This window comes from Neophocaena asiaeorientalis, unplaced genomic scaffold (assembly GCF_003031525.2).
Source record: "Neophocaena asiaeorientalis asiaeorientalis breed wild unplaced genomic scaffold, Neophocaena_asiaeorientalis_V1.1 scaffold581, whole genome shotgun sequence".
NCBI classification, from domain to species: Eukaryota; Metazoa; Chordata; class Mammalia; order Artiodactyla; family Phocoenidae; genus Neophocaena; species Neophocaena asiaeorientalis.
The window spans coordinates 252-72,340 of NW_020172732.1; the positions used below are offsets into that span (position 1 = coordinate 252).

Here is a 72,089-nt window from a genome sequence, read left to right on the forward strand (position 1 = left end):
GAGCCTCAGCTCCCAGCCCCGCCCACCCTGGCGGGTGAGCAGACAAGCCTCTCGAGCTAGTGAGTGCTGGTCGGCACCGATCCTCTGTGCGGGAATCTCTCTGCTTTGCCCTCTGTACCCCTGTTGCTGTGCTCTCCTCCACGGCTCTGAAGCTTTCCTCCACCACCACCCGCAGTCTCTGCCCTCGAAGGGGCTTCCTAGTGTGTGGAAACCTTTCCTCCTTCACAGCTCCCTCCCACTGGTGCAGGTCCCATCCCTATCCTTTTGTCTCTGTTTATTCTTTTTTCTTTTGCCCTACCCATGTATGTGGGAAGTTTCTTGCCTTTTGGGAGGTCTGAGGTCTTCTGCCAGCATTCAGTAGGTGTTCTGTAGGAGTTGTTCCACGTGTAGATGTATTTCTGGTGTATCTGTGGGGAGGAAGGTGATCTCCACGTCTTACTCTTCCGCCATCTTCCCCCGCATTAGTTTTTGAAAGATAGTTTTGCTGGATTTAGAATTCCAGATTGATAGTTTCGTCCTTCAATACTTTAAGGTTGTTTTTCCACTGTCTTATTGCTTACATCTTTTCTAATGATAAATCTGTTGTAATTCTTATCTTTGCTGCTCTATGTGTAATTTGTCATTTTCTCTTTTGCATTTAAGGTTTTTTATTTACTGCTAGTTTAAGCAATCTGTTTATGATGAACCCTGGTATGGCTTACTTCAAATTTCTAATACTTGAATTTCATTAAACTTCTTAGGTCCATGTCTTTATAGTTTTCTTCAAATTCAGAAAACTTATAGCCATTGTTTTTTCAACATTCTTTTCTTTCCCCCTATTTGTCTTCTCTCCTTCTGAGACTCCAATTTCTCATGTATTAGGCTCCACTACAGCACAATACCCTTCTGGGGACTCTAATCAATGCCACATGTGTTTCTCTCTGATTGGTGGAAATATGAACTATTCCCAAATCTGTGTGAGATCTAAAAATTTACCCACCTTTTTCTTTTGGTGTTTCTTTCTCTGGACTTGTGTAGTTTCCTCAAATGCATGCATTAGCCAAGTCTTCACATGAAGACATGAGGGCAACTCTTTGGAAATCTCCAGAAAGTACCCCTAGGGGATCTCCCCTTGCTGCTACTTTGTACTGGACATTCTAGCCTTCTTGGGCTTCCTGAACTTCATACTCTGTCCCTTTAGCTCAAGGAGAATGCTGGGCTCAGTTTGGAATCCCTCTTCTTGTTCAGTAAACTGAGCTTACTTCATTTCCTTCTCTCAGGAATCACTATTCTATGCTGCCTGATGTCCGAAGTCTGAAAAATATTGCTTCATATATTTTGTTCTATTTTTTATTTTTTTAGGGTGAAATGGTACATCTGATTTACTATTTACCAGTAAACTGGAAGTGGAAGTTTACTGCTTTTGTTTTTCTATGACCAAGAAGATCCTCTGTTCTTAATATAAGCAAACATTCCTTAACTCTGTCTTTAGGTGATAAAATTGATTGCTTCATACATAAAATTTCTAGCCTAAATACACATCTATGTGTTTGGTATTCTAATAAAGGACCATGTGAATAAAAAATCGACTTACTTTATTTCATCCTGGTAACCCAAATCTTGATGGTTAAGCAATGTTTCCAGGAGGCTCAAAGTCAAATACAATCCATGTTTCCCACATATAGCCCTGACCTGCAAATAAGAAAAGATTTAAAATTTCAATATAATGAAATTAAGATTTGAATTTCCCTCCTATAATTAGAACTTATATAATTTGGACAAAAAATTAATAACCAGGAGTGCATTATACCATTAAGATACCATTTAGGACAAGAATGTCCAACTGAATGTGCATCACCAACACATTTTTAGTTGCTTGACACAAAGATATAGTTCATGACTCAGAAGCCACTGAACTTTGAAATGCTGAAATTACATTTTTGTCAGCCATGGAATGGGTGGTCCAGACCTAGAAATTATACACACTTATTATATAAGTAAATTACAAAGTAATTTTTTACAACTACTTTGATTTACCAAAGCAGCTTGTTGTATTAGTAAGGTTACTATCACTATCTGTATTTTATATATAAGGAAATCAAGGCTTAGAGAGATTAAGTGACCTTCTCAATGTCACATAGTTAATAAATGATGAAACTTAGTCTAGAAATCAGGTGCTCAATTAATGTTTGTGGGATGGATGAATGAAGGGTCATTGCAGTTTCCCAAGTACTTAATATTTTCTGAGTCCAGCTGACAAACCAGTTCATCTCTGAAGTTGGTTGGTGGGTGATACTTAGATTCAAACACGTCAAACTTTTAGAGTTGTGATAGTATGTGTTCTGTGTTTAGCATAATGTTTAAACATAGAGACTTAAGAATAAAACATGACTAATTTTGAATACGGGATATGCTGCCTGTGATTTGTGTGATCTCAGGAAGTTACTGAACCTTTTTATTCCCAATTACTCCATCTACTAAGTAAGACCAGTATTTTCTACTCCTCAAGAGAAAATAAGCAGTTAGAATAATGCTTGGATTTTAGTAGACATTTGATTAATATTTGTTGAAATGAAGAAAAGGAAGAGAGGGAAAAGGAAGAAGAAGGGACATAGAAGAAAGAGAGAAGAGAAGAGAGGGGAGGAAAGGAGAGAAAGGGGAGCAAGAGAACAAGAAAGAGAGAGAGAGGAAGAGAAAGAAAAAAGAAGGAAGGGAGGAGTAAAGGAAGGAAGAAAGGGGCAAAGAAAAGAAAAGAAATGTCTAATTCAGTGTTTGGAAAAATTGTAGCTACTATTATTATTTTTAGAGGAATTTCCATACACTGACTGTATTAAGCATGTCTTTTTATTCTGATGCCTTGACATCATGGGGCCTTGCTGATCCTGGAGAGACTGCCTCTCTCCCAGGGCTAGCCAATTCCTAGAGATAGTGAAGGACTGGCTTGCAAGTGTGTCTTTCATCTGCAAACCAACTACTTCTTTGGGCCACTATTTCCATGTTCTAATTACTCAAGGGCCAAGTGCTAGGCAACTAGGAATGGCCCTTATGTCCCTGAGCCCACTGAAATTATTCAAACTAGCCAATCCTAAGCCTTCTTACTCGTCTCACCCATCCCACAATAAAGGCTCTTGCCCACGTTTTCCCTCATCCTCTCTGCCTCCTAACCTCCTGGTGCTTCCCCATGTGGCCTGTGCAGTGTTCCATTCCCCTCCTCTTGGGAACTGAGTAACAAACTGTCTTTTCAATGGCAATCATCTCCTGATCTGTTGGTCTGACCGTACTTGAATAATATAACCTAGATTTTAATACAGTGACAAAAAGTTAATTTTCATTTGTCTTTATGCAAGGAAACAGCCAATCTGGGTTAGAAACTTGCACATGTTACTTACTAGCTGTAGAAGAGTATGTCAGGGAAGGAAAAAGATCTATTTAAAACATGAAAAATATGAATAATAGTTTGCCAGAAGAAAAAGGGGTTGAGTATAATTCCAGGCAGAAGAAAAGCATGTATAAATGATGGGTGAGAAAGAGCATGGTGCTTTTTATAAACTGCATATATTTTGGCATAATTCACCCTATTATAGTTTTATACCCCTTTTCACTGGACAGTAAATATCTGTTCATGAGAGCTTCTCTAAAAGACAGTGGTTTGCTGAGGGCTGGAATTGCGTCTCCTTCATTTTCCTATCACCATTCCTAGCACAGTGTTGAAAACTAGTTATTGAATAAATGAATACATGGATGAATTAGGAATGAATGAATGAGTTGAAGGTCCTGAAGAGTGGAATGTGTATGGGCATAGGTTGGAAAAAAATAAATTGAGAGAGGTAGAAATTAGTCACCTTATGCCATTTTACTCAATAAATAAAAATAGACTTATCCTCATAATTAGAGCATATTAGTGTATTTTTAAGCATCAATATTAAGACGTTATTCTAAAAACAGTTTATTTACTTCTGGCAACATTGAGTTTTGCTCCAGGCTAAATGAACAGCAGATTAGAAATAGTACAGGGTTCCTAGAAGCAGATTGATTGATAGCTGCTAGGAACTGACAGTGACAGTTGTGGAAGAGCAATAGAAACATCTACCAGAAAATCCTGGCAATTTAGTGTTATCTAGGATTATTTTAAAAATCCATATTCATTAGGATGTCCCTTGTTCAATAAGAAAATGTTTGGCTATGTATAGTTTCTTCGTTCAATAACGACATTTTAAAAATCAAATGTAAATAAAATATTTATGTTATTTAGGAAATGACATGTAAAATAAATATTCATTTCCTCAAAATGCTCCTTAAGACAGTGAGGCACAGATGCTCTCTCAACTTCCTCCCTTCCCATTTATGGTTCCATTTGCATTTTACCCCATCACTCTACTTAAATTGTGTTTACCAAGGCATTAGTAACCTCCACAGTTTCAAATTTAATGAATACTTTTCAGTCCTGATTACAGATGATCTCTTCGCAGCATGTGACATGGCTGATCATGCCTTACTTCCATAAATCTATTCTCTAGACTTTCTTGACCACTGCCATATTTCTCTTGATGATTTTTAGTCTACTTTCTTGGCTTGTCTTCATCTACCTACTCCTTAACAATGAGCGTCCTCCTCAACCTTCCCTTCTCACTTTCCATTATGTCCTTGAGGAATCCTAATTACTCCCAAGGGTTCAACTCCATACTGAAGACCCTTAAATCATTTAGCTTTAAGCTCTCAACCTACATCAACATGTTCAAAACTGAACACATCATCCTTTCCTTTACCTCCCCAACTACTGATTTTCTATTTCCTATCTCAGAGAACGGTACCACCACCTACCAAGTTGCCAAAGCCAGAACCTTGGTAGTCATTTTTGATTCTTCTGAATTCAGGACCTATGTCTAATTAAGTCACCAAGACCTACTTTTCTATCTCCTTAATATCGCCATCCCTTCTGCTACTACCCTGGTCTAAACCCTCATAATTTCTTGCTTGAATTATTGGAACAGTCTTTTAAAGGTTCTCTCTGCCTCTAATTCTCCACATTCTATTACAGTGCTCTTTTCAAATATCAGATTTGATCATATCACTCATTTGTTTAATATCCTTCAATGATTCCACTAGGGCTTTAGGATAAAGTTCACACTTCTTAGAAAGACCCTTCAAAAACAAGTTCCTCCTTTCCATTCTAACATCAACTTGAGCAGCATCTCCCACCGTCCCCAGCCACCATATATTTACTGTGTTCTGCCTATATGAAATGGCTTACAGTTCCCTGAATTAGCCATGTTCTCTCTTACTTCAGTGACATTTCACATTGCACCTTTTACCTAGAATACCTTTCCTGTCCCTTCCTCTGCTCTCCCCCAGTTCTTTGCCAAATTCACACGTCCTCTAAGATTCAGTATTTGCATCATCTCCTCTGGAGTTTTTGGGTGAGGCTAGGTTGGTGTTCCTTCTCTGTGTTCAAATTTACTGCCATCACTGCATTTTACATATAGAATTGTATCATGTTTAAAACATTACCTTTTCCCCTAGCTCCTGGAGAACTCTGGAACTGAAATCATAATAGTTTGTTGTCCTTAGTGTCTTATCACACAGAACACATTGAGTGATTAATATGTTGAATGTAAGAATAAACATGCCATATTGTTCAGAAATCTGGCTATTGCTTTGGAAGAAGGGAATGATTTGAAGCTAGTAGAAACCGTTTATCATTTAAGGGCAGAGTGTACTGATATAGAAACAACTAAGTACAAAAAAGGAGCCTGGCAAACTGCAGAAGAATGTCTTATAGTTCTGGTCACTTGGTAAACTAGTATCATTGCTGTAGTCTTGCCATGGGAGTGAACCTCACATTCACAAGCCCCAGTTCTCTAAGTAAAGGGATTCCCTCTTGATGATAATGAGGGAGTTGCATGAAAATGAAGCAAGAGTAATTAGAGGTAGAGCAACCTGTGTTCTAGCAGCTCCTCCTGGCAGGAAGGTCTGCAAGTAGTTTGGGAGGTCTTTGTGATGTAGAGCAGAAAGAGGATGAAAGAATATGGATTATGTATAAAAGTGTTAAACTGAACCTGCATGCTTGGAAACTTCTTAGGTTCTACACACTATTCACTCTACACCTGATTTAAATAATGGTCAGGGAAGTTAATAAATAAATGTATGTGGATCCATGTTGCCTCAGGAATTCTTCCTGAGCCATCATTGCATCAAAAATATGATAGAGGAACAGAATGAGTGAGTCCACAGAATGAGGATGACAGATATTAGATACATTTTTATACTCTTCTTTGAGAATGGCAACAATGCCATTGATTCAAGTGACAAGACCCATAGATCACCCTTCAAAACTGCATTTATTTATCTGAGAAGAGGCAGATGATCTCTGAACCATCTGAAATATTGGCTGTGAGGATGTGCTCTTTTTCCCCTCAGCACGGGGTGCATAGATTTTGTGAGAAACTTAAGGAGGTCTGTGAAACCCTTCCAACTCAGATGGCCTTTCCCAGTCTCCTCTGAAGTCCTGTGTCCAGGAACAAGTATGTTGGGGTGCAATCCCTGCTGCTTGCCGTGTCCAGTGTCTGTTGGGCCTCAATTTGTCTCACGTTCTGGGGAAACAGAATTCTATTTCCCATGCCTCCCAGAACTGTAATATACTTTGAATGAGTTCCAGATGTCTTAAGAGATGCCAGATGGCTCATGAGAGGCAGACCAGCTTCAAGGAAAATGTGCCCTATTTCCTTGGATATGAACCACAAATTTAAACTTTCAGGGCCAGCTCAGGGTGGAGGACATTCAGGGCCCGTTCTGATAGCCAGCGTTCAATGTGGCTATCACTTGACCCTGGGAAAGGTCCTCCTTCCTTAGGCTATTTTGCAGTGATAATTTCACCAAACACAGATTTTTTTTTTTAAATATAAGGAAGGGAAACCTATTTACTGAGTGCCTCATATATCAGACAGTATACTAAGTACCTTTACATACTTATCTTGCTTAATCCTCACAATAGACACAGGAGGTAAGATATTTGGAACCCAGTTTTTCCAGATGGAAAATGTGAGGCTCATAGAGTTTCAGTAAATTCATTTTGATTTTCAAGTCATTTATGTACCATTCCACCAGGGCATCTGAGAACATTCAAGCTTCACTGATGCTGTTATGTATTTTCCAATCTAACAAGAAATGGCTCCTTCTTAGTCAATTTCCACTGATCTTCTCAATAACATAATGAAGGCCATTTATGATGTATGGAATCTCCCGTAGTGTTGTCTACTTCTTTAGTGAAACAGGCTTGCATGTTTAATATTCATGTATACAATATACATGCACACACACTATCATGTACTTTGCCTTTGCATGGTGAGTTGACTGTATAAATGAAAGCACAGAGAAAGCTACTTCTGTCCTAGAATAAGATTCCACTTTCAGCATGTTGTGTCCTTGCTTCCTTAGTAAACATCACTTGTTCTTCTGAATTCTCTGACTCTCTCCATTCTTAACCCCTGTTTACCTGGATGAAAGGCATTTTCCAATCTTTCCTATAGGATATTTTTGTTTTGGGGGTCTGTAAATTCTAATTCCTTCTACTCCTCTGGAATTCTAACTCCTGTATCCTGGACTCCTTCCAAATATATCCTTCCAGATATATTCTGCCTATTGGAGTTCTAATTGTGTCTCAATTTCCAGTATTCTTCTGTATTTTGAATCCTGGCTCTGCCTATTGTTGGCTGTGGTCCTTGAGAGATTCAGCTGGCTTCTCTGAGACTCCATTGTTATTGTTTTTCATTTATTAAATGGGTATTATAACATCTACCTAGATCTTGTACTTATTTGTAAGTGTTAAATGAGTTAATGTAAGTAGAGCATTTAGTGCAGTGTTTGGCACTGTAGGAAGAACTCAGTAAAGCTTGGTGGTGAAAGTTGCTGAGAATGGAATTGCAGTAACAGTGGTCATTATCCAAGGTAACCTCATGACTGGAGTTTGTCTGGCTAAAGACAACACATGAATTAATATGGTTCTGGATCCTCTTTCATGAAACATATCTGCACTGTTAATTAATTCTCCCAAACAGCAGGCTAATCTCTGTTAGTAATAAATCACATCAGTCCCTACAATTTGGTGTCCCTAAGGAACAGAGTACCACCTGCTGACCTCACTGGAAGCTGGTAGAGGGTGTGAGAAATGAACACTTGGCCTTAGAAAAACATTTGTTTTCCATTGTGAAAGATTATTTGGTATTGTCATATTGTCTATTGTTAGCGTAAAACATAGCCCAGTGTAAGTAATTCCTGGACCAATTCTGCACCTTTCACAATTCCTTTTCTCTCTTGTTTTTCTCCTCTTGGGCACAGAAAACAAACAATTGTGAAATGTAATCCACAGGCAGAACACAGATCATAACTGTGCCTTGTATCTTTTTAATTTGAATTTTTATTTTAGTGTCTTCTAATCACTTTTAAATTTCTATTAAACGAGATATTGCTTGATTTCCAAAGGGATGGCCAATTTATCATATAAGGGATTAGATGTAAAAACAGGAAGAGGAAATCTTTTACTGTAAACATTCTGTATTCTTTAGCACATCACTTTCCTCCTGGTTGATTGAAATTTGGGAAATGATTATTAGACTTACACAATAAATATTGAACTTACATTATATAAATGCTCCTAGAACCTACATAGTATATATGCACTCCTACTTTCAAAGCTAGCCAGTTATGTATCTCAGTATGTATTATTCTTAGTGAATAACATAACTGTGCCTTCTTACTATAAACCTAGTGCCCCGAGGTAGCCTTCTAGAGATGACTGAATCTGAAATCTAATTTTGGTTACCTTGGGTGGGGGCAGTAGCCAGAGAACGAGCGATCTTCTTTTCAAAAACTCAGGTTGAGATTCTCCATGTTGAGTTTGCCCTTGGTTGCCCTTAGTGCCATCTTCAAGATCTCCAACAGGTCGTGGTTCACTTCTGACTGGGAGTTGGAGTCTTGAGGGGCAGTACTGCTTGGAGAGGCAGGAGAAAGGCTGTGAAAAGATGATCCACTCAAAGCTGTATGGCCGGGGCTTCCCTGGTGGCGCAGTGGTTGAGAGTCCGCCTGCCGATGCAGGAGACACGGGTTCGTGCCCCGGTCCGGGAGGATACCACATGCCGCGGAGCGGCTGGGCCCGTGGGCCATGGTCGCTGAGTCTGCGCGTCCGGAGCCTGCGCATCCAGAGCCTGTGCTCCGCAAGGGGAGAGGCCACAGCAGTGAGAGGCCCGCGTACCGCAAAAAAAAAAAAAAAAAAGCTGTATTGCCGATTCACTTCGCTCTACAGCAGCAACCAACACACCATTGTAAAGCAACTATACCCCAATAAAGATGTTAACAACAACAACAAAAAAGCTGCTGTGTGTTTTCACACCACGCCTCTCACCCCAATACATACTGTGGAATGAGAGGACCCACCTAGTAAGGCCTTCTAAATCTGGGTAACCTCATCATGGGACTACATGTGGAGATTGCAAAGGTTAACTAAAGTCTGTTCCACTCTAGTGAGTCCCACAGTCTGTTCTCCCAGAGGTACCAACCAATTGAACTACAACATAGACCAAAACTTGTAATCCACTAACTCTTTTTTTCCAGGTTAGAAAAAGAAGTGACCATAGTAGTTTACTTTTCCTGCTTTATCTTACTTTTCTTAAGCCCAGATAATTATTGATAGCAAATCTAATTTCCAAACTGTCCATTGCCACAAGCAAAGCAAGGCAAAGCAAAGCAGATCCTACCAGATCCCTGTAACCAGGGAATCTATATAGAAGGAAATCTTGAACCAGGTGAACTTCCTGCATAATCCTCGACTCTGCTCTTTGTATCTGGAAAACCCAGAAAATGTTTGGGTACAATTATTTACTTACCGCCTGGCATGCAAATGTAAGTAGTTATTAAAAGAGTGTATCTAACTGACTATTGTTACTTTAAATAATTGGCAAAAAACAACAGGGTGATGAAATGTTATAGTCATTTGTTTTGTGAAACTAGTTTGAGATGTTTACTCATTTAACATTCAAATGTATGTGTCCTCCCAGATCCAAGCTGCAGTATCTTCTCCACAGTGAAGCTTTTCCTTATTTCCACTCCCTCAACTTAAGTGCCACTTCCCTAGAGGGACATTCCATGACGTCCCCAACCTCCACTCATGTAAATCAGTTTCCTTTCAGTGGTGTGCCGGTAAACCTTTAATGACTAGCTCTCCAAGATAAAGCCCTAACCTGTAGCATTACTAATTTTCATGGTGCCAATACTCCCACCATGGCTGATTTCAAGCTGCCAATATGATGTCCCTGAATGACGAATTGGGAATTGAGGCTCACCGGCGGCCCTTCTGTTGCTCCAGAACCCCCTGCTTGAGAGACTCTTTCATAGTTCTTTGTTCTTTTCCTTAATAAGTCTCCCTCAAGTTGCAATTGCTTCCTTATTCTTTTAGCTGTTGTTTCCTGTCTGACCTCCTCCCTAGTAGACTGCTCCATAAGACATGGGCTGAGTCTGTTTTGCTCCTATATCATGTGGATCTTGTAGAGATTGGCCTTACAAATCTGATGTATCTGTCCCAGATTTGAATCAGAAGTTTTCCTTCCTCTTTCCTTTTCTTGCAACACCAGTTCCTGTGGGTAGGAATTCGTAAGGTTTTGGCCTTCGGCTCAGCACACGGAGTACTGAATGAGCAGGTGTTATATGGAACCCATTTACTGCAGCTGGTGGATTTCGTAGAAAAACCTGCTGCAGGAGTTTACTTCATCTGGTCCAACTTAGGTGACGAGAGCCGTTGCCGCTCCTGCTGCCACTGGTGATGCTGGAGGCTTTTTAAACATCACAGAGTGCCCCATATAAGGCTCTACCTGATGGAACCGGGGAGGACCTTTTTCTAAGCTGTACATTAATTAACAAAGAGCCTGGATTAATTACAGGTCATCAGTCCTGCACTTCCATAAACACACTGTCTGGTTTATATACAGCAGCACCTTCTCTGATGAATTCAAAATGATGTCTTTATGCACCTTTTCTATACAGTAGATATCCGAATGTCCTTGCGAGTGAAGTGATGCAAGCTCTCTGGATAACTGGAGTGCCAATGGCATTCCACAGATATTTATTGAGCATCTCCCATGTGCCAGGAACTATGCTAGAAGTATGCTGGACACCGAGTTGGCCAGGAAAGATACCATTCCTAACCTCAAATGTCAAAGAAGTAATTACAAGCACAATGACTGTTATAAAGAGAAAGGGCTATGGGGTCATATAGCAAAGAGATATAACCTAGTCTAGGGCTCAAGAAAAGTTTCCTGTCTAGGATTCGTAAGACTCATATCTGCCAATAAGTGGCAATATGTTCTGGTGCATCGTCTACTACCCTTCAGGGCGCAAATCTCACTATCTGTTCTATGTGAAGTGTGGTTGCTGATTATTAAATATTGCCAGGGCTTTACAGCTCTCAGCAGGGCAATGGCGCCAAGTGATAGTTGACTGGTGTACCCACATGGCAGCATCACTTTCTTTGGACTGTGAGCCCCTGAGGGAGAGACTGGGCCTTGCCAATCTCTGAATTCACTGTGCTCAGCAAAGTGTGCCTGGCATTCAGTGAATGTGTGTTGACTGAAGTATTGCAGTCAAAAAGGGCACATCATAGAAAGGAATCAAGTCTATTACTTGGCCCAGGGATATTTTTATAGGACACGGTGCCTTTTTCCTAGAGTGAAGTGATACACTTCAATGCCATGGCTCTTAACCACTATGTCACATTATTTGTAACGGGAAAGAGTGTCTTCTGGTAGGATAGTTTAAAATAGTAAAAAAACACTTATATATCACTTGCTATCTATCAGGTACTATTTTTAAGAACTTTGCATTGACTAACTCAGTTCCTCTTACAAATCTATGAAGTGAAGGGAAATCTATCATTGTTACCATTTTACAGTTGGGGAATGGAAGCACAGAGAGGGTAAGTGACCAGCCAAACGTTGCAGAGCCACTAATGGGCAGAAACAGGAATTGAGCCCAGGCTTCTGTCAATGGAAGTTATGCTCCTAACCACTGCACTTTGTCATTTTTCGTGGAGAACACAGAGACTATCATGCTTTACTGTGCCTCATTTCTAACGCTGTTCCTCACATCCTATTTTTTACGTTGAGTCATTTCTTTCCTTTGAGATTATGTGAAGGACTAGTGCCTGTAAGCCAGGAGTTCACTGACTGAACATATTTCTGGAATCATACTGTATGAACTGGAGCTCTGCCCCGGTATACACTCATTTCTTATTTCATAATGAGGTTTTTCACTTTCACATGGCAACTTCATAAAAAAGGCACATGCTTGATGTTAAGAAGCTGGTAATTGTTGCAAATAACTTTCTATGCTCGCCTGTGTACAAGAGAGAAATAAAAAACTATAAGCAGAAGTCAACTGTTGGTGAAGAGCAAAGTGATTCTGCATTAGGTGAAGTTTTCGAGTGTATGACCTCCACAATCCCTGCAAGCTCTTGCAGTCTACAAACACTATGCCCACAAAAAGGGAGAAAAGTACCTTTGATGCCTACCACCCTGAGCTTCTTTCACCTTGCTGTCCTCAACTCTTTTGTTTTGCTGTGTATCATCTGAAGCTGCAACTTTTAAACACCAGAGTAGCTTTTCATAATTCACCTGAAAAGTAAATATCAAACAGAACATCCTCATTGAATTTACATGTAGGGGAAAGAAGATGCCTGCTGAGATAACATGTATTTGGAAAAGTTTTAGCATTAAAACTGTTAAAAACAGGTTTTAAAATATAATAATTATTAGTGCTTTTTATCAACTATTCCTTTTATTTTCCTTTCTGGACATACAGTAAAATAATACTTCCTGGTTGTCTTGTGGTTGAGTAGGGTGATGACCAGTTCTGGCCAGTGAGTTGTGAGCAGAAGTGACATGTGTTACTTCTGGGCTGAGGATTAAACTGCTGACATGACACCCTCCAGGTCTCTCTTTTTCCCCTCTGCCATCACATCCAAAAGTTCTACAGAGTGGTTGCTTCATCAACATGGGTTTGGAGCTAAGATGATGATGGTACTGCGAAGAGCCTGGGGTGGACTCATTATGAAAAATAAACTTTTATTGTTTTAAGCCACTGAAACTTTGGGGCAATTTGTTACAATAGCATAACCTAGCGTCTAGCTTCTCTCCCTCACACACATCTCTTACATGGATATATTCAACAGATATAGTCAGATTACTTAGGGGCAAGGCCTTATTTACCTAGGTGAAAAACTCAAGACTTTTTTTTTTTTTTTTTTTTTTACATAGGAAAGGACTAAAAGAATGTCATCATTTCCATTGCTGGGCTGGATGACACGCTAGGGACTCTGGTCTGGTGGGCAGACAACTCCAGGGCAGTAGAGGACGTAGCAGTGGGGACAGGAAGCCAGATAAGGTCCTGATAGAAACTAGATCTCAGGCTGGAGAATTGGCTTGAACTGAAGATTCAGAGAGTTTGTACTAATAGGTTGATATTGTATTGCGAAATACGTCTCATACAACTGATTCTATTTTCACAGATAAGGGATGGGCAGGAGATAGAACTAACATTTATTTGAGTACCTACTAAATGTTAAACATGAGACCAGATAATTTGCATTTATTTTACTACTAAATCCTCAGATAAGCCCTATGAGATTGGTTTTGGCCTGATTTTCAATCAACACATGCTCACAAATGATTTATCCATTGGTATTATTTCTTCCTATTTTAGGATATTTTCCTTTAGCTCCCAGAATTTGGTTACACTTGGGCTATGCTTTGTATTCACTCACAATGTGAGCTTGGGAAGTGCAGTGCTCAGAGAAAGAACCCTGCTCTCATCTTTGGGGAGCCTTTATCTCTGTCCTGGGTCTACTATTAATTCTCTGGGTGCCCTGAGCAAGTTCCTTAACCCCTCTGGGTTTCAGTTTCCTACTCAGTGAAATGATGGTGGTGAATTATATTTCAAAGATACCTCCCACCTCTTAACTCTCTAGGAGCTGTCATGATACATCTTCGATAAGTTCTCCATTCTAACCTCAGAGCCTATAGACTGATCAGCTTGTAAATAGACTCAGGTGGGCCCATTATCTTGATTCTGTAAGTATACCAATGGTGTTAAGAGCAGACAATGAAAGTTTGGACAGGAAACCCTTTAAAGAGAAATTAAACAAGGCTGAGACCTAAATCTGTTTTCTATTTGGGTCTTATCTGACTAGAGATTTCCGCATATGAATATAAATATGCTTTGTATCTTATGGGTCAATAGTAAAGGTTATTTTCAAGAAAGAACCTTACCTTTTAATTCTATTACTCTGGTGGGTACAAGTCAAGTAAACAAAAGGAACCCACACTTAAAATAAAAAGATGGTCATACCATTTCAGGAGATCCTCTCCCAGAAAATCGCTGGCAAAGGATCTTGACTGTTGGTAACTGCAGAGGGACCTCAAGCCTGAAGAAGAGGTGGCCCAGCTGAGATTGGAGAAGAAATCCTGAAGAGACAGGATCTTCAGCTCTTTCTGAAGCTTGTCTAATAAGCCAGAACTCAAAAGGCATGACTTGAGTTCTCTTCTGAACAGCAAGAAGAAAAGTATCTTCTTTTGTTGTTCCACTTGGCCTCTGGCCAATATCCTGAAACAACTACAGTAATAACAAATTAACAGGGCTCTAAAACAAAATGAGTAAATGCTAATGCAAGGAAGAAGAAGCCTAGTTGGGCTGGTATCAAAGCATCCACTTTTAAGCCTTGTCCTAAAAGGAACAGGAAAGAACACTTACACTTGAAAGTAAGTATTCAGTCTGGGTATATTCATTAGTTTACAATTTCTCAGGACTTTTTTCTTTAGGAGAAGAAAAGAAGGAAATCATTTCAGAGTACATGCTCTGTTAGAAGGCTCCTTAAGGTGTATCATCTGTCTTTTAGAAAATAATTTTTTGATTATATGAGAATTTAGAATAACAAATCTTAGAGACCCATTGGATCTGGAAGGAGGAAGGGGGAAGTAAGATGCAATGTTCAGGGGAATCATTTGAGGTTTGCCTGTGAACTCCTCAGGGAAGCTTCCTTGAAAGCTGATGGGACATATGGAGTGTGGTGTCCACCAGTCCATGCTCAGACCTTCTTATTATGTGTTTCACATCAAAATATACAGTCAACAAATAATACCCCTTCAACCACAATAGAAAACAGCCCAACAACTCTTAGGATACACACACTGGGTTGGTCAGAGCTGCCCCTTGCCATCTGTTCTAAGGACCAGTCTCTAAGGTTTCTCCTGGGGAAGCCATGGATATAGGACAGGGACTGGTCTCCAGTTGGTACAGAGCTGCAGTAGACACTTTCCTGGTTGGGAATCTTAAAGAAACAAAGACAAATGGTAGTAAGGATCAGAAGGGGTGGGTGAAGAGAAAGAGAAAGAGAAAAAAAGGGAGAATATGAATAATCTTTTTTAAAAAAATAAATTTATTTATTTATTTATGGCTTCACTGGGTCTTGTTGCTGCACGTGGGCTTTTCTCTAGTTGTGTCGAGTAGGGGCTACTCTTCGTTGCAGTGCTTGGGCTTATCATTGTGGTGGCTCCTTTTGTTGTGGAAAAAAGGGAGAATATGAATGAGTCAACAAATTCTTTTTTTAAAAAAATAAATTTATTTATTTATTTATGGCTTCACTGGGTCTTGTTGCTGCACGTGGGCTTTTCTCTAGTTGTGTCGAGTAGGGGCTACTCTTCGTTGCAGTGCTTGGGCTTATCATTGTGGTGGCTCCTTTTGTTGTGGATCACAGGCTCTAGGTGCACGGGTTTCAGTAGTTGTGGCATTTGGGCTCAGTAGTTGTGGCTCATGAGCTCTAGAGCACAGGCTCAGTAGATGTGGCACACAGGCTTAGTTGCTCTGCAGCATGTGGAATCTTCCCGGACCAGGGCTCGAACCCACGTCCCCTGCACTGGCAGGTGGATTCTTAACCACTGTACTACCAGGGAAGTCTGAGTCAACAAATACTTAAAACACATTCACAGTTCCAAATGACTTCAGCCCATGTGGTCATTGAGTCATTGAATCCCCACAGAAGAGAAAGGTTACGTCAACATTAACTTCATCATTATGCTGTTAACACAAGTTTGATAAATAAATGGACAATTTTTTCATTTATGCAATAAAGAAGGTGTTTGCGACAAAGAAAAAAATAGGTAGACCATAAGATGTTGATAGGCAAATGGAGGGCTATTATTAGAGATAGGGCTATTCTTGGGCTGTTTCAATTAGTAGATTCAAGAAGGGCAGCAAAGGCAATTGTGAGCTTTGTCAAGAATGGAATAGAAGAGATTAAAACACCCAGAATATTACACCCCAAGAGCAATGTTATTAAAGGTTACAACAGAATAAATGATGGAACAAGGGTCAATGATAAAATCCCATTCCCTCATGCCATGGTGTATGATGTATTAATAATGTTTTTTATTTTCTGTATTTTATGATGGTTTGACATCTTGGGGGCCTTGCTGGCTGGAGGAGACTGCCCCTTCAAGGGCTAAGTAATTCCTAGAGATAGTAAGCAGCTTGCCTGCTAATACATCTTTAATATGTGAACCAACCAATCCTAAGTCCATATCTCCAACCACTTCCTTTATCTAACTCTCACACACCAAGCCAATATTTCCCCCACCCTAAATCTACCCAGGTCCAGATATCAGACAGGGGACAGCCCCTCTTTGGGCCTCCAGTGGGCCCAAAGCCCACTGGAATTGTTCAGACCAGCCAGGTCTGATCTATTTACCCTGCCCTGCATTACCTTTCCCATGGAAACCCCAGTAGAGGCTGTGGCTTGTGCTCTCCCCTCACTCCTCTGCCCCCTGATTGACTTTGGTGCTTCCCCACGTGGCCCTGCATGGTGTGGCATGCCCCCTTTTCACTGGGAAATGTAAATAATACATTCTTTCAAAGGCAGTTCCTTCTATATGTGTTACCTTGCCATACCTGATTAAAATAAAATCCTGGGTACAAATTGAATCACATGGCTATTTTTAATATCAAGTAATTGAAAGGAGACATTATCAGAAGGATTCATTGAAAACTGAGTGTCTGTACTCAATTGATAGTTATATTGAATAACCTATCAGTATGAATATCAACCTACAGATGCTGTATAGTCATGAAACATTTTTTTTTTTTTTTCAGTACGCGGGCCTCTCACTGTTGCGGCCTCTCCCATTGCGGAGCACAGGCTCAGCGGCCATGGCTCACGGGCCCAGCCGCTCTGCGGCATGTGGGATCTTCCCGGACTGGGGCACGAACCCATGTCCCCTGCATCGGCAGGCGGACTCTCAACCATTGCGCCACCAGGGAAGCCCAGTCATGAAACATTTTAAAGAAAAATCAAGAGGGTCTCTAGAGTGGGCAGAGTGAGGAGTGGCAGAGGGTTCTAAAATAGGCATAATAAAATAACACGACATATATTGGGCACATACTCTCTACACGTACCATTATGAGTACTTTGTTTATATCATTCAATTTAATCCGTACAACAACCCTATAAGGTAGGTAGTATTTGTACCTTTTTATATTTGGAATCCTGAGGCTTAAAGAAGTTAAGTAACTGTATTCCTTCATTTAAGAAATATTTATGGCTTGCCTAGGCTAGGCCAGGCACTGTGACAGGCCCTACAGTGAATAAAACAGATATGGCCTCTGCTCTCACAGAGCTTGCAGACGATGAGAGGCACGGCAAGCGACTGTGACAGTACACCATGGGATGGTAAGGGACACTATTAGAACAGCCCATGGGTCCATCTAACCTGGACTTGGTGGTCCAGGTCTGGAAGCAATGACATTTAAGTCTAGGCTTGAAAGATGAGCTAGATTTGGATAGGCTAAGGAGTGGAGACTTCCGTGATAGACGGAATGGGAATAAAGGGGAATAAAGAGGAGAAGAGAAAAAGGAAGAGTACAGGAAAAGGAAACTGGATGTAGAAAACCTCAAAGGTGCACACATGTGCCTAAAAGAGAGTAATGGATGCTCTCAGAGCATCACTTAAATTTTTGGAAAGACAAAAGGCAAGGCTGGAGAGGGAGACAGGAGAAAGGAGATGAATAGCCTTAACTCTTGTTAGTATCTGTGTTTTATCCTGACGGCAGTGGGGAGTCATGGTAATGTTTTTAGTAGATCTAGCACTAGGCTAGACTTGCCCAAAATTTACTCCCTAGTAAATTATGCAGATAAGATTTGGACCCTGCTTTTCACCTTTCCTCTGGGATGAGAACGATTACACAGTCTGTCCACAGAACAGTTTCATTCTGCAAGGTATTTAGTTAGGTATTTCAGACATAGTGTTCTCAGAACAATACGTTTCTTTATAAATACTTGTAATATAAAATATTTATATTTTCAGGTACATATAAATATTTTCTGCCTCTGAGAATTGATACACTTCTATATTACAGTATTCTAAAGATGCATTTATCAACACTTATCATTCTCATGGAGTCAAGGTGTTCTTTAGTCCCTTTATTCACATTTATACAGCAAATTTATTGAGTGCCTTTATCTTTGGCACTAGAGATGCAGGTGAACAAGACAGGTATGATTGCTGACTGCCCCTCATAGATCTTTTGGCCTAGACATTACAGACTAAATTTTATGGCCTTGCCTATGGAAAGGGGAAAATATATTGTGCTCCCAGGAATGCTGTGAAGAATGAATGCCATAATGTATTTTAAATATTTTGCATATTGTACAACTATATTATGAATTTGTTTGCTATTTTTTTGTGTATCTCCTTCCAAAAGATCTATGAGGGGTGGTTGTTCACCTGTATCTCTTGTGCCAAAGATAAAGGCACTCAATAAATTTGGTGTATAAATGGAAATAAAGGGGACTAAAGAACACCTTGACTCCATGAGAATGATGTGTTGATAAATGCTTCTTTAGAACACTATGAGGGCCAGAACTCTCTTGTATCCTGCTGACTCCCAGCGTCAAGAAAAACGCTGAACTTGAAGAAGAAACCAAGAAAGACAGTGTCAGAATGATGATGATGTCTTGTTCAGGCCAAGGGCACACCAGGCCTCAGACTTCTCCCTTCACTGATATAAATCATCCTGGGCTGTTTTTCAAAAGCAAAGAGTGTTCCTAGATTGTCAAAGGAGATAAAATGGGAAATTCTGATCAAGAATCACTATGTTTCTGACTTCAGGGGTTGTCAGAGTACCTATAAAGTCTCTGATACTACAGCTTTCTCTCATTTGTTTTACTTTTTTTTTTTAACATTTTTATTGGAGTATAATTGCTTTACAATCGTGTGCTAGTTTCTGCTTTATAACAAAGTGAATCAGTTATACATATACATATGTTCCCATATCTCTTCCCTCTACATGTGTTTGTTGGCAGTCTGTGTACCTTCTTTGGAGAAATGTCTATTTAGGTCTTCTGCCCATTTTTGGATTAGATCACTCCCTAACACCATACACAAAAATAAGCTCAAAATGGATTAAAGACCTAAATGTAAGGCCAGAAACTATCAAACCCTTAGAGGAAAACATAGGCAGAACACTCATTTGTTTTACTTTGAATCACAAAATACTGCTTGGGAATGGATAACACAGTAGCCTGAAATGACTTTGAGCGATGCTAGTTTTGTAATATTGACCTCAGAGAATCGGTACAAATGAAGCAGAGAAATTTAACACAGATTCAGCAACTGTCCTTGGGTGTTAGAACTTGAAAGTGTTGGAAGTGTAAACAATTCTTTAAAGAGATGGCTTATAAATAAAACTATTTTTAAGTGGTTATATTGTAGAAGACATGAATACTCTGCACCAAGACAAGTGAACACAACAAACTGTCTTAATATTAGGCAATGGATAGCTGTTACTTGGGTGAAAATTTACAGAGACAGCATTAAATGCAGAGTTGAAAAGTTCTATTTCTTAAATAACTTAGGCCAAGGTCTTGATGCATTCTAGAAGGCTGCTAAATGGCTCAAAAAAGCACACTAGTGATAATAAATACAACCATGAGAAAGATGCATGTAAAATATTTGATAGTTTTTGAAAATGTAGAATTGAAAAAATAGTATTTCCAAATTAATATATATATGATTTAAATATATACTTTAAACATATGAATACAGTAAATATTAGAGTTAATCATTTGGCTTATTTATTTTTGTAAAATTTATATTTTATTTAAATTTTAACTTCTAATTATGGAATACTTTACACATAGGCACATGTAGTGAGAATAGTATGATGAAACTCCGTATACTCATCACCAAGCTTCAGTTATCAACTGGAAACCTTGTTTTTTTATGTCCACATCACCCCCACCAGAGACGACGTGAACCCCAGACAGTGTATTATTTCATCTGCATTGTTTTAGCATGTATTTATAAAGCAGTGAGTTTTACAGTGTGGTCCTTGGGTCACAAGCCTCAGCACCACCTGGAAACTTGTTAGAAATGTGAGTTCTCAAGACCCACCCTAGACCCACTGAATGAGAATTTCTAGGGTTGGGAGCCTAGAAATCTGTGTTTTAACAAGTACTCCAGTAATTCTAATGCACAATAAAATTTGTGAACCACTGACCAAAGGATAAAGATTCTTTGTAAACATAACCACAATGACATTATTACACTAAAAAATTCCTTATTAACAATAATTCCTTAATATCATCAACTACCTAGTGAGTGTTCAAAATCCCCCAATTATCTGATAAATAGTATTATTAGTTTGTTTATTCAAATCAGGAGCCAAATAATATCCACATATTTCAACTGGCTAATATCACTTACATCTTTTAAAATTTCTAGTTCTTCCTGGACTTCCCTGGTGGTGCAGTGGTTAAGAATCTACCTGCCAATGCAGGGGACATGGGTTCGAGCCCTGCTGGGAAGATCCCACATGCCGCGGAGCAACTAAGCCCGTGCACCACAACTACTGAAGCCTAGAGCCTGTGCACCGCAATGAAGAGTAGCCTCTGCTCGCTGCAACTAGAGAAAGCTCTCATGCAGCAGCGAAGATACAATGCAGCCAAAAAAAAAAAAAAAAAATTCTAGTTCTTCCTACCCTCCCACCTTTTCACATTTTTTCCTTTGCAATTTATTTGTTGAAGAAGCTGAGTTGTCTGTCCTATAAAGTTTTCCACCATCTGGATTTTGTTGCTGTTTAACAAATTGTCCCATATATTTCCTGTAAAACAGCAGTTAAATCTAGAATCTTGATCACAGTCAAGTTCAATCATTTCATAGTTGGTATATTTTCCCATGGAAGCAAATGCTGTCAGGTTGTCTTCCTTTTTGTGATATTCGCAGGCACTAATAATCATTGCTTTAGTCTATTTTTTTTGTTAGGATTTTAGAAAATAGTGGTATTCTAACTCTACTATTACTTCTCATTTATTGGTAGTAATGTTTCTCTAAAGAGAGACTGTCCCTTATCAACCATTATCTAAGATACGGTTTGTAGAGAAAAGGCACATTGAATGAATGCTTGATTCTCTCTCTTTTTTTTTTTTTTTTGCGGTACGTGGGCCTCTCACTGTTGTGGCCTCTCCCGTTGTGGAGCACAGGCTCCGGACGAGCAGGCTCAGAGGCCGTGGCTCACGGGCCCAGCCGCTCCACGGCATGTGGGATCTTCCCGGACCGGGGCACGAACCCGTGTCCCCTGCATCGGCAGGCGGACTCTCAACCACTGCGCCACCAGGGAAGCCCCTATTATTTTTATTGATATCCCAAATGTCCCACTTTGACTAGTGGGAGCCTTTAATTTTTTTCTTTTTTTAGTGGGAGCCATTTTAAGTTAGATCCTGAGTCTTTTCTTGACAAGTCTTGGAAGGTCTTTGGTATCTTCATTGTTTTGGGTGTAAGCAGATGTTACAGGCTCAAAGCTGGAATCAGCCTTTAGAATTTACTGAACAATACAGGTGGTAGGGTGCTCATTCACATGGGATTGTTTCTACATTTTTCAATGGACGAGGCTAGGAAATGTATTTTTTTTAAAAAAGAGTTCATACTGATATTTCCAAATCAGATGTAGGAGTATAGGAGTTTTATATTGTCTCATCAATATTATAGCTATATTTCATTTCTCCTACACTGGCAATTCCAAGTCCCAAAACCACCAAGATGGTGACTCATTTGCTTTATCCCCCAATACACATACAGAAGAACAGTATCAACATAATGGTTACTGAAAACCTTTAAAGGTATTTTTTCAAAAATATTTTCCTTAGAGTATATACCCCACTAGAGACATACAGTGAAGTTATTATGTTTTAAAGTTATTTACAATAGTTCCACGCTCTTTGGTTTTGCTGTCAATTAATACATAGGTTCATGTGGTAGCTAGTCTCCAAGGCGGCCCCAGTGATCCCTGCCTCCTAGTACTCATGTTCTTGTGCAGGCCTTCCCCTCCACACTTAATTAGAATTAGTCTGGATAACCAATAGAAGAACACTGTACAAGTGATGGTATGCCACTTCTGAGATTAGGTTATTAAGACATTGGGGCTTCAGTTTGGGTTGTACACACACACGCTCACTCTCTCTCTCTTTCTGGGATAACTTATCTTGGGAAAGCCAGATACCATGTCACAAGCAGCCCTATGGAGAGGCCCAAATTGAAAACAGACAATATCTCTGGCCACAGCCAGCAAGTAACTGAGGCCTCTGTCAATAGCCACTCAAAGGGGCCTAGAAGTGGATCTTCTAGCCCTGGGTAAACCTTCAGGTGACTGCATTCCTGCTGACATTTGGCATGAAATTTCATGGGAGACCTTGAGCGAGAACTACTCATCTAAGCTATTCCTGGATTCTTGTCCCTCAGAAACAGTGAGAGATAATATATGGTTATTGGTTTAAGTGGTCACCTTTTCAGATAACTTGTTATGCAGCAATAGATAACTAAAATAGACTTACTTTATTTTGTTTTCAATTTTTAGGGCTTGATTTTTTTAAACATTTAAGTTAGTTTTATATTTATGTAAAATATTTAAATAGTTCCAAAGCCAAATCTACAGAACAAGATTTAGTCAGAGATTTGTGGTTTCTATTCTTGATCCCTCCATTATATTCCCTCTAGTCCCAATAGGTAACCATGTTTTAAAAAAAAAGTTTTCATTAATTCCTTCATTTTTAAAAACATAAGCAATAATAGATATTTAGAAGCATAATCTACATACTTTTCTTCACTTTGCTTTTGTTTAATTAATAGTATATCTAGCTATATTATTCCATACAATGATATATAGTATGGATATAGCCATACAATTATATATATGTGTGTATATATATGATTCATATATATAGTGAGATTCTTCATTACTTTCTACAGTTTTATTAAAGTTTTTATAATACTCCATGTATGGATGTACCTTAGTTTTTTCAACCTGTCCCTTATTGATGGAAATTTAGGTTGTTTACGTTTTTGATATAATAAGTAATGCTGCAACGAATACCTTCTACATAAATTGTTAAACATATTTCCAGTATACCTTTGGGATAGATTTCTGAAAGTGAGATTTTCATGTCAAAAAATTCATACATAAGTAGTTTTGCTGATTATTGCCTAATTTCCTTCCAAAGTGGTTGTTCCATTTTAAATTTCCTCTACCTTCTAACAAAGTATGTTGTCAATTTTCTGGACTTCTGCCAGTGTAATAGGTGAGAAATTATATCTCAAGGTGGTTTTAACTTACATTCCTTTTATTAAGAGCAAGGCTATATCTTTTGATATGTTTAAGGGTCATTTATATTTATCATTCTGTGACCTGTCTGTTCCTATATTTTGTTCATTTTTCTAATAGTTTACTGTCTTTTTTCTTCTTAATTTTTAGATAGAAAATTCTATCTGTTAGGGATGTATTTATCTATGACATGAGTTGCAGATATTTTCCACAGTTTGTTAAGTATCTATGTGCTTTGCTGATGGTAGTTCTGGCCACATATGTGTAATCAAAATTATCACGTTTTTTCTTATTGTATCTGCATGTTGAGTCACAGTTGAGAAAATTTTCCCTTATCTCAGATTATAGAGGAAATTGCCCATTTTCTTGTACTACTGTGTAGTTATTTTTTATATTAAATCCCTGATCCATTTGGAATACATCCTGGTATATATCGTTACATGTATAATATGTGAAGAATATACATGATTTAAAATTTTCTCTGTGGCTAGATAATCCTATATTGCTTATTAAAGAGTCTATGTTTTCCCTACTAATTTGTGATGTCATCTTTATTATACACAAAATTGCAATATGCCATTGGGTCTATTTCTTCACTTTTTTTTTCAATTCTATTAGTCTCATCTATTTATGTGCCAAAATAACACTATTTTAGAGACAGAGATTTTACATTTTATATCTGGTAATGCTAGCCATGTACCCACTGCTTTTCTATTCAGGGTTTTACTGACTATTCTTGCTTCTTTATTATTTCAAATTAACTTTATAACCAATTTGACTATTCACAAAACAAAAATCTGATACTAGTTTTACTGGAATCACATTAAGTTTATAAATTACCTCAGGGAGGATTGACATCTTGATTTTGTTCATGTTTTTTCCCATTCTTCAGAATTGTGGTAAAATACACATGACATAAAATTCATTATCTTCACCATTTTTAAGTGCACAGTTCAGTGGTATTAAGTCTACTCATGTTATTGTGCAACCATCACCACCATGCATCCACAGAACTCTTTTTATCATACAAAACTGAAACGCTATACCTATTAAACAACTGCCTCTTCCCTCCTCCCCTCAGGCCCTGGCACCACCATTCTACTTTCTGTCCCTATGATTTGACTATTCTGAGTATCTTGTATAAGTGGAACATACAGTATTTGCCTTTTTCTAACAGGCTTATTTCACTTAGCAAATGTGAAAATTATCCGTGTTGTAGCCTGTATCAGACTTTCCTACATTTTTAAGGCTGAATAATATTCCACTGTAGGCATACACCACATTTTGCTTATCCATTCATCCGGTGATGGACATTTGGGTTTCTTCTCCATTTTAGCTATTGTGATAATGCTGCTATGAACATGGCTGTACAAATATCTCCTTGAGACCTTCCTTTCAACTCTTTTGTGTATTACCAGAAGTGGACTAGCTGGACCTAATGGTAATTCTATTTTTAACTTTTTGAGAATCTGCTGCACAGCGGCTGTACCATATTACATTCTCACTAACAGTGCACAAGCATTCCAATTTCTCTACATCCTTGCCAACATTGTTATTTTCTGTTTTTTTTCCTTTCTTTCATTTTTTTTTTTTTTTTTACTAGTAGCTATCCTAATGCCTGTGAGGTGGTACCTCATTATAGTTTTGATTTGCATTTCGCTAATGTGATAGTGATGTTGAATATCTTTTCATGTGCGTATTGGTCATTGTGTATCTTCTTTGGAGAAATGTCTATACAAGGCCTTTGCCCATTTTTGAATCAGGTTGTTTTTGTTTTTGAGCTTTAGGATTTCTCTATATATTCTGGACATTAATCCCCTGATCAGATTTATGTTTTGCACATATTTTCTCCCATTCTGTGGGCTGCCTTTCTACTCTCTTGATAGTGTCTTTTGATGCACAACATTTTAAAATTTTCATGAAATCCAGTTTGTCAATTTTTTATTCTGGTGCCTGTGCCTTTGGGGTCAGATCCAAGAAATCATTGCCAGATCTAATGTGAAGGTTTTTCCCTATTTTTCCTTTTAAGAGTTTTATAGGTTTAGATCTTAAATTTAAGTCATAGATTTGTTTTGAGTTAATTTTTGTATATGGTGATCATACTTTTGTATGCAGATATCCAGTTTTCCCAGTACCATTTGTTGGAAAAAACCGTCTTTTTCCAATTGAATCATCTTGGCATCCTTGTCAAAAAATCATTTCAGGCTTCCCTGGTGGCACAGTGGCTAAGAATCCGCTTGCCAATGCAGGAGACACGGGTTCGAGCCCTGGTCCGGGAAGTTCCCACATGCCACGGAGCAACTAAGCCCGTGAGCCACAACTACTGAGCCTGTGCTCTAGAGCCTGTGAGCCACAACTACTGAACCCATGTGCCGCAACTACTAAAGCCTGCACACCCTAGAGCTCGTGCTCTTCAACAAGAGAAGCCACCACAATAAGAAGCCCGCGCACCACAACGGAGAGTAGCCCCCGCTCCCTGCAGCTAGAGAAAGCCCACGCGCAGCAATGAAGACCTAAAAATAAATAAATAAATAAATCTTAAAAAAAATCATTTGAGCATATATGTGAAGGAGTATTTTTGGACTCCCTATTCTATTCCATTGGTCCATATGTCTGTCTTTATGCCAGTGCTATACCATTTTTATTATCGTATCTTTGCAGTTAGGTTTGAAATCAGAAAGTATAAGTCCTCCAGCTTTATTCTTTTTCAGGATTGTTTTGGATATTCAAGGTCCCTTGAGATTCCATGTGAATCTTAGGATGAGTTTTTACATTTATACAAAAAAGGTCATTGGGATTTTGATGCAAATTGATGATGTTACTTTTTTCTGTACAAGAATATAATAGCATGTCTTTCCATCATTCAAATATGCTCATGTTTTTCAAGAGTATTTTATATTTTTCCTCATAAATGTTTGGACATTATTTCTTGTTCAGTTTATACCTATGTGTTTGATTTATTTATTTAGTTAATTTAGTTAAATATCTATTTTCTATTGTAAATGGTGTTTTCCATTTTATTTTCTAACTAGTTTTTGTACGTGTGTGTGTGTGTGTGTGTGTGTGTGTGTGTGTGTGTGTGTATATATATATATATATATATATGTATATGAAAGCCATTGATTTGTGGATATTGATGCTATAACTCTATTTTGCCAAATTCTCTTACTGTTCTTTTTTTAAATAAATAAATTTATTTATTTATTTATTTTTGGCTGCCTTGGGTCTTTGTTGCTGCGTGCGGGCTTTCTCTAGTTGCAGCGAGCGGGGGATACTCTTTGTTGTGGTGCAAGGGCTTCTCATCACGGTGGCTTCTCTTGTTACAGAGCATGAGCTCTAGGCATGTGGGCTTCAGTAGTTGTCATTCAAGGGCTCTAGAGCGCAGGCTCAGTAGTTGTGGCGCACAGGCTTAGTTGCTCCGTGGCATGTGGGATCTTCCCGGACAGGGGATCAAACCCTTGTCCCCTGAATTGGTGGGCAGATTCTTAACTATTGGGCCATCGGGGAAGTCCCTCTTACTGTTTTAATAGTTTCTTCATTAGAAATTATGATAGTTTATATATATAATCTTACCATCTGAAAAGAGTTTTTCCTCCTTTTTAATTATTATGCCTGGGTTGCTTTCTCTTGTTTAATTATATTAGCTAATACCTCCAACATATAGTAAAACCCAGCAGAGATATTGAGTACTTTGACTTCTCCTGACTCTAATGTGAAAGCCTCTAGTGTTTCTCCATTAAATAATATGTTGGTTTTGGGTTAATATATAGAGAGACACATTTTGGAAACAAAAATGAATATTCTCAAGGAATTTAAAGACTCATGGAAGGAGATAGACAAGGAAACAAACTATTTTAATAGTATAATAACATCTGCCATATGCACAGATTGATGTAGATGCACCTTAGAAAAGGCAGTTTTGGTGGTGAGACAGTGATGTTTCTTGATAGACTTGATATCTGTGTTGAGACCCCGATGTAATTAGGAGTTAAATAGAGAAGGAGGGAAGAGAATTTCGCATAAAAGTAATTGCATGGTCAAAGGATAGGAGATAAAAAAGCAGAACTCTATTTGGGACATAGAAGTTCAGTTTAGTGAAAGGTGGGGATTGAAGGGAAGTAGACAGTGAACAGAGTTGAGTCGATACAGTAAGTCAAGGAGTTTGAATTTTCTACTAGGGCACTGACGATTAAACAATGGTGTTCAAGTGTTTTAAGTAGGGGCTACACTTGATCAGTGGTTTTGAAATTCCTCCTAAAAGAGGTAGCATATATATATCCCTGCCCCATTGGTGTTTTGCTTTGCCATGTGGCTTGCTTTGGCCAGTGGGATGTTAGTGGATATGACATAAGCAAAGACTTAAAATGTACTTGTGGTTGAGTAATGCAGTTGTGTTTGTCCTTTTGAAATGTTTCCATTACCATGAGAAGAGCTTGCCTTGAGGAGCCCACTGGATTCAGAACAATAAGAAAAACAGAGCAGACCTGAACCAAATCTGCAGTCTGGAGCCAAGCCTCGAAAATCCTACTGGAATAAGTAAAAGCTGTCTTACTCACATATGTGATGTGAACAAAAACGATTATTGTTATAAACCACTGAGTATTGGGCTTTCTTGTCTCACAGCATTATTACTACCACAGCTGACCAATAAAGAGAAGAAAGCATAACAAAATAAGTCCTGTTTTAAGATAATTAAAATCTTCCTACTGATGTGTAATGGTGGTCTAACTAGGATGATGGCAGAAGAAACAGAAGAGGACACTTTGAGAGACATAAAAAAGATGGAATTTAAAGGGCTCAGTGATTAGTTGGATATCAGAGTTAGGGATGGAGAAGAGGAAAGCATACCCAGATTTCTTGCTTATGCAACTGGGAGAGTTGTGGGACCTTTCTGTGAGACACAGACCACAGGAAGAAGAGCAGGATCAAAGGTTTGGCTTTGAACTTGTTGGAGCTCAGCTGCCAATGCACAGTCAAGTGGAAATGTCCCTGACATCTGTCTATCCATCTGTAAAATGAGGATAACATCATGTGTCTCTACCTACCTCAACGGCTCTTGTGGAGAACAAACAAGATAAAACATGCGAAAGGACTTTGTAAAGAACATACTACCAATCAACTGTGATAATTATTAAAATTAAAACACTAACACTTTCATTTTCATGCTGCCAGATGCAAAAAGCACACTTTAATTTTATTTTTGAAACTGTGCTACTGAGTCTCTTTCTAGTTATACATTCTTTTTTTTATTTTTTGAGAGAAGGCAGAGCTGATGCTTCTGAGAAGCAGCGTAAACAACATATATGTATTTTCAAAGACGTGGAAGGAGAGGACTTAGAGACAAAAGGTCCTAGGGCTGGCAGTGAGAAGAGCCAGGCTCTAACTGTGAGACCTTGAACTATCATTTAAGCTCTCTGGGCCTCTTATTCTTCATTTGTGAAATGAAAGTTTGTATTTGTTGATTTCTAAGCTACCCTTACTGTTCTTGGATACATGAAACTACGGATTCTCTTAACATTTTCAGCTTTACTTACCTCCTACTAACAATAGTCTTTAAATTTATCTGTAATTTAGAATAGAGTTTCGTACTTGCCTGTCCCCACCCATGTTGGCTCAAGTCTCTATCAGCTACTTTTCTTTTAGAGCAAATTCAGCTGGTCCAGATTGCCTGTTACATCCCAGGCAGGAAGGCTTATTTTCATCTGTATATAAGGAATAAGGATCTAGAAGTTCTAATTGGTTTACTTCTTTCACTGTGGCAGGATTCCCTTTACCACTTAGTCAAGGTGGTAGTGAGGGTCTCTGTACCAGGCAACTGTGGCTGCCACTGGCCGCCCAGGACCATACACTCGGCTGACAGAACCAATTAGGCCCTCACTTCCTATGAGGTATTGCTGTGTTTGGTGGCTGGGTGTTAGCCCTGCTGAGCCTCCCATCAGAAACCTCCTTGAATACTGGGAGAGGAAGGACAAATCATCTCCCTCTGGCACTACAGAGCTAGCAAAGAATCCAGATTGTGGAGGTCCAAGAACAGCCTACCCAATGAACATTCTGCCTTTTACAATGGCTGATCCAGAAACTGTACCCCAAATGGGTAACTTGATGTGATAGGGAGAGTGCCAAGAAACAAAATTTCATTTATAAGAGAAAAACTAGAAGTGACTTAAATGCCCATCAATAAGGGATTAGTTAAATGAGCCATGTTATATCCATATAAAAGAATGAATACAGTTTGGGGATTAAGGACCTAGAACCTGGGCCTCAACTGTGGCTCTGCCACTTCTCAGCCTTATGACCTGGGCAAGGCACTTGACCTCTTTGTTTTTCAGTTCCTTCATCTATGATTTGAAGATAATAAGAGTTCCTACCTCATTGGGTGCTTGGGGAGTAGTAAATTAGTTAATATATGTAAAGAGCTTAGAATAGTGCCTGGCACATAGTAAATGCTATATAAGTGTTAGTTCTGATTATGACTCTCATAGAGACAATAAACATGATGCTTAGGATGAATTTTTTGAAGCTGGGGGAGAATTCTTGATATGAAGTGAATAGACCAGGATAATAAAGAGTATATACATAATGGTTCATATTCAGTGTCCATGCATGGAAGAAAGAAGAGAAAGAAATATACCACTATTTGATTGAGTTTTAATTTCTTCTTATTTATATTCTTCCATTTTACAAAATTTCTACAAGAGTATATAACATTTTATAATTAGAAGGATCAATAAAAATTTTAGGAAGGAAAAAGAGAAGTCCCCAGTGTTTGAGACCTTGCAGAACATGGTCTGAGGTCCATTGGTGGACTGGTAACCACTCCAAAGTTTAATCTTTGCAGAGTTCTCATGAGCAAAAGATCCCAAATCCACAGGATTTTATATTCTCATGACTGGAAACTAGTGAGCATCTGAGTGATTTAGTAAGGGCTATTAAAATTATAAACTAAAAATAGTTATGTTAGAGTTTACTGCAGACTCTAAGTCAGTATTCTACTAAAATGTCTGGCTGTTACTTCATGCTTAGCAGTACTGCAAAACTCCTCTATATGTCGGTTTAATTGCAACTTCAGCAATTTTTGGAAATGGTACTTTGTTACCAATGAATCATTAGTTTGTCTTGATTTGGGTCCAGTTTTCAATTGCTGCTACTCTTGCTTTCTAATTACAAAGTAATAATCATTTAGATTCATCATTACCAAGTTAGTTTGTTGTGGATTGTTTGGTTGATTCTTAACAGAGTGCAGTGATAATATATTTATATCAAGATAGTTTAAGGCTGATAATTTTTTGATGTCTAGACATATTTCATTGGATTTTGAATATAAATGATCTTTTCCTGTAATGTTAAAGCAGACGAACACTCCCCTTCTAGCACACCCCAAATTTGCATGTATGGTGACATCACTGTATAACTATCGCTGAGTTAGTCACAGATAGAATAGGTTGACCAATTCAGTTAGTGGTCAGCAAAGATGCAATATACAAAATGACCTTAAAATTCATTTTCAGATGAAAAAAAATGATTCTAATTCTATCTGATGCAAAATGTGTTAATTACCATTAGTAGAAGCGTGTGTTGGTGTGAGTCTATGTTTCCAACCTAACTCTCAATTTTCCTAGCCAATTACCAAGAAAAGTTCAGGTATTTGTTACTCACTTGGCCATCCAGAAATCTGCAACTGAGTGCTCCCGTTAGGAGTTTCTGGTTGTCCTCTGGTTTTTCTCTGGGTGCTTGCTCTTTTCCACATCATCTGGGTCATGATTGATTTGATGATCTATGGTATTAGTAGAAGCTGGGGGGTCTCTGCTAATCTGCTTTGCAGTACCAGACACTGATTTCTGGAGTACTGTTTGAGTTTCTGCCTTCAAGTTCTCATTCTCCTTGCTGGGAAGAAACAGTTTTGCACTTTGTTACTCAGGGCAGACTCCATCTGCACTAGGCTGGCATAAGCAAAGTAAGGTATTAGCATGGTGTTGGGAACACTGGTAACTTAGCATGGCGTAATGAAGAAGTAAACGTTGGTTATTTGTCTAGGGACCATTTACCATAGAGAGACCATGTTATTCTCTTCTTTATCTTCCATATACTCATAATCTGTCCATCTGCTCCAAAACCCTTACTGTAAGAAACGGCAGTGTCAAAGATGAACCGTAAAGGTTATCACATATCTTTTTTACTTACAAGTCTAACAGGTATTTCCAGTGTTTGCAACTAGAAAAGGAAGAAAGTCAAGGCAGTTTGCCAGCTCCAGTTCTGCTCTATGTCTCTCCTTAATTGCCTCACCGTGAGGCTTCTTTTTCTCTCAGTAGTCTTCCATTTAATTTTAATATTAAATATAGAGGGAAAAAAAAACCTGTAGGAAATTTAAATAAAAAACAAAAATCTAAAAATTAATCAACATTGTTTAATAACTAAAGACATAAGTCAAAACAATTACAAGGTATTGTTTTATTTGTTTAATTTATTTTAATTTTTAAAGTATTATTTATTTTTTAAATATTTGGCTGCATTGGGTCTTTGTTGCTGTGAGCGGGCTTTTTTCTGGTTGTGGTGAGTAGGGGCTACTTTTCGTTGTGGTGCACGGGCTTCTCATTGTGGTGGCTTCTCTTGTTGTGGAGCACGGGCTCTAGGCGCACAGGCTTCAGTAGTTGTGGCATGCAGTCTCAGTAGTTGTGGCTTGCGGGCTCTAGAGCACAGGCTCAGTAGTTGTGGCACATGGGCTTAGTTGCTCTGCGGCATGTGGGATCTTCCCTGACCAGGGCTTGAACCTGGGTCCCCTGTCCCTTGCATTGGCGGGTGGATTCTTAACCACTGCACCACCAGGGAAGCCCAAGGCATTGTTTTAAATATAGAAAACTTCTTTGGAAATAAGAAAACAAATGCTCATGGTCACATAAATAGATATAATTCTTATAGTGGATGACCAGACTAAACATGTTAAGAGTCAGGAACTTAAAATTTTTAACCTAGTAAATCAATTTTTAAGACTGTATATTAAGGAAAAAATGCAGAAAAATAAAAATTTAAAACTCTAAGTATTTTTTAATAGATGGATGTGTTCAGTATTTCATTCTATGTTCATATGAGAGAATGTATGGGGCCATTAAAATAGTTATGAATAATTTTAATGACAAAAGAAAATGTCTACTTATACAAATAAATGAAAATATATAATTATCTTAACTATAAATTCATGTATAGATATATATGTGTTCATGTGTTAGAGTACATAGTATATCTAGAAGGAAATGTCAGAAGTAAACAGTAAGTATCTCCTAATAGAAGTTAGGATATTGCATTATGCTATATTATATCATATTATATCTTATAAAACTATTATTCTAAATTTCCTACATGAGGAAATGTTATTTTATTATCAGGAAAAATAAATTTAAAAATAGCTATGCCTTAAGCAGAACACTCTATGACATAAATCACAGCAAGATCCTTTTTGACCCACCTTCTAGTGTAATGGAAATAAAAACAAAAATAAACAAATGGGACCTAATGCAACTTAAAAGCTTTTGCACAGAAAAGGAAACCATAAACAAGATGAAAAGACAACACTCAGAATGGGAGAAAATATTTGCAAATGAAGCAACTGAGAAAGGATTAATCTCCAAAATTTACAAGCAGCTCATGCAGCTCAATATCAAAAAACCAAACAACCCAATCCAAAAATGGGTAGAACACCTAAACAGATATTTCTCCAAAGAAGATATACAGACTGCCAACAAACACATGAAAGGATGCTCAACATCACTAATCATTAGAGAAATGCAAATCAAAACTACAATGAGGTATCACCTCACAATGCTCAGAATGGTTATCATCAAAAAAATCTAGAAACAATAAATGCTGGAGAGGGTGTGGAGAAAGGGAACCTTCTTGCGCTGTTGGTAGGAATGTAAACTGATACAGCCACTGTGGAGAACAGTATGGAGGTTCCTTAAAAAACTAACAATAGAACTACCATACGACCCAGCAATCCCACTACTGGGCATTTACCCAGAGAAAACCATAATTCAAAAAGAGGCACATACCACAGTGTTCATTGCAGCTCTATTTACAATAGCCAGGACATGGAAGCAACCTAAGTGTCCATTGACAGATGAATGGATAAAAGTGGCACATATATACAATGGAATATTACTCAGCCATAAAAAGAAATGAAATTGAGCTATTTGTAACGAGGTGGATGGACCTAGAGTCTGTCATACGGAGTGAAGTTAAGTCAGAAAGAGAACAACAAATACCTTATGCTAACACATATATATGGAATCTAAAAAAAAAAAGGTTCTGAAGAACCTAAGGGCAGGACAGGAATAAAGACGCAGACATAGAGAATGGACTTGAGGACACGGGGAGGGGGAAGGGTAAGCTGGGACGAAGTGAGAGAGTGGCATGGACATATATACACTATCAAATGTAAAATAGATACCTAGTGGGAAGCAGCTGCATAGCACAGGGAGATCAGTTCGGTGCTTTGGGTAGGGAGGGTGGGAGGGAGATGCAAGAGGGAGGTGATATGGGGATATATGTATATGTACAGCTGATTCACTTTGTTATATAGCAGAAACTAACACACCATTGTAAAGCAATTGTACTCCAATAAAGATGTTAAAAAAATAAATAAAATTAAAAAAATAGCTATGCCTTATGCCTAGATGGTTGTATAAATTTTAGCTCTTGTTATTGACACAGTGGAAAGGACCCATTTTAAAGCATGTCATGTTATGTGAGCATAAAACAATTGCTACAATACCTGTTTATTTGAATAAGGCCAAGATTTGATGTATGTATATTTTTTACATTAATTCTCTTAGTCATGGCAGCATGAGAAGCAAAGAAGGCTTAAGAAAGAACTCTGAGGAACACCTACATTTACAGAGGGAAGAGCCCTAAAAGGAGATTTAGAAGAAATTCTAAGTAAGGTGGAAGGGAAACCAGGAGAATGTGGTCTGGCAGCAAAGTGAAGAGAATGTTTCCAGAGAGAGGGCATAGTCAACAGTGTCATGTGCTGCTGAGAAAGATGAGTCCTGAAAAGTGTCCGTTGAGTTAAGCCATAAGTACGTCGTCAGGAATCTTGATAAGGGGAGCTTCCTGAGGTAACAGAGGTGGACACTAGAGTGAAGTGGGTTGAGGTAAGAGGGGAGACAAAAAGCTAAAGGTAGGAAGTATAAAGACCTCTGTGAAGAATTTTGGTTGCAAGAGAAGAGAGCGATGGGGTGGTGACTGGCGTGCAATGTTGATTTCAGATAGGGCTTTGTTATTATTATGTTTATCTCCAAAATATACAAACAGCTTGTACAACTCAACAACAAAAAAACAAACAACCCAATCAAAAAATGGGCAGAAGACCTTAATAGACATTCCTCCAAACAAGACATATAGATGGCCAATAGGCACATGAAAAGATGCTCAACATCGCTAATTACTAGAGAAATGCAAATCAAAACTACAATGAGATACCACCTCATACTGGTCAGAATGGCTATCATTAAAAAGTCTACAAATAACAAATGCTGGAGAGGATGTGGAGAAAAGGGAACCCTCCTACACTGTTGGTGGGAATGTAAGTTGGTGCAGCCACTATGGAAAACAATGTGGAGGTTCTTCAGAAAACTAAAAATAGAATTACCACATGGTCCAGCAATCCCACTGCTGGGTATATACCTGGACAAAACTATAATTCAACAAGATACATGCACATCTATGTTCATAGAAGCACTATTCACAACAGCCAAAACATGGAAACAACCTAAATGTCCATCAATAGAAGAATGGATAAAGAAGATGTGGTAAATATATACAATGGAATACTACTCATTCTTAAAAAAGAAGGAAATAATGCCATTTGCAGCAACATGAATGCAACTAGAGATTATCATACTAAGTGAAGTAAGTCAGAAACAGAAATACAAATACTATATGATATCACTTATATGTGGAATCTAAAATATGGCACCAGTGAACATATCTACAAAACAGAAACAGACTCACAGACATAGAGAAGAGACCTGTGGTTGCCAAGGCGGAGAGGCATGAAGGAGGGAAGGACCGGGAGTTTGGGATTAGCAGATGTAAGCTATTGTATATAGAATGAATAAATAACAAGGTCCTACTACTGTGTAGCACAGAGAACTATATTCAATATCCTGTGCTAAACCATAAGGGAAAGAAATATAAAAAAAAGCATGTCTCTATGTGTATCACTGAGTCACTTTGCTGCACAGCAGAGATTGGCTCAACATTGTAAATCAACTATACTTCAATTAAAAAAAAACAAAATTATAAAAAAGAAACTAAAGACAGTAGGGACTTTAACATATTTAAATGAAGAGCCGGGACTTCCCTGGTGGCACAGTAGTTAGGAACCCGCCTGCCAATGCAGGGGACACAGGTTCGATCCCTGGTCTGGGAAGACCACACGTGCTGCAGAGCAACTAAGCCTGTGCGCCACAACTACTGAGCCTGTGCTCTAGAGCCTGTGAGCCAAAACCTCTGAAGCCCGCATGCCTAGAGCCCGTGCTCCGCAACAAGAGAAGCCACCGCAATGAGAAGCCCGCTCATAGCAATGAAGAGCAGTTCCCGCTCACCACAACTAGAGAAAGCCCGCGTGCAGCAACGAAGACCCAATGTAGCCATGAATAAATAAAAAAATAAATAAACAAACAAAAAATAAATGAAGAGCCAACTGACCAAAGGAGAGGATATCATTGATTAAATAAGGTGAACCCTGACAAAGTAAGATCTCTGAGAGAACAGAGATAGAAATGAAACTTCAGGGTGGGGAAGTAGGAAGATGGGTGAGGATGTAGGCAAATTTTAACATTTGGCGACAGGAGACTGACCAAATTGCTGACAGCTTGAATTTTCTCTTTGACATACAAGGTATGGTTACCTGTTGGGTCTCAAGAAAGGAAATGCTGGGATAGGAAGTCTGAATTAAGGACATACAGCCTGACATAGCTTCTATAAAGAGTGGAAGATAGCTGGGCACAACTGAGCAGCCACTGAAGGTTGGAGACCACGGATTTTGCAGCATCAGTTGGAGAGGGCACATGCCCAGTAGTCCTCGTGGAGATGCAAGGAAGGCAGACAGCGGGGCTCGTCCAGGGCTGGGGCTTTGCCAGACAGGTGCAATCAAATGGCAATACAGCAAGATGGGAATGCTAGAAGAAGAGTGTATATATAACACATAGTTCTTGCAATGAGAGAAGACATATAACATATGGTCCCTGACCTCAAGAAATTTCATTTCATTTCGCTGTCCAAAAATAACAGAAATAATGTTAACAACTTGCTTCTAGAAGTCAGGATAGTGGTTATCTTTGGGGGGAGGTATAAAGTCCAGAAGGGAACATCAGGGGGCCTTCTAGGATTTTGGTACCATTCTGTTTCTGGATCTGGATGTCTGACGCAAGGGTAAATCAGGCTTGTGAAAATTCAGTGAGTGTATACTTGTAATGTGCACTTTTATATATTACATAGGTATATTTCTATAAAGTGTTAAAAGAAATTGGCATAAAATTTACATAAATAATATGAAATCTACCTAATTGGTATATAAATAAATGTCAAGTGAATGTTACAAAGAATCAGTGCTATTTGAAGTTCCTAAGAAAGATAAGTAACTATGGTTTGCAATGGTTGCAAAAATAATAGTATTACTGAGCTTCCCTGGTGGTGCAGTGGTTGAGAGTCTGCCTGCCGATGCAGGGGACACGGGTTCATGCCCCGGTCCGGGAGGATCCCACATGCCGTGGAGCAGCTGGACCCGTGAGCCATGGCCGCTGGGCCTGTGCGTCCGGAGCCTGTGCTCCGCAATGGGAGAGGCCACAACAGTGAGAGGCCCGCATACCGCAAAAATAAAATAAAATAAAAATAATAGTATTACTGAGTATTTAGCTACATGGCAGCCACATTATAGCCATTTACAAACATTCTTTTATTTAATCTTTAGATCAACCCTATGGGTAGGTACTCGTATTACTTTCATTTTAGGATGAAGAAATTAAGGTTCCGACAGTTCACGCGATTTGTCCAATTCTACATAGATACATCCACAGGGTCTAAGTCTTCTTGATTGCACCTTGATTGTTCCGAGTCAGGAAAGGATCCATGGAAGTTAGGGAATATGTGAGGAAAAGAAATTAGAGGACGAGGCATGCAGGAAGTGCAGGATTAAAAAGCAAAAATGGTCCTGGGGCAGACAGTTAACTCTTCTGGATGAAGGCAAGGGGGATGAATCATCTTTGCTTTAATCACCTTCAAAATCATTTTGTGGGCAGTCTCAGGACAGAATTGCCTGAGAAATGTTAAATGTAACTGTCTGTTAAAACAGCCACAGTAGATGTAAAATCAAAAATGACCTGTTAACTCTGTTCAAAGTAAAAGCTGTTTTTCTTTTTTTTAAAACAAACAACATACATAGCACTTTAAAATTATGAGAAAGACTCCCTAGCTGAGAAATGGCATGTGTCTGCTATTAGCACAATTCGTCAACAGGCATTTGTGGTTATGTTTTTCACAAACCCACAGGTCTTTCTTCTAGGCTTGTGTGCTATCTACCTGCAGTATTGAAAATAGAAATTTGCCATTTCAAAGGAAGGAAAAAAATGTCATCAATACTGTCTAGGAAGCAAGACACAGCTAGCTTCCTCATATGTACTGCTAACCTCAGCTGCTGCTCTCAGGGATGCTGTGAAGGGTTTAGTGTCATCTGGGAACTATGGCAATTAGGAAGGATGACAGTAATGCTGGATGATAAATAAATGAGGAGAAAACTGTCCAATTGTTCCCTTTCTCACACTAGGCTCTTCCTGCAAATCAGCCCTTTAGTGCCACCCTTTTGTAGAGCTCAGAGTCTCAGGATTAGAAAGAAACATTGCAAGGGTGTCTAGTAGCATCCTCTGCCCAAAGCAATGTACAGATCCCACACTGGCCCCACCTCCCATGCAACTACATCTCACCAGATCTCACATTTGATTTGGATTACACCCCTCGTGAGAACATCAACTCGCAAATGGAGGACCCAGGGGGCTCAGCAGAAAGGTCACCAGATGCCATCTTAAAGGTCTGCCAGCCTTGGCAGAGGTTCAGTGCTGCCAATTTCCAACTGCGTACCATCTAACAGGCCTCAAACCCTCTGGAGAAGACAGTCCGGAGTGTGCCAACACAGTGAATGGGGATCTAATTTCAGTAAATGAAAGCATGTTCTTGTTTGGAAGTAATAACAGATAATCGGCACAACCAGACTTTTCTCTTTTAAAAAGACAACAACAAAATAAAAAATAAAGTGGGACTGGGGAGGGGACTGCAGCTGAAAATCTCACCAAACTCCATGGGGAAGCTGAAACGTAAAGCCTGTGCTAATGTAGCAAATGTTGTGATGAAATGTGAGGGTTTTTTCCTCTTCTTTTTTTTTTTTTTTGTTTACTCCCTGGAGCCATCCATATACTATTATCATTGATGTTTAGTCTTCAGAAAGATTTTTAAAGTACTTTAATTCCCAAACCCATACCCAAATTATTTCTTTGTCATTGTAAATTATGCTAGCTAACATGTCCTAAATGCTTATTTCTATGTGTCAGCCACTGTGTATAAGTTCACATAAATTATTTTATGTTATTCTAATAATCCTGAAATGTAGGTATTATGATCATTGTACAGATGAGAAAAAAAATCATCAGAGAGATTAAGTAAATTGCTCATTGATAAACTGATAATAAGTAGAGATCTAGGGCTCAGACCCAGGTCTGTATGGCTCCAAAGCATGTACTCCTTCCTCCACATTTCTCCTCAACTTCATACCCATAATAAACAAACTGGCTACTGTTAAACAAGAGGATTTTGATTCTTTTTTAAAATGTTAATAAAAAATAATGTATATAGAAGTACCTAGTCCATCTTCCAACTTAGGCTTATGAAGTCCTTCTCAGAACACCCAAGTGGCCATCCTTCAGCTTTGGTTTGTACCTTCCCAGGGACAAGGGATTCATAACATTCCCAAAGTTATTTCCAAAGTTATTTCCAAAGTATCCCACATCTCTCTTCACAGCATTGAGCCACATTCTGACAACAATGAAAATAACCAAAGTGTATTTTTCATGGCATTTTTCACTATACTACTTTACAGAATGAGAATAGTTTCTCAAATTGGGGCCATTTTGGCTGCAAAATTAGTAACCAGTTCAATCACCAATTGTTCTTTGGTATGATTTACTCCTCCCCTCCCCCTTTTCTTTTCTTTTTTAATTGAGGTATAGTTGACTCACAATGTTATATTAGTTTCTGGTTACAGCACAGTAATTCACTATCATTATAGATTTTACTCCATATAAAGTTATTATAAAATGTTGGCTATATTCCCTGTGCTGTACATTTTATACATGTTTTATACCTAGTTGTTTGTACCTCTTTGTCCCTTTCACCCATCTGCTCCTCCCCCAACCCCTCTCCCCTCTGGCAACCACCGGTCTGTTCTCTGTAACTGCGAGTCCCTTTCTGTCTTGTTATATTCATTTGTTTTATTCTTTAGCTTCCACATATAAGTGAAAACATACAGTATTTGTTTTTCTCTGTCTGACTTATTTCACTAAGCATCCAGGTCCATCCGTGTTGTCATAAATGGCAAAATTTCATTCTTTTTTATGGCTAAGTAATATTCCATTGCATATATAATGTTCTTAATCCATTCATCTGTTGATGAACACTCAGGTTGCTTCCATATCTTGGTTACTGTAAATAATGCTGCTATGAACATTGGGATGCACATATCTTTTCCATTTAGTGTTTTCATTTTCTTCAGATAAATTAACTCACAGAAGATGATATCCCAACATACCTACTCTTCTGAAACCTTCTTTTTACATGTAAATCCAATTCTACAGCATTAGGCATATTTACACCATGGATGTTTTCTTCTGTTTTACTTGTTTTTTAGCTATGCTTTATTACCTTCTTAGTCAGGGTTGCAGTGAGCATCTAATCCACTCACTGTCTTCAGGTTGTGTTGTCTTCAAAGATCTCATAGTTAAGCGGGAAAAGCAGACATTTAAACAGAAAATTATAATACAATGTGATAATTGAAAAAATAGAGTATGTAAAAAAAAGATATAGAATCACAGAGTGTTGTCAAACCAAATCTGCTTTAAGAGGAGTGGAAATGACTCCATGAAGGAATTGATTTATAAGATAGCAGGTGAAAGAGAAAGTAAGAGGTGGGAGAATATTCCAGATAGAATGAAGGGCCTGTTCTTGGAGAAAAAGACAGTGATTGAACTTCAGACCACCTGAGGCAGGTAAGAATTGTGTAGGGTGCTGGATAATAAGATAGAAACTTGGGTCACTCTGAACTTATTAAGTCAGAATTTCTGAAAGCAGGACAAGAAAATTTATATTCTTATCAAACATCTCAGATGATTCCTATGTACACAGAAGTTTGAGAAACAATGGCATAGACAATGAAATAGGAAGGTCTTTTCCATAGTTGTGCAAAATGTACAAATAATTTCAGGCAGTGGCTAAGGACGTGAGCTATATGTCCAAGACACCTGGTTTTGAGTCCTAACCCCAAACATAACTTGTGTGATTTTGATAAGTTATTTCACATCTCTAATTTTCAGTTTCTCATCTGTGAGATTAGAAAAATAATACTTATCAAGATAAGCTGTATAAAATATTTAGCACCGAGCCTGGATTCCCAGTCAGCCCATGACAAATGGTAATTTTATTTTAGTCCTAAGTTAAAGTGCTATCTCCTTTATCAACACCTTTCTCATCACCCAGGTACAGAAGGGGTGCTCTTTCCTTTGGATCCCCAAACTTTCTTTGTTGATAGGTAAAACTAAAGTTTGAAGGATCAACATTTCACAGTTCATAGGAACTGAGGAAAACCTATTTAAACAGATAAAAAGACAGAGTTCATGTAATCTCTCCCACCACCTTGTTATTTACTAATAATAGTAAATACAAGTTATAGAAATCACCCACTTTAAAAAAAAAGCAGATTAATTCATATTTAAAATCTGCTCTGATAAAGCACAATTCTTTGGAATCACATTCCTTAATTTTACAGAAAAAAAAAAACCCCAAAAAACCCCAAACATTGTTGTATCAAAGTGTCCTCAGGTGAATTATACCCAGGAGCTGGCCAGACTGTGCTGTTTTTAAATCTTTGAGCCAACAATTTCAACTATAGGCTTGAAATTGAATGTTCTTTGCACTTGCATTCTCCTCTGTTTCTAAGCAAGGTAATTGTGCAACTGCCTGGCCTCTTCATCAATTATCTCCATGCTTTAAGGCACAGCTCTGAGCCAGGTTTTCCATTCATGCTCTGAGATCCTCGAACGGCTCCTACAGTTCTTCTCTCTCTGTAACATGTTCTGGATACATCCGCAGGGTCTATGGGAACCAGGAGCAATAATGATTGCTATAGGGGTTTTGTTTAATTAGATTGAACTAAATCAGTGGTATGTAAAGAGACCATGGATTTGAAAAGTGTACTATAGGAAAGGAGGGGAGGAATGAATAGGCAGAGCACAGGATTTTTAGGGCAATACTACTCTGTCTGATACTATAATGGTGAATGCGTGCCATTATACATTTATCCAAACCCATAGAATGTACAACACCAAGAGTGAACTTTAAAGTAAACCATGGACTTTCAGTGATTATTATGTGTCAGTGTAGGTTCATCAATTATAACCAATGTACCACTCTGGTGAGGGATGTTGATAATGGGGAAGACTACGCATGTGTGGAGGCAGGAGGTATATGGGATGTCTCTATACCTTCCTTTCAATTTTGCTGTGAACTTAAAACCGCTGTAAAAAATAAAGTCCTAAAAAAAGTGTACTGCATAAAAATAAATCTGTGCTTTCTCAAAATTATAAGTGGTTAAACTATATGTGGCAAGGTATTATGTTATCTCTTTATAGAAAGTTTCCCTGTACGTATACAAGAACTTATGTTTTGTTTTGCTCTTAAACCAAACTAGGATTATAAAGTTTTGTGATCTTTTAAAATTTTTCCAGTTGACAATATAATGTGGATACCTTACGCATCAATGTTTATGTATCCACAAGAACATTTAAAGTGTCTAGATAGTATTTCATTGTATAGATATACAAGAGTTTATTTAACTAGTCCTCTATTATTTGGGAATATTTACTGTTCTCAAATTTTTACTAGTTTAAATATTGCTTCTCTGCTGGACATTCTCCTTTTCTCCGACTTCCTTGCGTCCTCATCCACCCTGAGAAGCTGACCTTTGTGGACTGATCAGCTGGTCAGCTCCCATGTCTTCTGATTCTGGCCCTGGCAGGAGACTGGTTCTCCCTGCAAGAGTGTCTCAAGCTACTTGTGTCTTCTGCCCAAAGGTCATGATTTTCTCCAGGTGGCCTGAGTTACAGAATGCTTCCATCTCAATAACATTCCCCTTTTCCTATCTCTGCAGACCTTGCAGCTGCTAGCCCATGATTCCTGTATTATATCTTGCAATTCTTTTACTCTTGTAAACAAATCCTCCTTGAATCATCCTAATTTGAGTTATGTAATCTGTTTCCTACTGGACCCAGACTTGTATATGCCTGTGTACATTTTTGAAACCAAACCATTACATCTACCCATAATTATTTCCACAGAATTGATTCACAGGTGGTGATTTGATGCCAAAGTACATACACTTTTAAGGCTTTTTATAATCTAAAAAACGATAGCATATGAGTACTCTTTTTCCTAAACCCTTGTCAACCTGGGTATTTCCATTATAAAAACATTTCCAATTTGATTGTTAGAAAATAATATCTCACTGTTGTTTAAACTTCTTTCATTACCACTCAGGTTAATTCCCCACCCCACTCCCCCAACCATACATATATATCTAGTGTTCATTTTTATTTCTTCTTTTGTGAATTGCCCGTCTAGATCTTTTGCCAGTTTTTGAAACTGGGCTGATCATCTTTTTCCTATTGATTTGTAAGGGCTCTTTATACATTAAGAGGATTAATTTTTTCCTGTCATATATGTTGTAAATAGTGTTTTGTTTTTGCCTTTTACTATTTATTATATTTTTGGAAGTGTAGAATTTCAAATGGTAAAGTAACAACTTTTACCTCACAGTCTCAAGATTTAAGATCAATGGCCACCTGTTTTTTATACCATTGATTTGACATTTACTCACATAAAGCCCTATACTCTAATTTAAAGCTCTATGCCTATGTCTTGGGCTGGAGGCATATGTCCCAAACAGTATCTCATGCTCCTTTTTACTTCTCACAGTGTCTAGAATAATAATAATAACTTAAAACCTATTGTAGAAGGTTAATAAAAAAGAAAAAAAAAAAAACAGTGGAAAGGGCATAGGAGAAGTATGATTTTTAGCATATTACTTCATTTCTTTGAACTTGTGAAAACATAGACAACTGTTTGTGCTCTGATATCGTTCTGTTTTAGGGACAGATTGAGTTCATGGATAGTAAGGTAATATGTAGATTATATAGCAAGAAATACAATAAACAAAGATAAAGTATTACAATTAGTTATTTCTTAAAAAAAAAGAATAAGTAGGTATTTGAATTTTTAAATCACTAAGTTTATCCAGGATTTATGTAGGGACTATAATTGATTATTGCTACCATCTCCTGCCTGGATTACCATAATGACTCCCTAAATGGTCTCTGTCATTTTACTCATGCCTCTTCCAGTGTATACTCCACTCAGCAGCCAGAACCATCCTTTAGAAAGCATAAATTCGATTGTGTCCTCCACTGCTCTCAATTTTCCCATGTCTTCCCTTTCTACATAGAACAAATCCAGAGTTCCTACCAGGGACCACATGGCCCATGATCTGAGCCCCGAGGGCCTCCCTGATCTCATTTCCTATGCCCCTCCCCCTGTTCACTAGCTCCACCAACTCTGGCTTCCTTGCTCCATAGTTTACTCTCTGTGTAGAACTGTGGAGGCACAGGGATGGTGATGAACACCTGTGGTGTCGCTTGGTACAGACTGACTCTCATGGGTGGAAAATCAGCAGCTACGCAGCTGCCCTGATCTCTGGGTGCTGTGCTCCTGGGAAGTGACACTTTGGCACTTTGTATGAAGCAGGCATAAGGCAACCTAGTACCAAAAAAATCTGCTTAGACTCCAGATGCTCAACTTAGGTGCTATTTGTAGCAGTTGTTGGGGAAAGCCAAATGTTCAATATCTGGAGAACTTGGGGTCTGTGGGAAGTTGCAGCCTCTTCTTCTGGGGCAGGAGAGGGAAGAAGAAACTACTAGTTTTATGGAAACTTGGAATCTGGTGAGCCACACCCACTGGGATAGAGTTGGGCTAGTCTTAGCCAGCTCACTGCTAGTTAACCATGGATAAGTTTCATTGCGTAGTTCTGACTCATCTCTTAACAGTCTCAGTTAAATGCCATTTGCTTAGAGACGCCTTCTGGAAACATCCCTTGTGATTCCATATACCCTTATGACCCTCCTCTATTTTTCCTCATTGCACTATCCTCACTCGAATGATCATTGTTTACCTGTTTGTTGTATGTCTCCCATCACTAGAATTTTAGGTAACCTGCTGTGTCCCTAAGGCTTGACACTCAGCAAGTACTCAATTAATGTTTTTTAACTGAAAAGATGTCAATTCCATATATGCATTAATTTCTAAAACTGTTAACATTAACACTTTAAAAGAGTTCAAGAAACTCAAAAATATTGTATTAATGTGAAGGGCTTTGAGGGATTAAAAAGTGACAGAATATGGGCTCCATGAGAGTCATGTGGAAAAATAAAGAATTTTATGTTTATTAGCTCTAAACATCAATGTACATTATTACAAATATTTGCTATTCTTTCCCATAACATCTCGGAGTCAGCTTCCCCCGTGCTTAGCAATTCTATACCAACAGCCATGTAACTATGGAATAAAATGCTTTGGGTCATTGATTCTTGGCATGGGAAGGAACTATAGAGTCCAACTTTATTCACCAGAAGCATCTCTACTCACAGGAGTTTCTTGAAAGGGACCCAATTCCTCTTTTATTTAACAACTCAATTCCCAGATTCTATAAATGTTCCCCTAGGCCACATGTCACACCCTGGAGCTTCCATAATGCCACCTCTTTAGTGCTTGCACCTTTAGTGTGCCAGGATCCCTCCTAAAATGTGGCATCCGGGATAAAGCATAGTACTCCCAGGTGACAGGTCTAGTTCTGAGTATGATGCCTGCCTCCTGCCCCACCCCCCATTCCTCTATCTGGACACCTTTGGCTCATGCTGAGCTTAAACCCAAGTGTACAGGGGAAAACCCTCCATTTTATTCTCCACTCTACTCTCTACTACTACCACACAGTACTAGTCATCAAATATGTGTGGGTTTTCCCCACTCTAAGCAGTTCTTTGACATCAGCTGAGGGTCCTACATTTCAATTCCGTTCTGACACTATCTACCTGGAGTTAGCACTGATGCCACAGGATAAGGGCTCAGTCACACAAGACTGCCCTGCCCCCTTCAGGTGTCAGTCACAAGTCCAGGTTGTTACCTATATTTCTGACAGGGTGGCTATAAATTAGGATTCCCACAATTCCCTCCTCAGGTTTGATGAATTTGCTAGAGTGCCTCACAGAGCTCAGGAAAACCATTTACTTGCTAGATGACTGGTTTACTGTAAAAGGATACAACTCAGGGACAGCCAGATGGAAGAGATGCAGAGGGCAAAGTATTTGAGGAAGGGCATGGAACTTCCATACATTCTACAGACATAACACCCTCCCAGCACATAGATGTGTTCAGCAGCCTAGATGCTCTCTGAACCCCATACCTTTGGGATTTTTAGGAGGCTTCATCATGTAGTTATGATCAATCATTCACTCAGTCTCCAGCTTTGCTTCCCTCTAGGAGGATAGTGTGGTGTCAGGCACTGAAAGTTCCAAGATTTTAATCATGGCTTGGTCTTTCTCGTGACCAACCTCCACCCTGGAGCCACCCAGGATCCCACCAAGAGTATCCTCATTAGAACAAAGGACACCTTATCACTCAGGAAATTCTTAGGGCTTTAGGAGCTTTGTGTCAGGAGCCAGGGTCAAAGATTAAATAGTAGAACAAATGATACTCTTAGTACTCTTATCTCTTAGGAAATTGTGAGAGTTTTAGGAGCTCCATGCCAGGAGCTGGGTGGGAGCAGAGACTAGTATGTATCCTTTTTTTAAATTGAAAATTTTTTTTCATTTTTTATTTTCTGGCTGCACTGCACAGCTTTCGGGATCTTAGTTCCCCAACCAGGAATCGAACCCGGGCCTTAGGCAGTGAAGGCACGGAATCCTAACCATTGGACAGCCAGGGAATTCCCAGAGACCAGTATGTATTCTATTACTTCACAGCAAGTAAAATCCAAACATTTATTCTATATAATCACTTACATGTACCCTTATCTAAAGACATACTTTACATATATTTCTCTTGATTTTATCTTGCTGGTTTTCGCTCATTTTCCTGCCAAGTCTTCCCAGCATTCTACTACTTACCTGTTTACTAAAGTGATTTGTCTATCTTCCTTCAGTTGGGGATTTCAAAAAATGTTGACTAAGAACAGGGTCACACATAAATCCTCTCAACCTCTCCACCTCCCGACACATTGTGTTTACATCCATTGTTCAGTCACTACCAGGTTGGTATGTCGCCTATCTTAATACTATTCAGTCCAGAATTCTCTGCCTTATTTCAAGGCTTTGTGAGAAAAATGTGCCTAATGACTCACTGAAATTAACCAATACTGTGCTTTATGATTCCCTTCATCTGCACTGCAGTAACCTCATCAATAAAGAGAACGCGGTCAGTTTAGCATGCTCTGTTTTTTAGTCAACATGCACCAACCCTTAGTGACCATCACCTTTGTGTTTTGTTCTCACATCTAATATATTTAATTCTTTGGCCTGTAATTTTGCCAGGGATTGTCCACAAGCCTCAAGTTCTGTGATTTCATTACCAACTTTTATCTCCTTTTAGAAAATGAGACATTTGTCTCAAGTCAGCTGGCATATGTTCTTCTGGATCAGCTATCAGATGACTCATCAGGGTTCCATAGTAATATCTTCGTGTTATTTTAGCAACATGGGCCTTTAGACTTGTATTTAAAGCACTAAGAATTGTCTTTCTAGATCTTTCCTTTTCTTGGCATCTATTGTACTCTAATTCATTCATTAGGCTTTCAATATGTACAAGACTTTGCACTCAGTGCTGAGGGTACAGTTGTACACACAGAATTTACAGGTAAATGGGGGGAACACAGAAATGCATAGGAAATTGTCAGAGTGCAATAATCCCTACGAATGCTATGGGAGCCCGCAGGGGGAGGGAGGCAGGCAAATCTGAGGCTGGTGATGGTGGCACTTCATTAGATTTGCATTTTAAAAAGATGGTGCTAGCTATACTTGAGAATTGGGCTTCTCAAACACGAATGTTGCATAGGCCTCACCTGGGAATTGACAACAGTGCAGATTCTGACTCAGTATGTCTGGAGAGGGGCCTGAGAGTCTGCATTTCTAACAGACTCCGGGTGAGGTTGATGTTGATGGTCCATAGACTATCCTTTGAGGAACAAGGATTCAGAGAGTGAATGAGAGAATGAGATTAGAGGCAGGGAGCAGGGTTGGAAGGCTGGTGTAGGGATATATGAGGAAAACGATGATGGCACAAACTGAGGGACACCTGTTTTACTCTTTAAGCCTGTACCTTGATCTTTTTTGTGAAAAATATGTATTCTAAGTAGGCATTGAGTATTTTCTGTTCATCTCCTGCTAGTAAGTGTCCAGGCTTAACTAAAAAAAGTTGGAGGGAGTGGTATTCCAGTCTTAATTCTTAATAAGTGGCCTGACTTTAAGTTCACTGAGGCCTCAGTTGTCTCACCTCATCTGTAAAATGGGAGACTGGTTGTTATGGGTTATGTGCCTCCCCGCCAACTCATATGTTGAAGTCCTAACCCCCAGTATCTCAGAATGTGACCTTATTTGGAAATAGGGTGACTGCAGATGTAATTAGTTAAGATGAAGCCATGTTAGAGTAGTAGAGTTATAAGCCAACTGACTGGTGCCCTTATGAAAAGAGGAAATCTGTACACAGAAACATATATAGGGAGAGGCAAGGAGAGAGACCTGGAACAGAAGGATACTTCCTGGGCACCTCAGAAGGAGCAGGGCTCTGCCGACACCTTGGTTTCGGCTGACTAGTCTCCAGAACTGTGAGACAATACATTTCTGTTGGTCTAAGCTACCCAGTTTATGGCATTTTCATTCAGCAGCCCTAGCAAACTAATAGACTGATTTGTACCTTGAGGATCACTTCTCTGTCTGATATACTATCCATCTTTTCCACACATCCTATAAGAAATCTGAACTAAATGTGGTTACACAAGAATAGTTCTATTTTTCCATCCATTATTAATTTGTAATTTTTTTAAATCTAGATTTTCCTTATAGAGACTTCTTCTTCTTTTGGCTTTTACTTATGTTTCTTATGTACATTTTTTACTTATGGGTTCAATGATTTACCCCAAAGAAAACACCTTCTTGAAGCCCTGGCTGAAAGGTGTAGATGTAGCATGATTAAAATGTTTTTTAGAGTCAGACTTTGGAACACACAAAGGCATGGTAGTGGTGGGTCTGTCTTTAACTCAGCAACAAGAAGCCTCTTGAGATTTATTTATTTTTGAACCATACAAAAATATTTTAGGAAAGCTTGTTAACTGTCCTATGTCATTCCAGCAACAGTAACATCAAGTCCATAGAAACAGAAACAGAAAACTTATTTTAATATTAAAAAAATAACAATTGTTTTATTGTCTGTGTCATAGAAGAAACAGAACTTTTATTTCCAATTAATGTAGTTGACGTAATGTACTCTTAATTCCTGAATCTAAAGTTTAAAGAATAAAGAGAAATAAATACAGGTACCTTCTTATAAGACAGATGGAATTTTTCTCTACTTTAAAAGGACAAGGATACTTCCTCCACCTCCCACCCCCATTAGGAACGTATTAGACTCTGATACCCCTGGAAAAAGGAAGGGGTTGGGGATGAAGGGGTTAAACAAACAACCTCAAAGAGGAATGGAAATTAGTAGAATTGCAATGTCTTCCAGGTAGAAGGAGAATTGAGCAAGGCATTCCAACTGATCTTATTTACTTTTCTGGACAACGACTGGGATTTGTCAAGATCAGCAGATCTTGAAATAATCACTTATCACAGTATCTTAGTTTCTTCATCTACAAAACAGAGATAACCTGGCATAGAATATAAAAGGGATGCCAAGTGTTTCATAGAAAGAGATTTGATTTTTTACTTAATGTCTTGTATCCATGGAAAGATTTGCCTCAATAATAGTAGCAGAACCATTTTTTAAGCACATTGAATATACTTCTAGGCACTGGAAAGATGTTTTGCATACTTTTTCGCATTTGATCCTCACAACAACCCTACTAGATAGATGGATTTTATCCCCAGTTGATAGAATCTGAGGCCAGAGATGTTAACTCACTTTCTCAATGTCAAAAGTCTAGGAAGGCACAGAGCCAGGATTCAAACTCACATCTCTCAGGTCTGTAGGGATCTCAAATATATGACTCACGTGCTGCAAAGCTCACTTCCTGTGCCATGACAGACATTACTAATTGATTACAGTACTCACTTTGGAATCTCTTAGGGCAACCGTACTGATTGGTGGGGAGGTAAAGCCCATTTGCCCTTCTAAAGCCTATACTCCATAACAGTAGTCCTCATGGCCTCATCTTCAGGGATTCTGATTTAATCGGTCTTGGGTTGAACCCCACATCTTTATTTTTAAGGACTCTCTGGGTGATTCTGATGATAGCCAGGTTTGGTGTCCACTGCTTTCTGAACCTATGTTCAATGAGGTTAGATCTTTTTGTTTCTCTATTTTTTTGGTCTATGGGTTTCTGAAATAGAGGAAAGAACTAAGGAAATCACTTTAGGAGGGAAAGGCAATTATTAACGGGCTGCTATTTATGGAATATCTACTAGATGAAAGGCAGGGCTAGTATCTTCTTTTTCTTATGCAAACCACCAAAACTCTGGAAGGAAGAACTGGTCATACTTTTCTGTGCCAAACATCTAGAGAATTTTAGTGATATATGAATGTCCCCCTTCAAGTGTGACTGTGATGAGTTTAGAGGAAGAAAGCCCTCTTAGTTATGTTCTGAGAAGCCCCTATTGGAGGAGTATGGATTATGAAGAAAAGTAAGTGAAACTCTTACAATTGATGACTCATTACCAATCCCCCTCCTTTAATTCATAACAATTTGATTAACAACCTTCCCCTCTCCCTCCCCACCCCCCAAAAATGACTAAATGTGGTAGATTACAGACCTGATGAGAAGAAGCAGCAATGCTCCATTAATATTTATAAATGTCTCAATGCTTATATTTCCCATCTATTTGGAAAATCAGCCCAAGTAATTAAGGAGTATGGGGAACTACAAAGATGAAAACTTTAGGAAAACACTGTGCATAGAAGTTATCAACACTATTTTACTTTTACTGTTTCATCTTAATGACTTAATTTTCCATGGACAGCGTTTTTAAAATGTAAATTTCTGGATTAAAGAAAAAACTTCATTATCATCCAAGCAAAACAGGTATTTTTCAAATAGTAAACTTACATCTTTGGCTTCTCCACAAGGTATCGAAAGTGTTTACTTCCAATGATTTTCACCATCATCTCAGGCATCGCATTTGATCCACGGGCAGTCTTCCAAACTGAAGACATAATTCTCAAAACCTCTTCAAATCCTTGGGGGTGGAAAATAAGTAAAACTCTTTCTCTGGATTTTCCACTAGGCAGCTGTAGCATCCTTGTCAATAATAACAACAACAATAATAATAGCGAGACCAAGTGCTTTACCTATATTATTATTTCAGTATTTCTAATAAAATCATGAGAAAGATACTCTTAATTACTATTATCATTCTTGTCTTACAGTTGAGGGAACAGGCATAATGTATAAGTAACTTATCCAATGTCACATAACAGTAATTAGCAGAGTTGGGAATTCCACCTAAGAGGGCTGTAAAACTGGTTGACAGCCATTCGGTGACCCTGCCTTCCTGTACTACAAGTCAAGTGACAGGATTCTTGTGAGGTCAGAGAGGAAACCAGGGCTTTAGAGGGACGTGTGAAGAACTCAAATTCAGTTTTGAAGCTCAGTTTCCCCATTTATGAAACTAGAATAATTCCAGTTCTGCTCTCTGGATTTAGGGATAAGCCAATGAGATCATGCATCTGAAGGAGCACTGTGCATAGAAAAGGGGATTTTTCTCGTTATCACTGATCTGTTTCTGCAACAATGCAGTGGATCTAAAATTGAGATCCAGCTCTAGATATTCATTGTATGTTTAAACAGCTGTGATGCCAGGGGAAACTTAGAAGTTCTATAAACCTGGTCCCAGGCTAACCATTCCCTATCAGAGGCTCTCAGAGATTGAAAGGCTTTTAGAAATCATTCTAATCCAAATGCTCCCTCTACAGATTGGGAAACCAAGACCCAGAGAGGGTGTTATTTGACCAAGGTCACACAGCGAGTGAGAGCATACCTGTTTCCAGTACTCTGGTCTGATAAGTAGACCAGGGTTCTTCCCCAAACCCTAGCTTCACTTAGTGTGTGGTGAGCAATAGGACCTGCTCTGCGAGGGTAGCCCCATCCCTACAACTTCTTTGAAGCTATCTGGAAACTTCAAGGACCAGAATTTGTGATTATGGGGGTCCTCTCTACCCAGCAGCTGCGTGTCAATCCTTTCCCTGGAGAGCTCACAGGGGGCGGCCTTACCGCTCGGGCGGCTCAGGGGTGCGTGGTCAGTGCTTCTCCCCAGGATCCCGACCTACGGAAGCCTGTGGGGACCGGGGTGGGGCGGGAGACCGGAGCCCAGGAGTCGGGCCAATCACAGGGCCCCGCTCCTGGGCGGAGGCTGCACCAGCCCCCGGTCGCTAAGGACGCAGAGGGCTGTTGCTGGGCGGGGACCAGATCGCTCACCTGCGGGAGGCTGGGGCCTTCTCCGCGGGTGCCCAGGGTGTGGCTGCTGAGAGGCGAATAGTCTGGATGTTTTTTTCAAACCTGGTCTTTGGAACTTCCTCGAAGATCTGTGAGCGTCCTTCTTGAAGTCCATCTCTCTCACTTGTGTGGTCACGCCTGTCCCGCTCTTTCCCTTAAGCTTCATTTTCCTTTATGAAGTGTGCACGCAGCTGGGAATCTTACACTTGTCGCTTCACATCCAGGCTCTTCCACTGTATGGCTTTGGATAAATCCCTTCTTTTCCCTGAGGTTCGGTGTCACAACTGCAAAATGGAGGAAAAGTACTAACAGGGGCATAAAGGTAAGTTGGTGATGCAATTAAATAAGAATATTAAAAAAAATAATTTCCAGTGATATCCACCTGCCACATCCCTCATTTGAGCCAGATTAATATTACCTTATAAGTTAACAATTACCAATAAAATAACTTTATTTCGATTTTAAAGATTAAGAATACAAGGCTTGGGGTAATTTCGATTTTAAAGATTAAGAATACAAGGCTTGGGGTATTGAGAAATTACCCAAGACCATACGGAGGTAATTGACAGAGGCAAGATTTGAATATAAACCTACATATATCCAAACTTTCTAGGTATTCTTTATTATGCTAAAAGTCTTCAGCAAATGTGGGTAAAGGCACTTTAAACTGACTCCAGAATGGTTATTTCCATTAGCAGCAGGAGCAGTCCCAGCATCCACAACCCCTGCCTCCTGCCCTCTAGCTGTATTGTGTTTTGTGCTTTACTGTATCATCTACTGGCACATGCTGCCAGAGATGGATGATATACTGGGCTCCCCTCCAGGGCTCACTCTCTAGTGGGCAAGACATACGGGCATATTCTATGATATACAAAGTGCCAGGGGAGTAGAGGAGAGGGGGCAGCTCCCTTCTCACTCCCCCAGTCCAGCTTTCACGTTGTCACCAGATCAGTCCTCCCAAGGTACAACTCTGATAAGCCCCCTCCTCTAGTCCAATGTCTCAAAGGCCTCCCATCAGCCATGGAGGGTGTCCATGGTTTCAAAGTCTTCTGTGCCCTGGCTTCAAGCTAGACCTAACTCGCTATCCCACTGCTTCTCTCAGACTTGCTAAACTCCATTCAACCTGGTCCACTCACTGGCCTGAATCTGCCTTTCATTTCTCTGCCCCTGTGCCTTTGTTCATTCTCTTCCCTCTGTCTACAATACCCTTCTGTTTCCTCATTGTGTCAGCCTGCTCTCCATTCTTTAAGTTCCATCTCAGATGGCCAAAAGTATGTGCCTGGGAATCAGATACCTTGGGTTCAAGTCCTGGCTCTACTATTTCAATGTGATCTTACTCAATTCACTTAATGTCTTTATACCTTAGTTTCATCTTCTATAAAATGAGGGTGATGTTTTGTAAAGATTAATTGAGTTATATAAATAAGGCATTTAGAACAATGCCTGACACGTAAGGAGCAATATAAATGTTGGCTCTCATCATTACTATAATTATCTGTCAAGAAGCCAAACCAGATCCCAGAAGCTGAAAAGGATTTCTCCATTCTCTGTATAATTTGGTTTCTCTTTTATAAAACGTGTCTTTCTTTGCCTGTTTGCATCAGTTATCATACCTTCCAGGATGACGCTTGTGGTAGGCTGAGTGATGGCCCCCCAGATGTTTACATCCTAATCCTTGGAAGCTATTAATGTTACCTTCTGTGGCAAAAGGGACTGCGGATGTGATTAAGTTAAGGATCTTGAGATGAGGAGATTATCTTGGATTATCCAGTGGGTCCCACAAATGTCCTTAAAAGAGGCAGGCAGTAGGAGATTTGACTACAGAAGAGGAAGTAGGAGATATGACCTTGAAAGCAAAGGGTTAGAGTGATTTGAAGAAGAGGTCCTGAGCCAAAGAATGCAGGTGGTCTCCAGAAGCTAGGACAGGCAACGAAACAGATTCTCCTCTAGGGCCTCCAGAAGGGACCACAGCCTGCTGATCCCTAGACTTTAGTCTCACTTTAGTGAGACTGCTTTTGGGCATCTGGCCTCCGATTTGTGTTGTTATAAACCACCAAGTTTGTGATAATGTATTTATTATAACAGCCATAAGAAATGAATGCAATGCCACTGAAGGATCTACTTCTTTATAGACCTGGTCATACTCTATGGCTTGAATAGGCTGAACAGTTCTCATCAATGACTAGTACACAGATATCAGAGGATAAAGAAGTCTTCTATCCGCCCACAGCTTAGTAACCTGTGAGGATAAGGTGTTGAGGCTGCTGGCAGAGATCTATATCAACACATACTACCTTTTTCTCAGTAGAAGAGAAGGAAGCCAGATCAGAACTGAAAATAGAGCCAGTGTGTGAAAGGTGACAAGACAAAGAGCCTAGATCCAGCTATACCTGAAGCTAGAGTCTAGAATTCCCAAACAGAGGAGAGATAAATTTCCCTTTTACTTAGGATATTTTGAGATGGGCCTCATTAATCTTTACCCAGAGAGTTCTGACTAATACAGAGACTCTTAACTTCATGTTGCTAAGGTTTATATGTGGGGCGCAGTCAAAAGATTGAATGACATTTTAAGTTTCACTATAAATTCTGTGATAAAGCTTGACGGAGTAAATTGATCTTGATCAAATCTGATATTCTACTAAAGACTATCCTTTGACCTTATCTTGACTTAGAGGTTTTATAAATGCTAACTAGAAACATAATGGCATTGGAGGGAGGCTTTCCATAATGCAGCTGTTCTATCAGTTTGGAGGTATTTAGATGAAATTTGATATATTTTTTCAGACCCCAGGGAGCCTTTGATTTGCCATTTCCTAGCCAAGTGACCTTGAACAAACTTAACTCTTTTATCTTTAAGGTAGAGACAAGCAATAACTACAGTCAGAGCTGCAAAGAAAATCTAGGTGTGTTTGACTCTAGAAGTAGCCTTTATAGACCTGGTCATACTCTATGGCTTGAATAGGCTGAACAGTTCTCATCAATGACTAGTACACAGATATCAGAGGATAAAGAAGTCTTCTATCTGCCACAACTCCACACCTCCTCTGTGGGTGTTAGTTAGCCATTGTTGTTGTTATTATTGTTACTATTAATGTTTTTATTGGCATTGCTTTAAGGCTCTAAGTCCCTTAGAGAAGCAGATTCTGTGACAGAATTCTTAAGAAGGAATGGCCTTTTCTTATCCGGGATTTTTTTTTTTTACTTCACACTCTGCTTTATGAAATGACATAACCAGGAAACATCTCTCCGGTGGTTTATATTAAACAAGACAAAACAAAATCTATGCAATAAACGTCTCCATAAGATTAAATACTGCGGTTAAAACTGCCTTCCTAGAATTCAACAGCTTTAGATTACGAGTCACCAGAGAAAGATTCCAGAGAAACATCTCCATCCAATAGAGTCAGCTCTCTCCCCTTCACCCCCCGTAAAGATGAATAGCTGTAATAAGGGGACCAAAGAATGCCCCCACCTAAAACTTCATGATTTTACATTTACCATCAAACAGACTAAGGAAGAGGAAAATATTGTCTCCAGTGTTTGGTTTTTGCCCATATAAGTCAGAACAGAATGAGATTATAAATAGGAAGCGATAAAACACTGCTCTTTTGAACAGTTTATTCAAAGATCTATAAAACTGAGGCATTTTACATTGAAGTCCCTGTCCAAAAAGAGAAGGGACAAATACGAATGTAAGATGAGCTGTTGCAAAGAATATGGGGTATTATACTTATTTTTTTTTTGGCCAAAGAAACATACAGGACCCAAGCCAATGATCTTTATGACTAATGGAGGATGTCAGGTAAAAAGATGAATGAGAGCAGGCTGATTTTAGAACAGAATGCAAATATGGCCAAGTTTCTTTCCTCTTTAAAATGCTCTCATGGCTCTGGAAAAACAAGGTCATGTAGCATACTACATGGGTTGACTTTGGGCCCTATATTAGTTTGGGTAGATGGGTTGACTTTGGACCCTATATTAGTTTACTAGTGTTGCCATAACAAGTACTACACAGTGGGTGGATTAAAAACAGAAATTTATTGTTTCACAGTTCTGGAGGCTAGAAGTCCAAGAAGGTGTCAGCAGAGTTGGTACCTTCTAAGGGTGGTGAGGCAGAATCTCTTCCATGCCTGCGTCCTTGCTTCTAGTGGTTTATTGACGATATTTGGTGTTCCCTTGGCTTGTAATTTCTGCCTTCATGTTCATATGGCATTTCCCTGTGTGCACATATGTGCTCACTCTACTCCAATATAACCTCATCTTACCTCTGCAGTCATTCTATTTCCATATAAGGTCATATTCTGAGATATTGGGGGTTAGGATTTCAATGTGTGAATTTGGGGGGCATACAATTTGCTATTGACTGAATATTCATGCTCCTCCCCCATCCATATGTTGAATCCCTAACCCCCAACGTGATGGTATTTGGGGAGAGGACTTTGGGAGGTAATTAGGTTTAGATGAGGTCATGGGATTGGTGCACTTATGAGGAAAGAAGGGACCAGAGCTCTTTCTCTTCATCCCGTGAGGATACAGCAGGAAAGTGTACCTCTGCAAACCAGGAAGAGGGTTCTTAACGGGAACTGAAATGGCTGGCACCTTGAATTTGGACTTCCCAGACTTCAGAACTTGAGAAGTTAATGGTTGTTGTTTAAACCACTCAATCTATGGTATTTTTGTTATAGTAACTTCAACTAACTAAGGCATAATTCAATCCATAAGAAGGCCTAACTGCTTGGATACGAAATCTGGCTCAGCACTTAGTATGGTGTTACTTCAGGCAAGGTACTTTGCCTTTCTGTAACTTTATTTCTTCATGGGTAGTACCAATGCCTACAATCATGTAAGGTTGAAAGGAATTAACAAACGTTTAGGATAGTATTTGGTATATGGTAAGGGTTTGTCTTTAGCCTTCCTCCTTAGGATGATATACATGTTCTTTCTTTCTTTCTTTATAAATGTATTATTTATTATTTATTTTTGACTGTGTTGGGTCTTTGCTGCTGCGCACGGGCTTTCTCTAGTTGTGGAGAGTGCAGGCTACTCTTCGTTGCGGTGTGCGGGCTTCTCATTGTGGCGGCTTTTCTTGTTGTGGAGCACAGGCTCTAGGTGCCCTCAGGCTTCAGTAGTTGTGGCCCATGGGCTCAGTAGTTGTGGCTCACGGGCTCTGGAGCACAAGCTCAGTAGTTGTGGCACATGAGCTTAGTTGCTCCCTGGCATGCGGGATCTTCCCGGACCAGGGCTCGAACCCGACTCCCCTGCATTGGCAGGTGGATTCTTAACCACTGCACCACCAGGGAAGTCCCACATGTTCTTTATTATGGCCTCCTTGGTTTGGCTGTTACTCACTTCTCCAATTCCATCTCCCTCTCTTTCTCCCCAACTGAAGCTGCACCAAGTTGCCTGCAGTTCCTTAAAAACCTCCCATGGAGTTTTATCCCTCATGCCTTTGCAGAAGTTGTTGCTTTTCCTTGAAATGTTTTTCCTCATGACCTTGTTTCTTTCAAGATAAGATTGAATGTTACCAATTCTGTGAAGTTATCTGTTCTCAGTGTCCCTAGGCAGGTAGGTCTGCTCTCTTCAGTAAACTAGCAGTCTAAATGAACCCATGGGTTAAATCCAATTCACCTGCCTTCACTAATCAAGGTTATTTTAAGATTTGCTTGTTCTCCAAGCAGCATGTCCTCCAAGCAGCATGTAGCCTGAACAATAAGATGTTTGCCTGAGCTGTTTTCTAGGACTTGGAGTCAGCTGTGTCTAGTTTGAGCTGAGCCAGTTAAGACTGGATAAGACCACCGACCCATCAACTGGGCATGCGCGAGTGTCCACTCAGTGATCTTTTGAACGTGCAGAGGCTTATAGCTCTTAGTTACGCCTGCGCAGAACAACCACTGTTGCACCTTTTCCCAATCACCTTTCTCCGCTTCCCATGCCTCAGGCCTACCACTTCATTATTCATTATCCCATAAATACCCCAAGCCCCTTACCTTCTGGGCGGGGAGGTAGACTTGAGATTTGTTTTTCTGTCTCCTTGCTTGGCTGCCTTGTGAACAAACCCTCTTTGCTGCAAACTTCAGAGTCTCAGCATTTTGACTTGCTGTTCATCTGCAAAATGAACCTGGTTTGTAATATTAACACTTATTGCTCTCAATTGTAATTACTGGTTTATTATCTATTTTCCCTACTCTGTTTCTCTTGTTTATGGTAAATATTATGTCTTATTCATTGTATGGCCAGTTCTAAGCACAGGGCTGGCATGTAGTATGTGATCATAAGTATATTTTAAATATATGAAAGGAAACAAACATATGTTGGATAATTTGTAATAGCATAATACGAATTATGATAAGTAAAGACCATTTAACAAATGATAGCATCTTCTATTTAAGATGTACAATATGTCAGTCACTGATGTGTGGTATCTCATTTAATTTCAGTAATGTTCCTATAAGGGGTATATTATTTATTTTTTCTGTTGAGGAATCTGGTCTCAGAATGCTGGATTAGACAGGACTTTTGATGGTAAATAGGAGAAATTCCACTAAAGCCAATGATAGCGAAAGGGATATTTCTCATGAAACTCGAGTACAGAAGTGAACTCAGGCCTCTGGCACAGTCAGGGACATGGAGATTTTTTTTTTTTCTTAACCTTTGTCTCTGCTTCTCTGTGTACATCAGCTTCATTTATTCTCTTCTCTGCTATATGTTGGTGTTTTCTGATCCCAGACCATGGGAAAAAGTTATCCCCACAATTCATGAGTTTATATTATTTCCATTCAAGAGACCAGTAAACCTAGAATTCCTTGGTTCCATTTACTAGGGTTGGCCTAGTTTGGGTTAGGCCAATTCATCTGAACCAATGAATTGTTGCACTGAGAGAAAGAAGATAATAGCAGAAAGATAAAATTGTTGGAGGAGCCCTTAGCCTTGAGGAAGAGACAGTATCCAGTAAGTTACAAGGTATAGGAACCTGGTAGAGGTTAGTCTGATAGGAGGTTGAATAATTTGCCCAAGGTCTTGCAGCAAATTAGTGGTAGAACAGTGATTCAAATTCACATCTGTCTGACTCTAAAGTATTGCATCTTCTCCTTGGAGCAACATTTTTAACCTCTAGAGTATAAAAAAAGAGTCCTAGAAAAATGTGGTCTTAATGAAAGGTCCTAGAGAATGACTGCAGACTAGAAGTTCTAAATCACAGAAAGACCATTCTGGTCACCTCTGCCCTGGATTGTTAAGAACATTACCTGATTTTAAGTTTTAACATCTGTAAATCACAGAATTTCAAGGTTGAAAGGAATCTCATAAGTTATGCCCAGTGATTCTGAAGGCCTCAAAGATGGTATATGGTAGAATTAAGAACACTGACTCTGAGACCAGAAGGTTGGGTTCAAATATCAATTCCACCACTTACTGTTGCATGTCCTTGGGCAATGGGTTTAGCATTTATGCCTTGGTATCCTAATCTGTAAAAGGAGGATCATAACAATAACTACATTATTCTTTTTTTTCAAAGAAATATTTGTTACACACTTATGTGCAGACCCTCTTCTAAGTGTTTTCTATTTACCAACACATTTATTATCATAATAATTCTGTGAGGTAGGGAATATTGTTTTCAATTCAGGAAACTGAGTCAGAGGGAAATTCAATACCTTGTCCTAGATTATACAGTTACTTAGTGGTAGGGCTGGGATTCAAACACATGCAGTCCAGCTTCAGTGCTTATGCACCACCACCATGTTCTACACCTCCCTGCTGCTCTTGGGAAGAAGAAGTGATAAAGTATACATAAAGTGCTTAGCACAGGTCCTGACACACCCTACATTCTCAATAGATGTCAATGCTGCTGCCATGACTGTCCTCCCAGTTCTAATCTTCTTACTGCCAGCTATGAAACCCAAGTGCCATAAACTCCTCAATTCCTGAATGCTTGTGGGGAAAGAAGGAAACCTGTTTCATTTCCTAATACTGCTTCATGGCCTAGAAGAGGGACCTTGTGTAGATGCAGGACTTTTCAATGCCCAGTATCCACACCCACTTCTAAAATGGCCTGATTGGGATAATGCTCCCTCTTTTTGGTGGGAAGTAAGAAAGTGGTTGAGAGAAGGAACAATTCTTGATAGAGCCCCCAAATGGTCTAAGTTGATTTTATGATAAAACTTACTATATTAGTATCACTGGTATCTATATCTATTAAATATTTATTGGGCATAATTTTAAGGTACCACACTGAGATGTTGAAGATACGATGATGAATCAGATTTGAATGCCCCTCTCAAGATTACCAATCGGAGAGGTAAAATATGCTCATAAATATTCATAATACAGGACTGGAAAGATTAATATTCTTGAAGTGTCCATACTACATGAAGCAATCGCAGATTCAGTGCAATCCCTATCAAAATCCCAATGGCATTTTCCACAGAAATAGAACAAACGATTCTAAAATTTGTATGGAACCACAAAGAAATCTGAATAGCCAAAGCAATATTGAGATAGAAGAACAAAACTGAAAGCCTCATGTTTCCTGATTTCAAACTGTTATGAAGCTGTCATAATCAAAACAGCATGGTCTTAACATAAGAACAGGCACATGAATGTCTAGATCAATGGAATAGAATACAGAACCCAGAAGTAAACTCATGCATAGATGGTCAGTTAATTTACAGCAAAGGAGCCAAGATATACAATGGTAAAAACCAGAATCTTCAGTAAATGGTGTTGGGAAAACTGGAGAGCCACATGCAAAAGAATGAAGCTGGAGTATTATCCTACATCATATACAAAAATCAACTCAGAATGGTTTAGACTTGAGCATACCTCCTGAAACCATAAGACTCCTAGAATAAAATATAGGCAGTAAGCTCCTTAATGTTGGTCTTGGATTTGACACTGAAAGTAAAGGCAACAAAATCAAAGATAAACAAATGAGACTACATTGAATTAAAAAGCTCTGTACAGCAAAGGAAACCAACAACAAAATGAAAAGGATACCTACTAAATGAGAGAAAATATTTGCAAATCATATATTTGATAAGGGGTTAATATCCAAAATATATAAAGAATTCATACAACTCAATAGCAAATAAAACAAACAATCTAATTATAAATGGGCAGAGGATCTGATTAGACATTTTTCCAAGAAGATATACATGGCCATGTACATGAAAAGATGCTCAGCATCACTGATCATCAGGAAAAGTCAAAACCTCATTGAGATATCACCTCACATGTGTTAGAATGGCTATTATCAAAAAGATAAGAAATGACAAGTATTGGTGAGGATGTGGAGAAAAGGGAACCCTTATGTACCGTTAATGGGAATGTAAATTGGTGCAGCCACTATGGAAAGCAGTATGGAGATTCCTCAAAAACTTAAAAACGGAACTAACATATGTTTCCAGCAATTCCATTTCTGGATATTTATCTGAAGAAAATGAAAAACCTAATTTGAAAAGATGTATGCACCCCATGTTCATTGCAGCATTAGTTGCAATAGCCAAGACAGGGAAACAACTTGTATCCATTGATGGATGGATAGAAAAAAAAAATGTGATTGCTGTATCTCTCTATATAGATATAGGAATATTATTCAGCCATATAAAAGAAGGAAATCTTGTCATTTGTAACAAAATGGATGTACTTTGAGGGCATTATGCTAAGTGAAAAAAGTCAGAGAAAAATACTGTATTATATGTGGAATCTAAACAACAAATAAGCAAACAAACAAAAAGTCAAAGCAAAGCAAACTCATAGGTACAGAGACCAGATTGGTGCCTACCAGAGGCGGGATGGGGTGGGTGAAACAGGTTAAGGGGGTCAAAAGGTACAAATTTCCTGTTATAAACTAAACAAGTCATGGGAATATAATATACAGCATGGTGACTATAGTTTATAATACCATACTGCAGATTTGACAGTTATTATGTAAGTAGATCTTAAAAGTTCTCATCCCAAGAAAAAAAATTTTGTAACTCTGTGTGGTGATGGATGTTAACTGGACTCCCAATGATCATTTCTCAATGTATACAAACATGGAATCATGTTGTACACCTGAAACTAATATGTTATATGTTAATTATACCTCAGTTAAAAAAAGAAGTGATTGTATAAGTGTTCAAAGATATAGATGCAGTGTGGCATTTTTTTCTTCTCCTTTTAAATAAATCCTGTATTTAAATCCAAATCTTTTTTTTTTTGGCTGTGCTGGGTCTGTTGCTGTGCGGGCTTTCTCTAGTTGCGGTGAGCGGGGCTACTCTTCGTTGCAGTGCGTGGGCTTCTCATTGCGGTGGCTTCTCTTATTGCAGAGCACGGGCTCTAGGCATGTGGGCTTCAGTAGTTGTGGTGCATGGGCTCAATAGTTGTGGCTCGTGGTCTCAGTAGTTGTGGTTTGCGGGCTGTAGAGCATAGGCTCAGTAGTTGTGGCACACGGACTTCGTTGCTCCGCGGCATGTGGAATCTACCCAGACCAGGGCTCGAACCCCTGTCCCCTGCATTGGCAGGCAGATTCTTAACCACTGTGCCCAAGGAAGCCCTAAACTTTTTAAAAAAATATTTATTTATTTGGCTGCACCGGGTCTTAGTTGTGGCATGTGAGATCTTCGTTGCTATGTGCACAACCTTCGTTGTGGCATGTGGGAACTTTAGTTGTGGCATGCTAACTCTTAGTTGAGGCATGTGGGATCTAGTTCCCTGATTAGGGATAGAATCCAGGTCCCCTGCATTGGGAGTGCAGAATCTTAGCCACTGGACCACCAGGAAAGTCCCATGGACTTTAAATCTAATTTAAAGTATTAGGTTTTATACTCCAATAAAGATGTTAAAAAAAAAAGAAGCATTAGATTTTAGATTATGGAACATTCATGTAATGAACCACAGAGGAGTCATTGGAAGTGACGTAATTAGACATAGACATGTAAAGATGATCACGATATATTAAATTTAAAAGCCAAGTTACAAAATTGTATGTGTCATAAATGCCATTTAAAAACATATAGTAAACATATAGTAAAAATAACATACTCTTGTAATAGAAAAAGAGTTCCGGCAAGACACATTAAAACATTACAGTATATAGTTCATCAATAAAAATATAATTAATTCAATTAAAAAACAGACAAAGGATTTGACATATGTATGAATATTACTCGGTCATAAAAAAGAAGGGGATCTTGCCATTTGCTACAACATAGCTGGACCTCGAGGGCATTACGTTCAGTGAAAAAAATCAGACAAAGAAAGACAAGTCCTGTATGATCTCACTTATTTGTGGAATCTAAAAATAGAAATAAAAAATTAAAAAAAACCCCAAACCCTGAACTCATAGATACAGAGAACAGATTGGTGGTTGCCAGAGGTGGGAGGTGGGCGGGGGTGGTTGAAATGGGTGAAGGGGGTCAAAAAGTACAAACTTCCAGTTATAAAATAAGTCATGAGGATATAATGTACAGAATGGTGACTATAGTTAATAGTACTGTGTTGTATGTTTGAAAGTTGCTAAGAGAGTAGATCTTAAAAGTTCTCATCACAAGAAAAAAAAACATAGCTATGTGCAGTGGTAGAAATTAAGTAGCCTGGGGTAATCATTTTACTATACATACATATTTCAAATCTTTATGCTGTGCACCTGAAACTAATGTTATGTGTAAAATAAGCATAATACAAAATATACAGTTAGAAGGAGCAGCAAGAAATATGAAAATCTGAAGGAAGGAGAAATTACTTCAGAATAGTGGGATTAGGGAAGGTTTCATTGGAAGAGTTAGCACATGAGTTGGGCCTTTTAAAGATGGCGATTTGATATGTGTGAAGGGAAGAGACAGTATGCTAGGCAAGGGAACGACATAGAAAAAAAAGAGCAAGGAATTGTGAGATGTGGTCAAAGAATGGTGTTTAGTTTCACTTGGAGGATGGTAGAAGGTAATTTCGGAAGGTAGGTTTGGGCCAGTTTGTAGAAGACATTGAGTATGAGATTAAAATGCATATAATACTTTGGATTAGGACAGAAGGATGTGTATGCTATTTTATGGTATGAGTGAAATGACCTCACCCACAGCGTTAGTCAGGAGGGTCCAAGTTATGTCTCTTACGTTGTTAAGAGATGACATTTAAATTTCAGTGGCTTAAGAAAACAAAAGTCAAAAGTTTATTTTTATTTATGCAAATTCTGCCGTGGATTTGGGCAATTCTCCAGGACAATTATCCTCTGTGTGTTGGTTGGCTCCACAGTCTGGTCTCTGTGGACGCTATGGCACCTTCATGTTAACACAGGCTTCCACAATGGCTGTTGCAAGAAAAAAGTTCTGAAAGCTTACCCATCTGGAACTAAGTTACTTTGTTCTAGAAGCCACACACGCACTGCTTCTGCTTACAGCTCATTGGCCAGATGAGTACCGTGGCCCTTCCTAATGCAAGCGGGGCCTGGGAAGTATGGTCTCTGTGTGTCTGGAAATGGGGAGGACATGGATACTGAGGAGCCCTAGTAATGTCCACCACACCCAGACTTGCAGAAAATCACTGTGATTCAGAACAAGATTGTATTTACAAACAAAATAGAGATACGTTAGGCTTCTAATACTCTATTAACAGAAATTTCCCCATCTGTTGCATTTACAACTTTCAAATGAAGGAAATATTGTTTACGGTTTATCCACCCACAACGTATAATGAGAGGAAGACAGCTACTTATTTCTGTAGTCTGCCTGTTATTATCTCTAGGGCAGCACAAATTGGTGTACGTTGTATGGGGCATAAGCTCTGCCGACACACAGCTGACACCTCACTTGGCTTCAGCTGCAAGCTGCAGTCTAGTCATTATAGACCACATCTTCCAAAGGACGCCTCCTTATCAGAATGTGATGAGAGAGAAAGCCATGCTTAGGGAAAGAAGAACACTGATGAAATGTGTATACACACAGTCGCCTGTATGTGGTGTGAACATGTTACACGATCTACATAAAAGGAAGATATTTTGAGAATGGAATGTAGAGCTAGTATGGCCTAGTCAGAAGTGCCTGAGCTTTGGAGTCAAAGATCAATAAGCTAGAATCCTAACTTTATGAACTAATTGCTCTGTGACTTCGAGCCTCAGTTTCTCATCTTTAAAATGGCATTGATAACAACAGAATTCTCCAAAAAGATACTAAGGATAAAAGCTAAATTTAATTAAGAGCCTGGTATGTGTCAAACTTTTTACATGTGATGTTTTATCACATCATATCTATCATCTATCCTCTATCCATCTCTCTCTATCTTTCTCATCAACATATGTAAGGACATTGATTCAGCTCTTATGCAATGGGAGGGAGTGTTCCAGCTTGAGTCTAAACTGGGATTTAATGTATCTGATGCACTGACCTGGTGAATAAGGCCTCAGGTAGTGGGTTTGCATGAGGGATTTTTCCAGGGGTAGAGAGGAGCTACTGAAGGAATATGATAAAGTGGTTTCATGTGGGTTTCTAGGAATTAGCTTGAAATAGGATGGACATTATGGTGTTTGTTGAGATTTAGGTATCCCACCACATACCCAAGACTGTACATAGCTAGAAGTAGATGGTAAAGGAGATGATGTGGAGAGACTCTGAGACACAGAGACAGAAGCAGCACTTGTCTGGTAAGTAGGTGACAAAGTGTAACACACAAGAGAAAGGAAGGCTATTTCCCTCCACCTTGGCATGAACACCATAAGAATCAGAATGTGGCTCTGCTAGAGTCTCTTGAGGGTGTGATGCTTTGAGTGCACTGGACCACAGCACCCTTGGGAGGTAATTAATATCCACCTGGTGGGCATCCTCATCTGTGACTGTGACAAGGCTGCACTATCCTCAAGTGGCTTCCTGATCAGTTACCATATCCTCAAGGGAGAAAAGGAAAATCAACAAAAGTACCATGTTGTTGAGAATGAATGGAATACCCACTGGGAGCCTTTGAAATTTTAGGGAGGCTGTGTGTTTAATAGCCGATCCATAGATTCTAACCCAAGGTCTGACACAAAGGAACTCAGAAAATGCTTTATCAAAGAATGAAAGAAGGAATGAAGAACCATCCCCATCCTCAAGTGAATGCTGTGTTTCTCTGTGGGGACAGTAGTGGAATTCTGGATGGAACATTCTTCATTGTGCAGGACTGTGAAGAACATTTAGCACTAGTTTCCAAGAGCATTTTCCATTCCATATTTTTATTGGCAATCAAAATACCCACCACCCCATGCTTATTGTGGGGATGCTACTCCCTCAGGTTGAAAATCATTGATCTAATGGGACCCAAGACTTCTATGCAGGCTTAGAACCAATATTTCTGTGGGAAGCCATAGAGCTTCTGTAGAGTGGGACCTTTTTCTCTGTATGCTCAGGACATTGGTGACTGGGATTTTCTCTTGCTTCCTTTGGTTGGTGCCCTAGGAATCTCCTAGAAAGGAGCTCTGCTTGACATCCCCATGTGCTTTTCCTGAGCAGTGAGTCCACCAAGGCCATCCCAGTATCATCCTGAGAAGCCAATCCTGGGCCCTCAACACCGCCACCGTCTTGGTCTCTGTCGTCAGAAGTCTAGAAGCTTCTAAGTACTGCATTCCAACTGGTGGAGATTTTTGAAAGAAGAGTCAAATGAGAGTAAAAACATCAGCTTTATTTATAGTCTGGTAGATATTAAAGATAAGGAAGATCAGGGCTCTTTGTCAAAAATGGTTCTGGGACTTTTTCTACCGCATAGTCCGTAAGCCATACAAGAGACTTATAGAATCTGCCTGGAATATTGTGTTTATGTATGTAAGCGGAGGGGATTACTTGGATAGGGAAGGCGAGACGAGTGAGACAGAGAGAAAGATGCCTTTTAGGATCATTTGTTTGTGTCTTTTTATTTTATTTTTTTTTCTTTCTGCCTCCTAAAATTCCAGCAGCAATACTGCCAGTTCTAATATTCACCACTAGGTGGCAGTAAAACAGAAATGTCTGCAAAGAAAGCAGAAATCCCTTCAGAATTATAATAAGTTTTATAGACCAAGACAACTGCAGTTGTAAAACATTATGGTGTATCAATTGGCATATTTGCTGATCAAATCTTTACAAGGTTCGAATAGGCTCATAAATACCGGTTTCTCTAGTTTGGCCTATTCATGCTTCATGCTTCTGTTTAAGACATTTTGGAGGCTGGGAATCCCGCAAATGGTTGAAATATCAAAGCAATATGCCACTGACAATTTGTTTTCCTGTGATTGAGGGAAAATATATATGCCTCGATTAGAAGCACTACCCAAACAAGCAGAATTTGCTACATTCAAAGATGAGCTCATTTTTCATGCAAGGCACAGCCCAGGCTGGAATGAAACAACAGCTAAATCGTTTTGCTACTTGATTTTTATAAGTGAGTCCAATTCCCTTACCATTCCCACTAGAGTCTTATTATGCAGGGATGTTTCCTTTTTTTTAAATAAATGGTAACCAGCTGATGATAAAATCAGGCTTTAGGATAAATGCATAAAATCATAGCGAAGGGGGTGACATCAAAATACCCTTTTTCATTAAAGTGTTGGTCTCGTGGGTGGTTGAAAAGAAAAGTGAATTGGTTTATGACTATCAGCATTTGATAATGGGGAAACTGAGGCCTAGCTGTTAAGTGACTTGCCTAAAGACATGTGACTGATGAGTGATCTAACCATACTGTGAAACTAGGTTTCCCTTAAGGCAATGGGTGGGCTGTGAAACTGATTACCTTTAGAGACCTATTCAAGAATTTTTGGTTACCAAAGCAAGTTGAGTAGCTAAGCTTCTTTCTGTTTTTTGCAGATGTGCACACAGATTGTTTTAGAGAAAAGGGTGACATTTCTTGAAAAGGTAGACCATCATATGGTGACTGCTTATTTTATATACTTAGATAAGGATCTTGTCTCTGGCCAATCACTTGTGATAGACTCTGCCTTAGGGAACATCTCTTTGGCTTCCTTCTCAGAGCTAATGCTTATGTTCGCTTTGCTCTATCTAGAATCCTCTGCTTCTGTTTTCACCTGGATAAATTCTGTTGAAAATGAATTTGGTGGCCCTTTGATGTGTTCCCCAGATATCCTTCCTAGGTACTTTCTCTAGGGAGGAACAGTTCTTTGTCATCATTGCCTGAACTTCCATTAGATGCAAGGTGGAGACCTTATCTGTTTTGCTTGTTGTTATATGCATGGAAGTGCTTGACGCATAGGAGATCCTTGAATAATTACTGTATGAGAGAATAGAGTGATCCTAACCCTGGCTTTTACACAATGATACTCTTTTTGAAGATGGAATATTTATTTGAGAATTTGAAATAATACAGAGTATAAAATGTTTATTGCATATTAAATGTATTGTAATCATTTTAAATAACTGAAAGTTTTAATTTTATCACAGTAATTATATATGCATATAATTATGCTATGTTCATATATATATATATATATATATATATATATATCAATTTATCTATCAGATATATATAGACTTGTTTGTTTTGCTCTAGGGAAAGAGAGACTAATAATTATTGATCCTTGCTCTGCAGCAGGCACTGTATTAGGTCCTTGTACATATTGATGCTATATAATCTTCAAATATAAGCAGTTTGAGTGACTAAATTAGAGCTCAGATAATTATATAGCTTGCCACACACTCAGAATATAAGGAAGCTGGGTTCACACCCAGACCTACCTTCCTCAGAAGTTTCTGGTATTCCATTCTCCAGAAGTGAATGGGGCTCAGAGAGCAGGTGTCCCTTTCCTACTGTCAGACAGCTAGTCAGTGGCAGAGCTGAGTGGTAGAATCTGGGACTCCCGACCTTTACAAGATTTCACAAGGCCCAGACTTTCCATCAGCTCTGTTTACACTGAGAAATGCATTAATTTGGCAATTGTCTGGGCCCCATGTGAACAGCTGCTAACTTGTGGTGTTAGCTAGTTCACAGATTCCCTGGTCCTCCTGACTCCAGCTTCTGCAGAAGTTTAGGATTGGGAAATGCAGATTTTGTCATTCATTGGCTTGTATGTAAAAATCCATTTTCCAGCTCTCCCACTCCTTAGTCTCGTCCTAAGCCATCTTGCTGTGCATTTGTCAAGGACATTTGCCATTTTCAATTTGGAGAGAATAATTCAAGTCAGAGAAAACTAAGCACCAGAATTCATGAAAAAATATATTAGGAACAGTTTAAAAATGGGAATGGCTGTACTTGCTCTATAACAAGCAGAGCATTAAAAAAAATCAATAATAAGAACAACAACTAATGGTGATAATGTCTTCCCTGACTCATAGGGATATTTAAGAGTAAAATGATGTAATTGATGGGAAACACTTTGAAAAATAAAAGCAGCATGCAGCACAAGACATTATGATGACTATACGATTGTCCTTAAGCACAGCTAAAAGTGAGCCTTATCTCCCTCAGGACCAGATGTCATCAATGAGAAATCATTTGTATAATTCCCTAAGTGCAAAAGATGTCTGCAGGGCTCCAGGCTCTTATACTTGTTGTTATGATCTCTCCATAGGGTGTTCCATGGATGTGGCCCAGGGCAAATTAGAACCTCTCTGAGCCTTTGTTCCCAGGTCTGTGAGATGGGGATTAATCTTATTAGTAATGGCTGCCTTCTACAGAGCAATTATATGTGCCAGGTACCAAGCATCTAGGGTTTATTATTTCATTTAATGCTTACAAAGGAAATGCCTTATTTTATAGATGAGGAAAATGAAGCATAGGGCAGTGAAATATATAGGCCTAGATCACACAGCTGGAGTATCGTGAAGTGTGTAGAAATCCACAGATCTTAACTTAGTCACTGTGTGTGGTGGATTGTGCAGATCTGACTCTCCAACATGCTTTTCTCTATCCCCTCTTCTTCTTTGGGCAGTCACCCCTCCTCCAGAACATAGTCCATAGTATTCCGTGCCTGTCCATGTCACCACAGGGTAAGAGCGTGGCCAGGCCTAGCCAGTCACAATAATACTCTCACTCTAGCCCCATTAACTGACTCAAGGGCTGGGTACAGGATGAAGGCCTGGCCAACCAGGATCCCTAGGATTTATATATATAAAAGTGGGGAGAGAGACTGTCTCTCCTGTAGGATTGCCAGCCAGGATGAGGTACAAAGACTCAAGAAGACTGTTTACAATAGGAAAGAACGAAGCCAACAGAATAACAGAGGCAAGAGATGGAGAGCATTCTGGCTGCATCCTTCAAGCCCCTAGGCCCAGCAGTGCTTGAGGTGAGATCCACCCCACGCTTTCCAGTCATGGGAGTCCGTAAATACCATTTTTTTTTTTTTTAAAAAGACACTTTTTTAGAGCAGTTTTAGGTTCACAACAAGGTTGAGAGGAAGGTACAGAGATTTCCCATATCCTCCTGCCTCCACACATGCTTAGCCTCCCCCATCGTCACCCACCAGAGCTGTACATTTGTGACAATTGACAAACTTACATTGACCCATCATAATCACCCAAAGTCCATAGTTCACATTACGGTTCACTCTTGACGTCGTACATTCTGTGGGTTTAGACAAATTTATGATGACATGTTCCCACCACTGTAGTATCATACAGAGTAGTTTCTGTATGATACTAAATAAAATATTTATTTATTTATTTATTTTTGGCTGCGTTGGGTCTTTGTTGCTGCTCATGGGCTTTCTCTAGTTGCAGCGAGCAGGGCTACTCTTCACTGCAGTGCGCAGGCAGGCTTCTCATTGCAGTGGCTTCTCTTGTTGTGGAGTACAGGCTCTAGGCTCACAGGCTTCAGTAGTTGTGGCTCACGGGCTCAGTAGTTGTGGCTCGCAGGCTCTAGAGCGCAGGCTCAGTAGTTGTGCTGCACGGGCTCAGGTGCTCACGGAGCAGGGCTCGAACCCGTGTCGCCTGCATTAGCAGGCGGATTCTAAACCACTGCGCCATCAGGGAAGCCCTAAAAGTCCTCTGTGCTCTGCCTATTTACCCTGACCTCCCTCTCCTTCATCCCTGGCAACCACTGACTCTTTCACTGTCTCCATAGTTTTACCTTTATCAGATGTTGTATAGTTGGAATCATACTTTTCCAGATTGGCTTCTCTCACCTAGTAATATGCATTTATGTTTCTTCCATGTCTTTTCATGGCTGAATAGTTCATTTCTTTTTAAAGCTGAATAATACTCCATTGTCTGGAGGTACCACAGTTTATTGATCCATTCACCTACTGAAGGACATCTTGGTTGCTCCCAGGTTTTGGCAATTATGAATAAAGTTTCTATAAACATCTGTGTGAAGGTTTCTGTGTGGACAAAAGTTTTTAACAAATACAATTTTAAAGCTAATTGAATTAGATTTTTGGCATTTGCAACCAAAAAAATGTTCTGAGTAATATAATAGGTAACAAAGTTTGTTTATACACATT

General features: G+C 39.2%; 1 pseudogene; it reads right to left on the reverse strand.

The window, feature by feature from the left end:
• Nucleotides 1–1,569: 1,569 nt before the first annotated feature.
• On the reverse strand, nt 1,570–51,444 carry LOC112396622 (uncharacterized protein C1orf87-like; annotated as a pseudogene).
• Nucleotides 51,445–72,089: the final 20,645 nt, after the last annotated feature.